At 44.5% G+C, this 59,092-nt stretch overlaps 2 protein-coding genes and 1 pseudogene across 4 annotated transcripts; 2 read left to right on the top strand and 1 right to left on the bottom strand.

The window, feature by feature from the left end:
* The first annotated feature begins 1,307 nt into the window (after positions 1-1,307).
* LOC115207282 (60S ribosomal protein L32) lies at positions 1,308-7,644 on the top strand. The gene is made up of 4 exons (XM_029774263.1): positions 1,308-1,424; positions 3,202-3,302; positions 6,127-6,308; positions 7,458-7,644. The coding sequence occupies exons 2-4, from the start codon at positions 3,207-3,209 to the stop codon at positions 7,585-7,587; spliced, it is 408 nt and encodes a 135-aa protein (XP_029630123.1). The 5' UTR covers positions 1,308-1,424; positions 3,202-3,206; the 3' UTR covers positions 7,588-7,644.
* Positions 7,645-9,372: 1,728 nt separating this feature from the next.
* Positions 9,373-33,966, bottom strand: cand2 (cullin-associated and neddylation-dissociated 2 (putative)). Of its 3 annotated transcripts, XM_029774264.1 has the most exons (18): positions 33,776-33,966; positions 31,463-31,606; positions 30,843-30,997; positions 30,348-30,498; positions 29,643-29,899; positions 28,392-28,497; positions 28,038-28,195; positions 25,902-26,197; positions 25,520-25,661; positions 21,117-21,344; positions 20,709-20,922; positions 19,810-20,349; positions 19,017-19,639; positions 18,595-18,696; positions 18,393-18,460; positions 12,421-12,585; positions 11,711-11,818; positions 9,373-10,003 (listed from the first exon to the last, which is right to left on the bottom strand). In XM_029774264.1, the coding sequence occupies exons 1-18, from the start codon at positions 33,841-33,843 to the stop codon at positions 9,779-9,781; spliced, it is 3,750 nt and encodes a 1,249-aa protein (XP_029630124.1). In that variant the 5' UTR covers positions 33,844-33,966; the 3' UTR covers positions 9,373-9,778. The 3 variants fall into 3 exon arrangements, with proteins under 3 accessions (XP_029630124.1, XP_029630126.1, XP_029630125.1); XM_029774266.1 differs by lacking the exon at positions 18,393-18,460 and having other exon boundaries at positions 18,527-18,696; positions 30,348-30,471; XM_029774265.1 differs by lacking the exon at positions 18,393-18,460 and having other exon boundaries at positions 18,527-18,696.
* Positions 33,967-35,939: 1,973 nt separating this feature from the next.
* Positions 35,940-41,811, top strand: LOC115207063 (protein SEC13 homolog; annotated as a pseudogene).
* Positions 41,812-59,092: the final 17,281 nt, after the last annotated feature.

The raw sequence follows: 59,092 nt of genomic DNA on the forward strand, positions 1-59,092 counted from the left end.
AAAGTGCAGGGTAAAGAAAAGGCTGTAAGGATCACAAGAGATGGGCCTTGTTTCGTTTTATTTAATTTTTGTTGTTGTATTGCTGCGGATCAGAAAGAACGTGTATTGCGTGTCACCTGAGTTGAGAAGTTTGTCGTCGTGTGTTTCTCTTCGGGAACAGGGGGTGATATCTGGTGTCTCGTGGGAAGTCGATGTTGAAGAGTCTATCTGTTCTTCTGTTTTTTGTTTTTTTATATATGGAGTCTCTCCCTACTCAAGTGCAGTTGGGGTATATAAACTACATAGTCATAGCATTTATCCCAAGACCCATGCAGTGTGATCACTGTAAAGCTTTTGGACATGTTTAAAGTGGATAGGCCTTCACTGCAGCCTACAGGGGTTCCATTACACCGGCAGGACCCTGATATTTTAAAGGTTAAGAAGGTGGACTTTGTGGCCTTTTACAGCTGTGGTGATTAATCACACTGCCAAGGTGGAGAGGAGGTCCAGGATAATAGATATCTTTGTGGATGTGGTGGAGCAGTTCCTGGGACTGAAACATGTATCTGCGGAGGAGTTGCATGGAGTATTGTCACAAGCCATACCACCGTCTCAGGCCCTAGAGCCTGAGAAGGGACATATGGAGAATTGAAGGAAGGAAGAAGTGGGAGTATGGTTTTGGTTTCGTCTATGTACAATTTTTTGTTTGGGTGGATTAAGTTACTTTTCCCTATCACAAATGGATTTTCGTTTTACCTTGTTTTTTCAACCCGTCCAGTTGGTGGCGGCAATACACCTTCTGGGGTTGTAGTCGGCCTTAAAACCCATAGAAGAAGAAGAAGTTTAGTCACAGATAGAACAATGTGACAGATATTTCACAGGATGTATAAATGTGAAGCATCCGCTTGGCGTTTACACCCACTGCCAAATATGGAAGATGGAAGATGAATTTCGACTGACAATCTGCACATTTTCTAATCGATGAAACATTTGATCTCAATTTGTTTCCAAAAAGACCTAGAAATCTGTTATAAAACAGAGTGGACTACGTTTTGAAGAATTTACCATTTGCCAAAGTTGTAAAAAAAATATATAGTTGTTTACAAGGAGGCGAATCGAGTTATTTATTGCACACGCGCACTTCACACAGTAGGCGTTCCCTAACGGAAATATTATGCAAACAATATGCAAATATATTCTAACGGCAATATGCAAATAGTGCTAGAACGAACCAATAGGATCTCTCTAGTTTGTGTTTGGCTCTGCCCACCTTGTCGTTTGGCTCTGCCCACTGTGACTCGTTGGTTTCCATTGGAAACGACGGGCTGTGACGTGTCTTGGTTTAGTTATTAACGTGTTGGTTTAAACGCCACGGAAGCGGAAGAAGAACCGTTTCCGCCTTCCTTTCCTTCAGCTGCCTCTCGGTAGGCAGACAAGACCTAACGGTAAGTTAAACATGGAAATAAATCTGACAGCATCGTTATAATTGTATCACTTTAAATCCATTAAAATCAACGGTATTCATTATATATTCAATCGAACTTTATTTATATATATTTTTTGTCGTTATTGTAGATGTGTGGCTGTTTAATAAAGATAGGCACCCTGGAATGTCCGATCTAAAGATGGTTAAAAGTAGCCGCTAACGTTATTTAAACTCTACTAGCAGCGACGGTCTACTTTTGCAGATCCATAGTTGGCCAAATAAAATGCTAGTGTAGTCGGTCTATGGTCTGACTACACGTAACTAGGGGAAAAGTTGGTCAGCTATTGTAACGTGGCTGTCCCATGTCTGTGATCACAGAGGCGTGCAGTACATCGCTGCAAATATCTACTGAAGCGGAAACATCAAATGAACAAGTCGTTACAAAATGATGCGGGCATATTAACTAATCAACCTGGGGGACTTGGTTAGCAAAGCAAAAATATCCTACTGTAGTCGTCTTGATGCATTTAGCTAGGCGAGCAAGCTATATGTATTGTGTGGCTGGGAGAGTTTGCGTTCAAGAGAACAATTTGCAGTCATTTCATAAACTAAACCTACACACACAGTGACCAGTGTTTGAGGAATACTATGCATGATGGATTTTGGGCTCCTGAGTGGCGCAGCGGTCTAAGGCACTGCATCGCGGTGCTAGGGGCGTCACTACAGACCCTGGTTCGATTCCTTACATTTGTTACTTTTATCTCTTACATTTGAGGTATTTTTCTTAACTGCATTGTTGGTTAAGCGTTTGTAAGTAAGCAGTTCACTGTAAGGTCTACACCAGTTGTATTCAGTGCATGTAACAAATACAATTTGATTTGATTGGGAGTCCCATAGGGCGGCGCACAATTGGCCCAGCATCGTTAGGGTTTGGCCGGGGTAGGCCGTCATTGTAAATAAGATTTTGTTCTTAACTGACTTGCCTAGTTAAATCATAAGGTGAATGCACCAATTTGTAAGTCGCTCTGGATAAGAGTGTCTGCTAAATGACTTAAATGTAAATAAAGGTACACCATTTTGGACTAATTTAGTCAATTGAACGCAAACTCATCCAGCCAACCAATAAAGGTAGCCTGCTAGCCTAGCTAAATGCATCGAGATGGCTACATTAGGCTATTTTGCTTTGCTAACCTAATTGACTTCTGCTTTATCCTAACCCCACGAAAGACACACACAATACAGGTTGGAGTGGAGGGGGCTGTTACACGGGGTCCTAACGTGTCAGGTCTATGTACTGGTCTTGACAAGAAGAAAAACTGTCTTTTAGGGGTTTTTTTCTGCACTATTCAACCAATCCAGTCAATGTCCAAAAATCTGAAGTGGTGTCACAGGCTCTTTACCTTTCCCCTGAAAACCGAACATCCGGTGGTTGCAGACTCAACAGAAGCTTGTGCTCCCGAGGAGCAGTCTGTGGTGGTGGGGGGGTTAGGTCTCATGCTCAAGGGCACAAGGACAGCCAATGACATCTAGAATATGATACCAGCAACCCTCTGGTTGCCAGCTCACATCCAGCAAGATTTTTCATTTCAGACCTGGGATTCAAACTGGCAACCCTCCGGTTACCGACTTGCCTCTAAACGCTAGGCTACCTGATGCCTCAATGAGTAGTAGCTGGTCTCGCTTGGTTAACAACCCCTGTGGGTAGCTAATAAAATATATATTTTTTAAATCCGATGGTGAAAAGACTGCTTCCTCCCGGGTACTGCTAACAGACTGTTTTGTTTCTGTTCCTCCAGGAAACATGGCAGCATTGAGGCCTTTGAAAAGGCCCAAGATCGTCAAGAAGAGGGTGAAGAAGTTCATAAGACATCAGTCAGACCGCTATGTCAAAGTCAAGGTACGGTTGATGTTGGTCGCTATATAATTAATTGTAGCAACAACATTTGAATCTTTGCAACGTTAATGGGTTGAACCAGGGTTGTATTTATTAGGGTAGGCGTTTTTACAAGCTCCTCGAATACCCAGCCATTCCGTGTATTTGAACTGTTCCGCAGTTAAACTTGTCAGCTGATCATCAAGCGCATGAGGTAAATTAGTGAGCTAGTTCAGAGTGACAACAAAATTGTTTAAAACTAGAGGTCGACCAATTATGATTTTTCAACGCCGATACCGATTATTGGAGGACCCCAAAAAAAAGCCAATGCCTATTTATTTATTTGTAATAATTACAACAATACTGAATGAACACTTATTTTAACTTAATATAATACATCAATAAAATTAATTTAGCCTCAAATATATAATGAAACATGTTGAATTTGGTTTAAATAATGCAAAAACAAAGTGTTGGAGAAGAAAGTAAATGTGCAATATGTGCCATGTAAAAAAGCTAACGTTTAAGTTCCTTGCTCAGAACATGAGAACATATGAAAGCTGGTGGTTCCTTTTAACATGAGTCTTCAATATTCCCAGGTAAGAAGTTTTAGGTTGTAGTTATTATAGGAATTATAGGACTATTTCTCTCCATACGATTTGTATTTCATATACCTTTGACTATTGGATGTTCTTATAGGCACTTTAGTATTGCCAGTGTAACAGTATAGCTTCCATCCCTCTCCTCGCCCCTACCTGGGCTCGAACCAGGAATACATCGACATGGGTTACACCAGCCTAATCTCGGGAATTGATAGGCTTGAAGTCATAAACGGCTTGAAGCACAGCAAAGAGCTGCTGGCAAACGCACGAAAGTGTTGTTTGAATGAATGCTTACGAGCCTGCTGCTGCCTACCACTGCTCAGTCAGACTGCTCTATCAAATATCAAATCATAGACTTAATTATTACATAATACAGAAATACGAGCCTTAGGTCATTTAAAATGGTCGAATCCGGAAACTATCTCGAAAACAAAACGTTTTTCCTGTCAGTGAAATACGGAACCGTTACGTATTTTATCTAACGGGTGGCAACCCTAAGTCTAAATATTGCTTTTACATTACACAACCTTCAATGTTATGTCATAATTATGTACAATTCTGGCAAATTAATTACGGCCTTTGTTAGGAATAAATGGTCTTCACACAGTTGGCAACGAGCCAGGCGGCCCAAACTGCTGCATATACTCTGACTGCTTGCAAGGGAAGTGACACAATTTCCCTAGTTTTTAAAGAAATTCATGTTAGCAGGCAATATTGGCTAAATATGCAGGTTTAAAAATATCTATTTGTGTATTGATTTTAAGAAAGGCATTGATGTTTATGGTACATTGGTGCAACGACAGTGCTTTTTTTTACGAATGCGCTTTTAAGTCACCCGTTTGGCGAAGTAGGCTGTGATTCAATGATAAATCAACAGGCACCGCATCGATTATATGCAACGCAGGACACGCTAGATAAACTAGTAATATCATCAACCATGTGTAGTTAACTAGTGATTATGTTAAGAGTTTTTTTTTAAGATGAGTTTAATGCTAGCTAGTAACTTGCCTTGGCTTCTTGCTGCCCTCGCGTAACAGGTAGTCAGCCTGCCGCGCAGGCTCCTCGTGGAGTGCAATGTAAAGCAGGTGGTTAAAGCGTTGGACTAGTAACCAGAAGGTTGTAAGATCGAATCCTTGAGCTGACAGGGTAAAAATCTGTCGTTCTGCCCCTGAACAAGGCAGTAAGCCTAGGAACTGTGGGTTGTCATTGAAAATAAGAATTGGATTTCTAGTCCCTTTTTAACGTGTGTGTGTGTGTGTGTGTGTGTGTGTGTGTGTGATTAGTCTTGATTAATGGTGGCGGAAGTAGAGTCCGACTGGTTTGAGCAAAGCTGAGACTCACATGTAACATGTTTTGCTTTATTTCATTCAAGCTACACAAGTCGTTAGGAAGGTAAACGTTTTTTAAAATGCATTTAACCTTTATTTAACTAGGCAAGTCGGTTAAGGACAATCTTATTTACAATGACGGCCTAGGAACAGTGGGTTAACTGCCTTGTTCAGGAGCAGAACGACAGATTTTTACCTTGTCAGCTCGGGGATTCGATCTCGCAACCTTTCGGTTACTGGTCCAACGCTCTAACCACTAGGCCACCTGCCGCCCTACATAGAAGACCATAGGAAATTCCAGAACATAGTGTCTATAATACTGTAATAAACTCAAATAGTTGCTGTCACAAACACAAAACTCCACACAATTGTCACTGACTAGTTTGATATTAATTTCCCACTAAGCAAACAATTTCCGTACTTATCGTATTCATAAAATTTCATTTTGATCAGGTTTTTGATTACGTCAATAAAACACAAGAATATAACTGATTTGTCAAATAGTTTTGTGTCCTACTTGTTGTCCTGAACAGAAAATGGTAAAATTGCTTCATTGTGTGGCTGGAGATGCAGATAAATGAGAAGATAATTTTTTTATTTTCTGGGGTCTCGGGACTGATGAGGCTAAAGATGCATCCTGTTTTTTGGGGGTATAATTTCAGCCAATAGTTTTGAAAGTGGTGCTCGCAAGCCAAACGTAGCCTTTTTATTTTTGTTAACATCGTACGAAATGGATGATGTCATTTTTTTACGAATCCAATTTGTGTTTTAAGATCCTGGAGTGCGTCTTTAAGGAATGGGGCAAGTGAACGGTCTGTCTTAACTGACCTAAGCCCTTTCCTAACCAGTTTAGTCACCGCACTAGCTGGCTACTGTATTTGCAGGATATCGCCTCAATTATGTTTTTATCTTTTCTAGCAAAACTGGCGTAAACCCCGTGGTATCGACAACAGAGTGCGCCGGCGCTTCAAGGGCCAGATGCTGATGCCCAACATCGGTTACGGCAGCAACAAGAAGACCAAACACATGCTGCCCTCCGGCTTCAGGAAGTTCCTGGTGCACAACATCAGAGAGCTGGAGGTCCTCATGATGAGCAACAAGTAAGTCCCAATCCTCCATTTTGTTTCTTTTTTTAAAATTTCATTTCTCTGAAAGTGTACACTTGCGAACTCCCCGTCATGGATTTAAAAGCATTGGATTGGTGTAAGTATTGACTGGAGAGCTTTCCAGCATTGTTAAATCCATGACAAGAAGGGTTGAGAAATGCCACCTGTGATCATTCAGCAGGGCTGTGTTCAGCAGGGCACCACGTTGTGGAACATTCACCATAGAAAATATGTCATATACAACTCATATAATAGACATGTATAATAACGAGTCCTGTTGGCTTTATTCATGACAGTTCATGAACAACGTTTGGGTTCCCTACTGAACGTAGCCCAGGTGTAGAAAGTAGACTGATGGTTCAGCATGTGGTGCAACGTTATGGTTTAGTTTGTCTGATGTAAGTCTTGTCTTTCTTAGACTCCTATTCATTGTTTTGAAGTATTCCTTCAAGTGCAATATTTAATTTTGGTTTGTGTCCTAACCTGGTGAAACCAGCCTGATCTCACAATAACTCACATTCTGAAATGAAATGTGAGAGTAGTGGTCTGTCTGCTTGACCAGGCTATGTGGGTTAACCCTCGTGTGTGTGTCCTGTAGATGTCCTGCGTTTAATGACCTATAAATTTAGTAGGGTCCTGACTCCTCCTTCCCTGACTCCTCCTCTGTCATCGCGGCCTGCTGGGTCATCCATACTCATGCCAGGCGTTTGAACGAGGAGGGAGAGCATGGCAGAGGAAGTACCCATTCCACCCTTAGCTCTCCCTGTAGCCAGGAGGTGGAAGATAACCTGCTACAACATCAGCCGGGTCGTGGCTGTAGTTGCATGTGGCTGAGCTTCATCTGTGTTTTTGGCGTTAGTCATATAGCGTGTTGTGTGATGACATTTTTAAGTGGTGTATGCATGGCTTTAAGTTGATTTGTTTTAACTGGTCACATCCAGGCTTGGGGTGGGGGTTGACAATTCCATTTGAAATAAATAAGCATTGACAAATTAGAATTTTGGAGTTTACTTCCTGAATTGAAATGTAATTGGCCCTAATAACCCTGACATCAGTTGTCTCCGGGGGAAATGAAATCTCCCCTTTTACCCTCCTGTGTCAGTTACTGTAACTATTCTCTCCCCTCCTCCTCCTCTTCCACAGAACCCATGCTGCAGAGATAGCCCACAATGTGTCGTCTAAGAACAGGAAGTTGATCGTGGAGAGGGCAGCTCAGCTGGCCATCAAGATCACCAACCCCAACGCCAGGCTACGCAGCGAGGAACACGAGTGATCTTGGACCACGCCTCTTATTGTTTGTTCAATAAATGATATATATCTGTCAATAGTATTTACTGTATTTGCCTGTTTTTATTATATGGTTTAGTGTGATATATTAGGGGGGGGGGGGTGGTTTATGATGGCTTTTGGGTTCAGTGTGATATATTAGGGGGTCTTAATGCATTATGACGGCTCAAAGGCAGGGATCATCAATGAGATTCAGCTCCAGGCCAATTACAAATAATGTTGATCAGATGGTTGGGGGGCAGGAACGTAATAAAACAAATAAACTGCAAATTGACCGCAAGAAGCCCTAACAGCTATATTTCAAACTTTGCCTACGTTTATATATAATCTTGTGTTTCTCCATGCGTGGGAATACTTGGAACCGATTTACAAAAGTTAAATCACTTAGAGCTGATTTCCTGGTGGCTGATGTAAAAAGGGCTTTATAAACAAATTAGATATTTTTTTTGTCTTATATCCAACAATGAAAATGTAAAATAAATCCACCCGCAGGCTGCTAGTTAGGGATCCCTGCTTTAGTGCTACAGCCTTATTCTGAAATGGATAAAAAATAAACTAATCTACACACAATTATACTGCATAATGCCAAAGCGAAAACAGGTTTAAAACAATTTTGTTTTGAAAAACATACAGACCATTTGCTATGAGACTCGAAATTGAGCTCAGGCGCATCCTGTTTCCATTGATCATCCTTGAGATGTTTCGACAACTTGATTGTAGTCCACCTGTGGTAATTTATTGGACATGATTTGGAAAGGCACATCTGTCTATAAGGTCCCACAGTTGACAGAGCAAAAACCAAGCCATGAGGTCGACGGAATTGTCCGTAGAGCTCCGAGACAGGATTGTGTCGAGACCCAGATCTGGGGAAGGGTACCAAAACATATCTGCAGCATTGAAGGTCCCCAAGAACACAGTGGCCTCCATCATTCTTAAATGGAAGAAGTTTGGAACCACCAAGACTCTTCCTAGAGTTGTCCGCCCGTCCAGATTGAGGAATTGGGGGAGAAGGGCCTTGGTCAGGGAGGTGACAGAACCAGATGGTCACTGACAGCTTCCCTATGGTGGTGGCAGGGACTGGGGAAAGATGAACGGAGCAAAGTACAGAGATCCTTGATGAAAACCTGCTCCAGAGCACTCAGGGCCCCCGACTGGCGAAGGTTCACCTTCCAGCAGGACAATAACCTTAAGCACACAGCCAAGACAACACAGGAGTGGCTTCGGGACGAGTGTCAATGTCCTTGAGTGGCCCAGCCAGAGCCCGGACTTGAACCCGATCAAACATCTCTGGAGAGACCTGAAAATAGCTGTGCAGCGACGCTCCCCATCCAACCTGACAGAGCTTGAGAGGATCTGCAGAGAAGAATGGGAGAAACTCCCCAAATACATATGTGCCAAGTTTGTAGCGTCATACCCAAGAAGACTCGAGTCTGTAATTGCTGCCAAAGCTGCTTCAACAATGTTGAGTAAAGGGTAATGTAAATGTAATATTTAAGATTACTTTAAATAAAAAAAATTTGCTTTGTCATTATGGGGTATTGTGATGTCATTATGGGGCATTGTGATGTCATTATGAGGGATTGTGTGTAGATTGATGAGGGGGAAACAACTATTTAATCCATTTTAGAATAAGGCTGTAACGTAACAAAATGTGGAAAAAGTGAAGGGGACTGAATACTTTCCCGAATGCTCTGTATATTAGTGGGGGGGGGGGGGGGGGTTGTAAATGCATTATGCAAGTCTTACATTTTACACACTAGATGATGCACAGTTAAATGAACAAAACGTTTGTTTATTTGCAATGTATTCATGGAGAATACTGTATCAATATCACAGCCCTACCAACATGGCACTGAATACCACTGGCCTTAAAGTCCTTTGAATGAAGTATGACCTCAATGACCGGAAGGCACGTTTTCATCTCAACGTTGATTTTTAAGGCAGAGGAATAATTGTCATTGATTAGGCCCTACGACATCCTGACGAGTCAATAAAACACGTTTCCAACTCAACTTTCAAGGCATAATATGAAGGATTTCAGTGGCAGTGAATACGGCCTATGACAGTCATACAATTTGCATCTAGCCAAAATGCTGGGCATTGGCTTTGGTTTCTGTTCTATTTTAAAGAATAACTTCAAATTATCCTGGGAGGGTGTCCCCTCCTATCGTTTAGTTCTAACTGGTGTCCATGCTTTCCACTGCGCCGGAGCGTGTGTCTCCCTGGATGCTCTCTAAGATGGAGGCCATCTCTGCGTTGGTGCGTATCTGGTTGGCAAAGTCGGCCATGGCAGGGCTTTTCTCCACCTCGCTGATAGAGAGCAAGGCTGCCACGGCCCTCATCGCTGAACGACGCAGCTCCTCCTGCTTCTCAAACTCCTGCTTCACTGATCCCGCCTTCACCTGGGACGACGACAGAAAAAGAAGAAGCAAATATTATGTAAGCACTCATCTTTTATTGGCGACGTTAACGTAAATACAGCGAGCTCAAAGTATTGGGACAGTGACACGTCATTTGTTTCTGTACTCCAGCACTTTTGATTTGAAATGATACAATGATTTGTGTCATTTTGAAGTCACTTTTTTAAAATTGTAAATAAGAATAGAATATGTTTCTAAACACTTCTACATTAATGTGGATGCTACCTACCATGGTTACGGATAACCCTGAATGAATCGGGAATAATGATGAGTGAGAAAGTTACAGACAAACAAAGCTACCCCCAAGACATGCTAACCTCTCACCATTACAATAACGGGGGGGAGGTCAGCAGACCTTACAGATCATTGTATGTGTGGCTTACAGAGATGAGGTAGTCATTCAAATATCATGTTAAACACTATTGCACACAGAGCTATGTGTTCACAGCACTAAACTAACCGGTTAGATTAACTAACAGGTTGTAACTATGTGTTCACAGCACTAAACTAACAGGTTAAATTAACTAACAGGTAGTAACTATGTGTTTGCTGCTCTAAACTAACAGGTTAGATTTGCTAACGGTTTGTAACTGTAGTGCCTTCAGAATGTATTCACACTTCTTGAATTTTTCCTAATTTTGTTGTGTTATAGGCTACATTTAAAAATGAATTAAATTGTGATTTTGTGTCACTGGCCTACACACAATAAATACCCCATAATGTCAAAGTGGAATAACGTTTTTTGACATTTTTACAAATTAACAAAAAATAGAAAGCTGAAATGTCTTGAGTCAATAAGTATTCAACCACTTTGTTTACGGTAAACTGTACGTTAGTTCACACAATTTCCCTACTTGGCATATTGTGTAAGTACATTATGCAACCCAGATAGACGGTTCTTAGACGGTGGACTGGCACAAGCCCTACCTTCACCTGGAATGAAGATGATGCCATCTTTTAACTACCAGGATCACTGTTTTGATTGGTGTTCTATTCACAGTTATATTTCCTAGCCAGCATAGCTTAGTATAATAATGGTAAGATGTTTATGGATGGTTAGTCAATTCAAACCAGACGAAAAGTACAAATATGTGTCCTGTGCACAAGTCAAGGTGGATCTGTTGTAGTTTGTTGACATTCCAGATAAGAAAAGTGCCGCTTTTTTAATTATTATTATTTTTATGAACTTTTTTTACCCCCAATTTCGTGGTATCCAATTGGTAGTTACAGTCTTGTCTCATGGCTGCAACTCCCGTACTGACTCGGGAGAGGCGAAGGTCGAGAGCCATGCGTCCTCCTGAAACACGACCCAACCAAGCCGCACTGCTTCTTGACACAATGCCCACTTAACCCGGAAGCCAGCCGCACCAATGTGTCAGAGGAAACACCGTACACCTGGTGACCGTGTCAGCGTGCACTGCGCCCAGCCCGCCACAGGAGTTGCTAGTGCGCGATGGGACAAGGACATCCCTGCCGGCCAAACCCTCCCCTTACCCAGACGATGCTGGGCCAATTGTGCACCGCCTCATGGATCTCCTGGTCGTGGCCGGCTGCGACAGAGCCTAGACTCGAACCCAGAATCTCTAGTGACACAGCTAGCACTGCCTTAGACCACTGCGCCACTCGGGTAGGCCCTCACTTTGAATTATTTGAGGCTTTTGTGGACTGCCATGTCATAAGTCTCCTTACCTTAGTGGTGCAGGTAACCCTGAGAGGTTCGATCAGTCTGTCCAGTCTCTGGACCACAGCATTGGGACACAGACAGCAGAGTCTGGCCAGCATGATGAATGTCAACATCTGGGGGGAAGACATTTTAGAGCAATAAGATGGGAGAGACATTCTATCCATTTTCAATGCCGGACGTGCATAAAAATTGAGGAATTCAGTTTGAGCACTAGCCACAGAATATGGAGCGTGCAACATGGTTCAATGTGCCTTTTTAAATCAGCACAATCTACTTGTTCATGTTTTTCAAATTGCCACCGTCTTGGAGTTAGAATTGGGGTCATATATACAGTGCTAATGCCGATACAAAACAAGAGTAATGGAGAACACTGTACAATACGGAGAACTTAGCAAATGAGGCGGTTGTGGTAAGTACATCTTTATGCACCTTCGGCATTGGTTGACAAATCTCTCATTGCATCAAAGTTGGTCTCTCGTAACAAAACATAGTTCTGGGTGATTAAGGTTTAGATTTAACCTCCCCAACTTTTCTGACAGACAGCGTGGCCATCCCCGGGTCCCTAACAACGCACTGCTCTCATTGAAAAACCATTAAGTTGGCTGTGTACTTTATTAAGCATAATTTCTCTGGTTTAGGAGTGCCCCAACACACTAATACCATGTTTTTAGAGATTGCAAAGGCCTTGAGGAAGTTAGTTTGCGTGCAGTCTTACTCTGATGTCGTAGTGGTCTTTAAGGCCTTCTTCTACGCGGTCGAGGAACTCGAAGATGTCCAAGCAGTCCAGACAGCTGTCCAGTAAGGTATACATGCACTCAAACGCTGCCTTTCTCACGTCCAGACCATCGTCCACTGTGTGCTTGAACGGACCCATCTCCACCTGACATAGACAGAGTGTTACCATCCTCTCGTTTTGTAGCATACACATATTCAACACATAGTCAATACAGGGGATTTATAAAAATGCATACAAGTATTCACCCCCTTGGCATTTTTCCTATTTTGTTGCCTTACAACCTGTAATTAAAATTTATTTTTGGGGGGGTTGTATCATTTGATTTACACAACATGCCTACCACTTTGAAGATACAAATATCTTTTATTGTAAAACAAGCAAGAAATAAGACAAAAAAAAAACGAAAAACTTGAGCGTGCATAACTATTCACCCCTCAAGTCAATACTTTGTAGAGCCACCTTTTGCAGCAGTTACAGCTGCAAGTCTCTTGAGGTATGTCTCTATAAGCTTGGCACATTTAGCCACTGGGATTTTTGCCCATTCTTCAAGGCAAAACTGCTCCAGCTCTTTCAAGTTGGATGGGTTCTGCTGGTGTACAGCAATCTTTAATTCATACCACAGATTCTCAATTGGATTGAGGTCTGGGCTTTGACTAGGCCATTCCAAGATATGTAAATGTTCCCCCTTAAACCACTTGTGTGTAGCTTTAGCAGCTTAGGGTCATTTTCCTGCTGGAAGGTGAACATCCGTCCCAGTCTCAAATCTCTGGAAGACAAACAGGTTTCCCTCAAGAATTTCCCTGTATTTAGCACCATCCATCATTCCTTCAATTCTGACCAGTTTCCCAGTCCCTGCCAATGAAAAACATCCCCACAACATGATGCTGCCACCACCATGCTTCACTGTGGGGATGTTGTTCTCGGGGTGATGAGAGGTGTTGGGTTTGTGCCAGATATAGCATTTTCCTTGATGGCCGAAAAGCTTATTTTTAGTTTCATCTGACCAGAGTACCTTCTTCCATATGTTTGGGGAGTCTCCCACATGCCTTTTGGCGAACACCAAATGTGTTTGGTTATTTTTTTCTTTAAGCAATTGGTTTTTTTCTGGCCACTCTTCCGTAAAGCCCAGGTCTGTGGAGTGTACGGCTTAAAGTGGTCCTATGGACAGATACTCCAATCTCCGCTGTGGAGCTTTGCAGCTCCTTCAGGGTTATCTTTGGTCTCTTTGTTGCCTCTCTGATTAATGCCCTCCTTGCCTGGTCTGTGAGTTTTGGTGGGCGGCCCTCTCTTGGCAGGTTTGTTGTGGTGCCATATTCTTTTCATTTTTTAATAATGGATTTAATGGAGCTCCGTGGGATGTTCAAAGTTTCTGATATTTTTTTATAACCCAACCCCGATCTGTACTTCTCCAAGAACATTGTCCCGGACCTGTTTGGAGAGCTCCTTGGTCTTCATGGTGCCTCTTGCTTAGTGGTGTTGCAGACTCTGGGGCCTTTCAGAACAGGTGTATATATACTGAGATCATGTGACAGATGTTGTTTAGGGGCTTCAAAGCAAAGGGGGTGAATGCATATGCACACACCACTTTTCCGTTTATTTTTTATTTTCATGCTGAGATCATGTTTTATTTTAATTTTATTTTACCTTTATTTAACTAAGCAAGTTAGGCAGTTAAGAACAAATTCTTATTTACAATGACGGCCTAGGAACAGCGGGTTAACTGCCTTGTTCAGGGGCAGCTCGGGGATTCGATCTAGCAACCTTTCAGTTACTTACCCAACGCTCTAACCACAAGGCTACCTGCCGCCCCAAATGTGACACTTAGATTGCACACCGGTTGGACTTTAGTTAACTAATTATGTGACTTCTGAAGGTAATTGGTTGCACCAGATCTTATTTAGGGGCTTCATAGCAAAGGGGTGAATACATATGCACACACCACTTTTCCAGTTTTTTGGGGGCTGGAATTTATTGAAACAAGTAATTTTTTTTCATTTCACTTCACCAATTTGGACTATTTTGTGTACGTCCATGTCCATTACATGAAATCCAAATAAAAAATCTATTTAAATTACAGGTTGTAATGCGACTAAATAGGAAAAAAAACGCCAGGCGGGATGAATACTTTGGAAGGCACTGTATAGGGTTAGTTTCCTAGTCAGATATTAATCCTAGGACCAGCGCCATTAAAAGTGCTTTTTAGTCCAGGTCTAGTATTAAAGGCCCAGTGCAGTCAAAAATGTGATTTGACAGAGTTTTATACACTGAGTGTACAAAACATTAGGAACACCTGCTCTTTCCATGACATAGACTGACCAGGTGAATCCAGGTGAAAGCTATGATCCCTTATTGATGTCACCTGTTAAATCCACTTCAATCAGTGTAGATTTCCTTTAAAGAAGGATTCTTAAGCCTTGAGACATGGATTGTGTATGTGTGTCATTCAGAATTGGCAAGACAAAAGATTTAAGTGCCTTTGAATGGGTTATAGAGCACCGGTTTGAGTGTTTCAAGAACTGCAACGTTGCTGGGCTTTTCAAGAATGGTCCGCCACCCAAAGGATATCAAGCCAACTCGACACAACTTCGGTTAGCACTGGAGTCAACATGGACCAGCATTCCCTGTCGAACGCTTTTGACACTTTGTAGAGTCCATGCCCTGACAAATTGAGGCTGTTGAGGGCAAAAGGAGGAACAACTCAATATTAGGAAAGTGTTCCTAATGTTGTGTACACTCAGTGTATATTTCCACACTATGAGGTTGGTATAATACTGTGAACATGATGATAACTCTCTTTTAGTGTAAGAGGTTTGAAAAGACCGCCTGAAATATCTGCTTGTTGCTGTGGGATAGAGTTTTGGTGACATCACCAGGCGGTAAATTACTTGATAGACCAATAACAAAAAGAGTTCCAAACCTCTCTGCCAATAACAGCTAGTTATTTCACTCCACACATAAACCACTGTTTAAGGAGCATGCAGCTTCTCCCCACACGACAGGTGATATTCCGCCCAAACTGTATACCATGGGCTACCCACCCCCGTTCCTGCAGCTACCCAGGGCTTAATTTGGGAAACATCAAATACATAAACAACAAAAAAAAGAAACGTCCTCTCACTGTCAACTGCGTTTTTGTGTAAATATTTGTATGAACATAACAAGATTCAACAACTGAGACATAAACTGAACAAGTTCCACAGACATGTGACTGACAGAAATTGAATAATGTGTCCCTGAACAAAGGGGGGTCAAAATCAAAAGTAACAGTCAGTATCTGGTGTGGCCACCAGCTGCATTAAGTACTACAGTGCATCTCCTCCTCATGGACTGCACCAGATTTGCCAGTTCTTGCTGTGAGATGTTACCCCACTCTTCCACCAAGGCACCTGCAAGTTCCCGGACATTTCTGGGGGGGAATGGCCCTAGCGCTCACCCTCCGATCCAACAGGTCCCAGACGTCCTCAATGGGATTGAGATCCGGGCTCTTCGCTGGCCATGGCAGAACACTGATATTCCTGTTTTGCAGGAAATCACGCACAGAACGAGCAGTACGGCTGGTGGCATTGTCATGATGGAGGGTCATGTCAGGATGAGCCTGCAGGAAGGGTACCTCATGAGGGAGGAGGATGTCTTCCCTGTAACGCACAGCGTTGAGATTGCCTGCAATGACAACAAGCTCAGTCCGATGATGCTATGACACACCGCCCCAGACCATGACGGACCCTCCACCTCCAAATCGATCCCGCTTCAGAGTACAGGCCTCAGTGTAACGCTCATTCCTTTGACGAGAAACGCGAATCCGACCATCACCCCTGGTGAGACAAAACCACGACTCATCAGTGAAGAGCACTTTTAGCCAGTCCTGTCTGCTCCAGCAACAGTGGGTTTGTGCCCATAGGAAACGTTGTTGCTGGTGATGTCTGGTGAGGACCTTCCTTACAACAGGCCTACAAGCCCTCAGTCCAGCCTCTCTCAGCTTATTGCGGACAGTCTGAGCACTGATGGAGGGATTGTGTGTTCCTGGTGTAACTCGGGCAGTTGTTGTTGCCATCCTGTACCTGTCCCGCAGGTGTGATGTTCAGATGTACCGATCCTGTGCAGGTGTTGTTACACGTGGTCTGCCACTGCGAGGACAATCAGCTGTCCGTCCTGTCTCCCTGTAGCGCTGTCTTAGGCGTCTCACAGTACGGACATTGCAATTTATTGCCCTGGCCACATCTGCAGTCCTCATGCCTCCTTGCAGCATGTCTAAGGTACGTTCACACAGATGAGCAGGGACACTGGACATCTTTCTTTTGGTGTTTTTCAGAGTCAGTAGAAAGGCCTCTTTTGTGTCCTACGTTTTCATAACTGTGACCTTAATTGCCTACCGTCTGTAAGCTGTTAGTGTCTTAATGACCATTCCACAGGTGCATGTTCATTAATTGGCTGTGGTTAATTGAAGCATGGGAAACAGTGTTTAAACCCTTTACAGTGAAGATCTGCGAAATTATTTGGAATTTTAGGAATTATCTTTGAAAGACAGGGTCCTGAAAAGGGGACGTTTATTTTTTTGCTGAGTTTAGTAACATGTTTTCACAAGGAAACATATTTCATTAAACTGTTTGACAACCCCTCTACCTGCTCAATAAAGGAATGAAGGAGAGAGAGGATGAGATGGAAACGCACGGTGGTCAGATATTCTGTAATGTGTCAGCCTATTAATTATGAAAATATAAAATAGGACCTATTACGAGACTATTCAAAATAAAAATTCACTATAACTGTAGCCCAACTCTGAATAAGTTAAATTTAGGCTAGACCAATTATGTACCAAAGATATCTTAAATGTGTTTTGTTTTTTTAGATATTTTTCGGTCATGTGTAATATGCAGTAGGCTATTGTGATGGACATTATTCTGTTTGTGCTTTTCTAATAACCAATGTCTGTGTTCATGTATGTGACTGATTGAACAAATCCTCACTATCAGTATCTGCAATTTGACAGTACGCCCAGAAACTTGTTTTGAGAACAAAAGGATATCTCAGTTTTAATGTCAGCAAGCTGGAGAAGACACAGTCAAACTTAGATGCATGAAGCTCTAACGGGGCAGTCCCGGTTGTTCCCTTATATACTGACGAGTTATATTTGCATGATTATTCATAATTAATGTTTGCTTCATTCACGTGACGACCAATACCTCAGGAGGCAGTGATTTATTTAAGATTGACTTCGAGTGTCCCTGTGTAAGAATTTCTAAAACACTATGTATTGTATAATGGCACAATCATTATTTCAATTCAGGGTTGTTGTTTTTTCTGGCTTTGGCTCATATATAGGCCTATACATAAACTCTAATATGAATATGGTGGTTTTGAATGAATCATGATCTTATAAAGCACTGTCCATTTCATTGTGTTAGTCTTTGAAACAACATCCACAACAACCATGTTTTTCCACTCAGTTTCAACCTGCTGTTGAACTTCTTTCTTCACGTGTATCAATCACAGTGAGGTGAGTTTTAAAAGCATCATACTGTTTCCGTGATCAGTGTTTTGATGTGATTTTTCCATCTCAGTTGCATTGATGTCAGAGAGGTTAGAGGGACAATAGATCCATTAGTGACCTGATGATCGTTAACGATTTGGGTACTACTAACAGTGTCCAGAGTGGATAAAAGGACACACTGACTCAACGGTCAATATTGTACTGCGGTCACATGACATCAGGTGTGGAGGTAATACGGTCACATAGAATTGTACTGCGGTCACATGACATCAGGTGTGGAGGTAATACGGTCACGGCAACAGCCCTAGTCCTTCTTGATTTGTTTCTCGTTGTAGAGGTTAGGTGATATTGAGGCTAGCAGGCCACACACACACACACACACACACACACACACACACACACACACACACACACACACACACACACACACACACACACACACACACACACACACACACACTACCTCTCTGATGAGGTCCTTCCTGATCTGTGTCTCGTTGTAGAGGCTAGGCAGTACTGAGGCTAGCAGACCACACACACACACACACACACACACACACACACACACACACACACACACACACACACACACACTACCTCTCTGATGAGGTCCTTCCTGATCTGTGTCTCGTTGTAGAGGCTAGGCAGTACTGAGGCTAGCAGACCGCGGATCAGAGAAGGTTTGTTGTGGGCCGCTGAGTTGAACATCACCAAGGCCACACGACGTACATTCGGGTCTTTGTCCTGCAGAGTCTTCAGGAAATCACCTGGCATAGAGAACAGGGTGATGATCATTAAGAACCAAATGGAAGAAATCAAACGGAAACAGGGAGGCAAACACCCATTTTTTCCCCCCCGTTGCAATTTATAATTTTTTTTCTTCATTGTCCCGTTACCTGAATGAATACAACCCTGGACATTTTAGCATGTTGTGGGTGCATTTTAAATGACACCGCATTTCTCCATACAGTGCACTATTTTTAACCAGATGTGGCTTTAACCCAAAGAAGTGGACTATGGTTGAATAAGGCTGTCATATAACCAGTGTAAAAAAAAAAGTATATGTTGAGTCACTTTGACATCTTACCTATGCATCCTTTGAGTAGTGAATCTATAGGTACAGGCTGATCAACGATGGTGAACTTAACAGCAGTGACCACAGTACTGCGGGCCACAGGAGACCCTGAGGAAAGCTGTTGTTTGAGCCTGGGCAGGAGCTGAGCCGGATTGACCATGGTGAGTTTCCCCAGACACTCCGCCACCACATTCCTCGTCCCCTCTTCGGCACACTCGCGGTTCTTAAAGAGAAGAGCCCAGATATCCTCGACGTGGGACAACAAGCTCTCCGCCGAGCAGGCGCCGATCACCTCTTTGAGGCTGTGTAACAGCAGGTACCTTCTCTTAGGCTGGCTACCTATCTCCTTCAGCATAAAGGGAAGGTACTCCTCCAGGTTGCCCACACAGATGTTCCCCAGAGCACAGGAAGCGGCTGACTTGACTTCCTCGTTGGGAGAGGAGAAGGCCTCCAGGATCACAGTCTTTAGCTCCTTCTGACCCCCTAGGTTCATGGTACGCCCGACCTCCCCCAGACACAGGAAGGACAGGATTCTGACAGACTCGGAACACTTGGGGTTCTTGACTTCCTGGATGAAGCTGGTGACCATTCCGGATGCTTCTTTAGGGCACACGGAGGATAGAGCAGCTACACATCTGGCCAAACATGAGACAATATAAAACAGAAAAAAATTAAAACCTAATTTTGTGTTTCCTCCATGCCTCTACAGGACACTATAGGTATATCACTTATATCTATCCTCTTTATCTGTCCACTTAATCAATCAATCAATCAATCAATTAATCGAACAAACAACTACTCCTACCTGGCCACAGAGTAGTAAGACTGTCTGTGCGTGGGTGTGGGGTCTGTAGCCTTCCCTGAGCCGTGGAAAGGACCGGTGAGAGCTTTCAAGAGGTCGTTGTATCCCATGTTCCCAGCCTTAGTGACCACCAGGGCCTTGAAAAACTCCAAGATGGCCGACAGAGCCCCTCCTTGCAGCAACGGGGAATGAACCAGATGAAACACACCAGGTAAGACGGTGTTCCCGATCTTAGACAGGGAGGAGGGGCACACCTTAGCTATACAGGTGAGAAGCATTACCGCCACCTGGGATATGTGCATGTCGTTCTCCTCGATCAGGGCAGGTAGCTCGTTGAGCACAGCCTCGATCATGGGCGGCTTCAGGCTGTCGCTGTAGTTCATAACTATCATGTTGAGGGCAGTCAGTGTGCTCAGCTTGAGGGCACGCTGGTTCTTCCTGAGGAAGGAGCCTAGGATGGGGATGCCCTCAGTGAGTATAGGTCGGAGGTCGATCTTGAGGGGCGATGTGGCGATGAGAGTCAGGGTCTTCACCGCTGTCAGCCTGTTAGGAGAAGAATTGGACTACTTTGAAACAGAGATAGTGATGCTGCACATGTTGTCACAGAAGTCATTATTGAAGAGACACAAAGATGAACCCTCCAACTCTATGGATAAGATACATTATTGTCATGGAGACACTTTTTGTCTTATACAATATACTCATAAACCCACAGGGAGCTTGGAGGAAAGGGTCAGCCACAGTGCCGTTTAGGGGGGTTGAGTGTCTTGCTCAATGGCACAAGATGGTATTGGGATACTGATGCCAGTAACTGTCCTGTTACAGGCTCACTTCCCACCCTACATCAGATTTTTTTACAGTTGGAGCAGGGATTTATACCTACAACACACTAGGCTACCTACCTGGTGATCTCGTTCTTCAGTCTCTCCAGGAAGATCTGCAGTGTCGGCTGGAGGTCCCCACCCAGCTGGTCTCCTACGTGACACACAATGTGACCCATACAGGAAATGGCTCTCTCCTTCACTTCCTGGTCAATGTCTGCAGCCTTCAGCCTCTTCAGAGTGGCAGAGAACATATCCTTCACGTAGGGCTTGACGTCAAAGGCGGGTAGTTTGTCTAGAGTAGAATAGATACTTTTATTTGGAACAGAATTTCTTATTCTACCTTTTCATCCCAACCCCAGACACACAATGATCTGACACCAGTAGCCAGTTCAGTCCCCACTATTTCATCCCCCTGGCCCAGGACTTGAACCAGCAACCTTTCGATTACTCGATCCACCTCTCTAACCTCTGGGCTACAGTACCTACCTCCTAACGGGCGTATGATCTTGACCATCTGCTGAGTGACCAGTAGGGCCTCGGAGGTGATCTTATAGAAGGCGTCCTCCACACACTGCACCACCGCAGGCAGAATAACCTTCATGTGAGGCTGGAAAACGTCAGGAGGATGGCTGCACAGGAGGACATTGAGGAAAGAGAGGGCATCGAGCTTCATGTTGGACGAGGTAGACTTGTCTGTAAGGGAGTGAACTATACCTGAAAAGAGAGAAGCCAGACAAAAGGTAACCATTCCAAACACTATTTCCTTTTAAGTTATAGTACTATACTATTAGGGACAGGAGTTTTCCTGACCACGTGACTAGAACGAGAAATAGTCCTGGTCCTTTGACTAACTACAGAGAAGATATTAACAATTGTTGTAGCCTATAACTACACTAGGCCCTGAGTTTTTCCTGGCCAGGTCACATGATCGATGCCCTCTCTTTCCTCAATGTAAAATCACCTCCGAGGCCCTACTGGTCTCTCAGCAGATGGTCAGGATTATTTTAAATGTTATGTAGCTCTGTTATTGAGCTGTTCTTGTCTATTATTGTCCTGTATTCTGTTATGATTCTTGTTTTATTGTGGACCCCAGGAAGAGTAGCTGCTGCTTTTGCACCAGCCAATGGGGATCCAAATAAAATCCTACTTGTAATGGAAAAACTACTGGCCCCAGAAATGAACAAAGGAATGTAGTAATTTAAATAAGAAGCTGTGGGTAAGTGAGCGTGTGAGTGAGGTTACGAGGATGAGAGATGGTATCTTTTTATTTTATTTGTTATTTCACCTTTATTTAACCAGGTAGGCTAGTTGAGAACAAGTCCTTTATTTAACCAGGTAGGCTAGTTGAGAACAAGTCCTTTATTTAACCAGGTAGGTTAGTTGAGAACAACTTCTCATTTGCAACTGCGACCTGGCCAAGATAAAGCAAAGCAGTTCGACACATACAACAACAGAGAGTTACACATGGAATAAACAAACATACAATCAATGATACAGTAGAAAAATCTATATACAGCATGTGCAAATGAGGTAGGATAAGAGAGGTAAGGCAATAAATAGGCCATGGTGGCGAAGTACATACAATATAGCAATTAAACACTGGAATGGTAGATGTGTAGAAGATTAATGTGCAAGTAGAGATACTGGGGTGCAAAGGAGCAAGATAAATAAATAAATACAGTATGGGGATGAGGTAGGATGGATGGGCTATTTACAGATGGGCTATGTACAGGTGCAGTGATCTGTGAGCTGCTCTGACAGCTGGTGCTTAAAGCTAGTGAGGGAGGTAAGAGTCTCCAGCTTCAGAGATTTTTGCAGTTCGTTCCAATCATTGGCAGCAGAAAACTGGAAGGAGAGGCGGCCAAAGGAAGAATTGGCTTTGGGGGTGACCAGTGAGATATACCTGCTGGAGTGCGTGCTACGGGTGGGTGCTGCTATGGTGACCAGTGAGCTGAGATAAGGCGGGGCTTTACCTAGCAAGGTCTTGTAGATGACCTGGAGCCAGCGGGTTTGGCAACGAGTATGAAGCGAGGTCCAGCCAACGAGATCATACAGTTCGCAGTGGTGGGTAGTATATGGGGCTTTGGTGACAAAACGGATGGCACTGTGATAGACTGCATCCAATTTGTGGAGTAGAGTGTTGGAGGCTATTTTGTAAATGACATCGCTGAAGTCGAGTATCGGTAGGATGGTCAGTTTTACGAGGGTATGTTTGGCAGTGTCATGACGTTGGCCTGTGGGTAAGGTTTATGACCCCCCATAAATAGCTTTCTCCCTTCCCCTCTCTCTCTGACTCTACTGAAGGACTCTTGAATAGCCTTTGTTAAACATAGAGAGTCTGGGAACATCAAACAAGTGGGGGGAAAGGAACCATATTTCGGTAATAGAACCAGTTGGAAATATGTGTTGGTACTTAATGAGTATGGATGTCAGTTCGGTTGTCATCTGAGACATTATGACTGATGACAGGACGACATAAACTGTACCTGGGAAAGTCTACACATTCTAGTTATCAGATTCACATGGAATTGTTGTGCAATTTAAATGTTTGATATTGAAACTGTTTGTTAGAAGATCAAATGTAATTTTAGCTTCCAAATGAGAGAATTGGGTTTTCATAAGGTTAGAGGCCTGCTCAATCAGTGGCCCGCCCCTGTGAAGAGACATGGGTTATAAACTATGAAACACACCCTTCTTCCCCTCCACTATATAAGCCCTTGACGAAAATGTAACCTGTGTTCCGGGTACATTAGGGCGACGGCCCGATGTCAGAAGATAATAACTACAGAACGAAGCCAACCTCAGCGTGAGCTTTGGTTGCGAATGGTATGAACTTTGAACTCTTATTCACTACAGAAGTCATTGAGTTAGCAGCGGCCGCTGTAAACGTGGGCTAGGGAAGGACGGACGACGTATCCAGTCTAACACACAACGAAGATACTACAACGTATCCAATTTACCACCAGAGACATTCTTCACGAGGACAGGAAGATCTCTGTTGGCCAACACGGCCAGCATCTACGACCAACCTACCGAAGCTCAGCTCAGAGTAAATATTTATTGCATTTTCCTTTTCCAAATGGGCGGTAATTTAGAATGCATAAGATACTGTATTTACGATAGCATAGCTGCTTCCTTTGTTCCTCAGTCTTCCCGCTCTTTCATTCAAGCCCAACCCCCTCTCTTTGTGTAACAAGCCATCATACAGGTTCCGTCCACCAGGGACGTTTTCTGTATGACATAATTTGTATTCTGTGTATATATAATTCTGTGTGATTAGTTAGGTATTTGGTAAATAAATAATTAAACTCAATTTTGTATTGCTGATTCAACATGTTAGCCAGGGTTCGTGAAGATAACCAAGAATTTACCAAGAATTTACGATTAATATTGACTGATATTGATGTAAAATATTACTAGGTCTTTAAGAGTTTATTCGGAAGATAACAGCTCTATAAACAGTCTTCCGTAGTGCCCCGACTTTCTAGTTAATTACATTTACATGATTAGCTAATCAGGTGATATTAATTACAGAGAAATGATTTTATAGAATAGCATGTCATATCACTTAATCCGGCATAGCCAAAGACACGACAGTAGCATGAGTGAAGGATGCTTTGTTTCGAAATAGGAAGCCGATTCTAGATTTAATTTTGGATTGGAGATGTTTAATGTGAGTCTGGAAGGAGAGTTTACAGTCTAATCAGACACCTAGGTATTTGTAGTTGTCCACATATTCTAAGTCAGAACCGTCCAGAGTAGTGATGCTGGACGGGCGGGCAGGTGCGGGCAGCGATCGGTTGAAGAGCATGCATTTAGTTTGACTTGCATTTAAGAGCAGTTGGAGGCCACGGAAGGAGAGTTGTATGGCATTGAAGGTCATCTGGAGGTTAGTTAACACAGTGTCCAATGAAGGGCCAGAGGTATACAGAATGGTGTCATCTGCGTAGAGGTGGATCAGGGAATCACCAGCAGCAAGAGCGACATCATTGATGTATACAGAGAAAAGAGTCGGCCCGAGAATTGAACCTGCGGCACCCCCATAGAGACTGCCAGAGGTCCGGACAACAGGCCCTCTGATTTGTCACACTGAACTCTATCGGAGAAGTAGTTGGTGAACCAGGCGAGGCAGTCATTTGCGAAACCAAGGCTATTGAGTCTGCCAATAAGAATGTGGTGATTGACAGAGTCAAAAGCCTTGGCCAGGTCAATGAATACGGCAGCACAGTATTGTTTCTTATCAATGGCGGTTACGATATCGTTTAGGACCTTGAGCGTGGCTGAGGTGCACCCATGACCAGCTCTGAAACCAGATTGCATAGCGGAGAAGGTACGGTGAGATTCTAAATGGTCGGTAATCTGTTTGTTAACTTGGCTTTCAAAGACCTTAGAAAGGCAGGGTAGGATAGATATAGGTCTGTAGCAGTTAGGGTCTAGAGTGTCACCCCCTTTGAAGAGGGGGATGACCGCTGCAGCTTTCCAATCTATGGGAATCTCAGACGATTACGAAAGAGAGGTTGAACAGGCTAGTAATAGGGGTTGCAATAATTTCGGCTGATCATTTTAGAAAGAGAGGGTCCAGATTGTGTAGCCTGGCTGATTTGTAGGGGTCCAGATTTTGCAGCTCTTTCAGAACATCAGCTATCTGGATTTGGGTGAAGGAGAAATGGGGGAGGCTTCGGCAAGTTGCTGTGGGGGGTGCAGGGCTGTTGACCGGGGTAGAGGTAGCCAGGTGGAAAGCATGACCAGCCGTAGAAAAATGCTTATTTAAATTCTCAATTATTGTGGATTTATCGGTAGTGACAGTGTTTCCTAGCCTCAGTGCAGTGAGGGTGTGAGTGAGGTTACCAGAGATGAGAGATGGCATGTGAGGGTGTGAGTGAGGTTACCAGGGATGAGAGCTGGTATGTGCTTTCCCAGGGCTCCTGGCAGTACGTTGGCCAGCTCTGTCAGCAGACAGAAACAGCCCTGTCTAGACTTCATGCTCTTCTCCTTCAGCTGCTTGTGGAGAGCCTTCACTACTGTGGGGACCTGGGAAACAACAAATAAAGCACTGAGAAACACCTCAAATGAATGAAAGCTCACATAAAAACGTACTGAAATATGTCTCATAATTCACCATGTGATCTCTGTATTGTGAAATACACAATATTGCTGTTACTGTATGTCCTGCTGCTGTCTTGGACGAGGACCCACTTTAAAAGGCATTTTATCTCCATGAGACTAACCTGGTTGAATCATGGTTAGAAAACAACAACCAAAACAAATGACCTGTTTCTTGAGCAGAGTGATGGCTTGGTCTTCTTTGACTCCAGGCTCTGCTGCTGTGGTGATGAGGCCCTGAGAAGGCCTGGTCTGTTTGAGTAAGGCAACAAAGGCTACAAAGATGTCTGTCTTGACGTTCTCCTCCCTCTCTTTAAACCGAGCCAGCAGGGTTGGAGCTACTGAACCATACAGCTCCACTAGCAGGTCTCTCCTGGTGCTGATCACAGCCTCCAGACACTTCACAGATGACCTCCGTACCTTCCAGCTCATGTCGTCATCGTCACTGTACTCGTCATCTGACTCTGCAAAGGAAAAGAACGTTGACTTTGTTCCAATGTCCATACGCGCATACCATATTACAATTCATGTCCAATAGATTGCATTTAAATTCCCTAAATTCCCTTAACCTGACCCTAACTCTAACCCCAAACCTGACCCTAACTCTAACCCCAAACCTGACCCTAACTCTAACCCCAAACCTGACCCTAACTCTAACCCCAAACCTGACTCTAACTCTAACCCCAAACCTAACCCTAACTCTAACCCCAAACCTGACCCTAACTCTAACCCCAAACCTGACCCTAACTCTAACCCCAAACCTGACCCTAACTCTAACCCCAAACCTGACCCTAACTCTAACCCCAAACCTGACCCTAACTCTAACCCCAAACCTAACCCTAACTCTAACCCCAAACCTGACCCTAACTCTAACCCCAAACCTGACCCTAACTCTAACCCCAAACCTGACCCTAACTCTAACCCCAAACCTGACCCTAACTCTAACCCCAAACCTGACCCTAACTCTAACCCCAAACCTGACCCTAACTCTAACCCCAAACCTGACCCTAACTCTAACCCCAAACCTGACCCTAACTCTAACCCCAAACCTGACTCTAACTCTAACCTCAAACCTGACCCTAACTCTAACCCCAAACCTGACCCTAACTCTAACCCCAAACCTGACTCTAACTCTAACCTCAAACCTGACCCTTACTCTAACCTCAAACCTGACCCTAACTCTAACCCCAAACCTGACCCTAACTCTAACCCCAAACCTGACTCTAACTCTAACCCCAAACCTGACCCTAACTCTAACCCCAAACCTGACCCTAACTCTAACCCCAAACCTGACCCTAACTCTAACCCCAAACCTGACCCTAACTCTAACCCCAAACCTGACCCTAACTCTAACCCCAAACCTGACTCTAACTCTAACCTCAAACCTGACCCTTACTCTAACCTCAAACCTGACCCTAACTCTAACCCCAAACCTGACCCTAACTCTAACCCCAAACCTGACTCTAACTCTAACCTCAAACCTGACCCTTACTCTAACCTCAAACCTGACCCTAACTCTAACCCCAAACCTGACCCTAACCCTAACTCTAACCCCAAACCTGACCCTAACCCTAACTCTAACCTCAAACCTGACCCTAACTCTAACCTCAAACCTGACCCTAACTCTAACCTCAAACCTGACCCTAACTCTAACCCCAAACCTGACCATAACTCTAACCTCAAACCTGACCCTAACCCTAACTCTAACCTCAAACCTGACCCTAACCCTAAACCTGACCCTAACTCTAACCTCAAACCTGACCCTAACCCTAAACCTGACCCTAACTCTAACCTCAAACCTGACCCTAACTCTAACCCCAAACCTGACCCTAACCCTAACTCTAACCTCAAACCTGACCCTAACCCTAAACCTGACCCTAACTCTAACCTCAAACCTGACCCTAACTCTAACCCCAAACCTGACCATAACTCTAACCTCAAACCTGACCCTAACTCTAACCTCAAACCTGACCCTAACCCTAACTCTAACCTCAAACCTGACCCTAACCCTAAACCTGACCCTAACTCTAACCCCAAACCTGACCCCAACTCTAACCCCAAACCTGACCCTAACCCCAAACCTAACCCCAATTCTGACCCTAACCACAAACCTGACCCTAACCCTAACCCCAAACCTGACCCTAACTCTAACCCCAAACCTGACCCTAAACCTGACCCTAACCCTAACTCTAACCCCAAACCTGACCCTAACACTAACCCTAACCCAAAATCTGACCCTAACTCTATTTAATAATTGCATATCAGCATAGTTGCTGTTGATAGGTTTGTTGATAGTTTGAGTACCTTGGTCCTCATCCTCTCCATCCTCTGTGTCCATGGACTCATCCCCGTCCTCATCCCCATCCTCATCCACATCATAGTTGTAGTTGGGGTCATAGGTGATGTACCTCAGACACAGCTTGATCACCGTGGATATATGAGGGGACATCTCCTTGGGGCATCTTATATAGAAATAACAAATCAATAACAGATCAGGTATTGAATTTATTTAGTAGTTATGTGTCTGTTTTTCATCTGTCTCTAATCTTGTGTGAGCACTGGGCTCTGGTCAGCTAGTAATGGGTGGAATAAATCACAAGAGAAACCTCAAGAAGAGAGAGAGAGAGAGAGAGAGAGAGAGAGAGTTTTTTTTTTAACCTGCGGACGAAGGCTTCAAAGGCCTGGAAGCAGTACTCCCTGAGTTCATCATCCTCCACACTGCAGAACGTCATCACCATGGGGACTATCTTCTCTAGGTGCTCGCCTGGAACAGGAGCAATACCACCACCACTTACCAGACTGACCAATACAATGCTGCTCTCTGGTGACTAAAAAGTTCAACAATGTCCATCTTTATTTGCAACCACGTGACCGATATAAAGATGGTTTAGTAAAAAAAAAAATGACTTGATGTCATTTCATTTCCAGAACTCTAATAAAAAAAACTATAAATTCAACAATCAAGCTTAAAGAAACGGATCCCCAGCCTACCTCACCCTACCCTCTCCTGCCTGTTGAACAGCACCTCACTCTACCCTCTCCTGCCTGTTGAACAGCACCTCACTCTACCCTCTCCTGCCTGTTGAACAGCACCTCACCCTACCCTCTCCTGCCTGTTGAACAGCACCTCACCCTACCCTCTCCTGCCTGTTGAACAGCACCTCACCCTACCCTCTCCTGCCTGTTGAACAGCACCTCACCCTACCCTCTCCTGTCTGTTGAACAGCACCTCACCCTACCCTCTCCTGCCTGTTGAACAGCACCTCACCCTACCCTCTCCTGCCTGTTGAACAGCACCTCACCCTACCCTCTCCTGTCTGTTGAACAGCACCTCACCCTACCCTCTCCTGCCTGTTGAACAGCACCTCACCCTACCCTCTCCTGCCTGTTGAACAGCACCTCACCCTACCCTCTCCTGCCTGTTGAACAGCACCTCACCCTACCCTCTCCTGCCTGTTGAACAGCACCTCACCCTACCCTCTCCTGCCTGTTGAACAGCACCTCACCCTACCCTCTCCTGCCTGTTGAACAGCACCTCACCCTACCCTCTCCTGCCTGTTGAACAGCACCTCACCCTACCCTCTCCTGCCTGTTGAACAGCACCTCACCCTACCCTCTCCTGCCTGTTGAACAGCACCTCACCCTACCCTCTCCTGTCTGTTGAACAGCACCTCACCCTACCCTCTCCTGCCTGTTGAACAGCACCTCACCCTACCCTCTCCTGCCTGTTGAACAGCACCTCACCCTACCCTCTCCTGCCTGTTGAACAGCACCTCACCCTACCCTCTCCTGCCTGTTGAACAGCACCTCACCCTACCCTCTCCTGTCTGTTGAACAGCACCTCACACTACCCTCTCCTGCCTGTTGAACATCACCACACCCCATGCTAAGGTCAGCTATCTGCCTCACCGACTCGATGCCCTCCCTGGCGACTGACGGTGGCCAGACACTGGATGTAGGTGCGCGTGGTGGAGGTCTGCTGTCCTCGGCCCAGCTCAGCCAGCAGGTGCTCAGTGAGCTGGGTGAAGAGAGTCTTACTGCAGCTGGGCACCAGGTGACCCAGGGCCATGATAGCCCTCTTCCTCACAGCCATACGGGGGCTGGTCAACTGGGGGAGCAGGCTGGTCAGGATGGAGGCATGGAAGCTGATCAACGTACCACTCAACCTATAGGGGTGAACAGAGAGGGTAAAGGATCAGATTTTATTCTTTCAAATATCTGAACTGTGCTTGATTTCCCGAGTACAACGGAATCTGTGGTTTAGTCCCCAAAACTCTAAATGTAATTAAAAAACACTTCAATACTAGAATTGACCTGTATTTGACCCAGATCTGTATAAAATAAATACTGGTCATTATGGAGACTTCTGCTTAAAAAAAATTATGTTTATAACACTTCAATACTAGAATTGACCTGTATTTGACCCAGATCTATATAAAATAAATACTGGTCATTATGGAGTCTTCTGCTTAAAAAAAATCATGTTTATAACACTTCAATACTAGAATTGACCTGTATTTGACCCAGATCTGTATAAAATAAATACTGGTCATTATGGAGTCTTCTGCTTAAAAAAAAATCCTGTTTATTACACTCTAGAAAAGCAGTACTTACCTTCCCAACATGTCCGACAGGATGTCCAAGGCTTCCAGCTGAACAGAAACGTCTTCCTGTTTCCCCATGGCTCCTATAAGCTGAGATGTGATCTTCTTACATACGTTGGCAGTCAGGCTTTGACCTGGTAACTCAAAGCAAAAGAGGAATTCTCCAACTGTATAGTTTTCTGCGTTCAGATTCTCGACCCTTTCGAATAAAGTGTTCACTTGTAGGCTACAATACCTGGTCCAATCCCAAATGGACCACTAAACCCTAAAACCTTTGCCTATAAGGTTTAGGGGTGCATTTGGGATTGAGCAACTGTCATGGATTTAACAAATGGTGGACACTTCCTCCAGTCATTGCTTTCACCGATCCATTTCGCTACATGGTTAGCTGACATAATATAATAAACTCTCAGTGTACAGTTTCCATTTCAGAGTTCCTCCAAGGAGGAGAACCATACTGTTGTGTAGCTTGTACAAAAAAAAAAAAAAAAAAAAAGACTCATACCTGTGGAGCATGGGGGCAGCTCAGCGATGACTGTCTTCAGACCCATACTGGAGATGTCTCTGAGTTGTTCCTTGTCTGACATCATGTTAGAGCAGAGAGTATCCACCATGATCTCTACCTGGTACTCTTTCACCTTGCTCACCAAGGGACCCAGACTGCAGCAGAGAGACACAATTCATTACCTAACTAACTGATTGAAAAATAAAGTTGTTATATCTGCAAGTGCTCCTTGAGAAAGACTTAACTATCAACATGTCTATGACTTAAAACAAAAAAAATCTGAAATACCTTGTGACACAGAGGAGATTTTATTTAACCTTTATTTAACTAGGCAAGTCAGTTAAGAACAAATTCTTATTTACAGTGACGGCCTATCCCGGCCAAACCCTAACCCGGACGTCACTGGGCCAATTGTGAACCGCCCTATGGGACTGCCTATCACGGCCGGTTGTGATACAGCCTAGAATCGAACCAGGGTCTGTAGTGACGCCTCTAGCACTGAGATGCAGTGCCTTAGACCGCTGCGCTACTCAGAAGCCCGAGTGGTGATGCCTTGTGTATTTTAAGAAATTACAAACACAATGGTTATTATAAAAAGAGACATGCCAGCATTAGCCTACCACTTGACTGCTAGATTCTGCACCTCTCCATTCTTATCTTCCAGTAGCTTCAGGAGCATGGTGACCACCTTCTTCTCGCTGTCTTCATCCAACTTGATAGAATCCTTCTGAAGCTCTATCATCAGGTCATTGGTGGCCATGAAGCTGGAGGAAAAGATGAGTCCAACATGACACTTATTCTAGTAAACATAAAGTTATCTTTTGTATTGTAATGTATTTTAGACAGTATTACTTTATTATGGTCATGAACGTGGAGGAAATGAGTCCACTATCTGTTTTGGTTCTCACAAAATGAACAATATAAAGTATATATATAGTTGAAGTCGTAAGTTTACATACACCTTAGCCAAATACATTTAAACTCAGTTTTTCACAATTCCTGACATTTAATCCTAGTAAAAATTCCCTGTCTTAGGTCAGTTAGGATCACCACTTTATTTTAAGAATGTGAAATGTCAGAATAATAGTAGAGAAAATGATTTATTTCAGCTTTTATTTCTTTCATCACATTCCCTGTGGGTCAGAAGTTTACATACACTCAATTAGTATTTGGAAGCATTGCCTTTAAATTCTTTAACTTTGGTCAAAAGTTTCAGGTAGCCTTCCACAAGCTTCCCACAATAAGTTGGGTGAATTTTGGCCCATTCCTTCTGACAGAGCTGGTGTAACTGAGTCAGGTTTGTAGGCCTCCTTGCTCGCACACGCTTTTTCAGTTCTGCCCACAAATTTTCTATAGGATTGAGGTCAGGGCTTTGTGATGGCCACTCCAATACCTTGACTTTGTTGTCCTTAAGCCATTTTGCCACAACTCTGGAAGTATGCTTGGGGTCAATGTCCATTTGGAAGACCCATTTGCGACCAAGCTTTAACTTCCTGACTGATGTCTTGAGATGTTGTTTCAATATATCCACATAATTTTTTTTCCTCCTGATGCCATCTATATTGTGAAGTGCACCAGTCTCTCCTGCAGCAAAGCACCCCCCACAACATGATGCTGCCACCCCCGTGCTTCATGGTTGGGAAGGTGTTCTTTGGCTTGCAAGCCTCCACCTTTTTCCTCCAAACATAACGATGGTCATTATGGCCAAACAGTTCTATTTTTGTTTCATCAGACCAGGGGACATTTCTCCAAAAAGTACGATCTTTGTCCCTATGTGCAGTTGCAAACCGTAGTCTGGCTTTTTTATGGTGGTTTTGGAGCAGTGGCTTCTTCCTTGCTGAGCGGATTTTCAAGTTATGTCGACATAGGACTCGTTTTACTGTGGATATAGATACTTTTGTACCTGTTTCCTCCAGCATCTTCACAAGGTCCTTTGCTGTTGTTCTGGGATTGATTTGCACTTTTCGCACCAAAGTACGTTCATCTCTAGGAGACAGAACGCATCTCCTTCCTGAGCGGTATGACGGCTGCCTGGTCCCATGGTGTTTATACTTGCGTACTATTGTTTGTACAGATGAACGCGGTACCTTCAGGGGTTTGGAAATTGCTCCCAAGGATGAACCAGACTTGTGGAGGTCTACAATTATTTTTCTGAGCTCTTGGCTGATTTCTTTTGATTTTCCCATGATGTCAAGCAAAGAGGCAATGAGTTTGAAGGCAGGCCTTGAAATACATCCACAGGTACACCTCCAATTGACTCAACTGATGTCAATTAGCCTATCAGAAGCTTCTAAAGCCTTGACATCATTTTCTGGAATTTTCCAAGCTGTTTAAAGGCACAGTCAACTTAGTGTATGTAAACTTCTGACCCACTGGAATTTTGATACAGTGAATTATAAGTGAAACAATTGGTGGTAAAATGACTTGTGTCATGCACAAAGTAGATGTCCTAACCGACTTGCCAAAACTATAGTTTGTTTAACAAGAAATTTGTGGAGTGGTTGAAAAACGAGTTTTAATAATGACTCCAACCTAAATGTATGTATACTTCCGACTACAACTGTATATACTATTCTACCTCTTATTTTCATGGCTCTCCCTATCACACCTGTCATCCAATTATCATAAGTCATTTTGAGGTTCTAGAAAATAGCATTACGTCATAATTATTATTGTTGGACCCACTTTAGTGAAAGGAGTTTATTTATATTATCATAACCTTGACGTTATTATTATTATGCATTTCATTTGTAATAATAGCCTAATCTACACTAAGCATATCATTTGAATAGGTGAGATACGTTATAGGCCAGTTTTAAAGTCATTAGTAATAAAAGTAGGCAAAAAAAAATGACAGTCATTGTTGATAGCCCACATTATTACTGTGTCATCCAACACGCAAACATGCATTGCAAAGCACTCGGCCTTCTTACCGAAAGTCTTTGTCAGTAGATGTCATTTTCTCCAACAGATTGGAGATATGGTAGGAGATATTCGACATCTTGACTACCAATTACAGTTAATTTATATATGATAAAAGTTGAATGAATAACTTAGAAATAGTGTAGCAGAAAGTTTCAACCGGAGAACATGGCGAGAGACAGGGTGGCAATAGTGACGAGCTAAGTTTGGACAAGAACAAACTGAGAAACATGACACTTTCAGGGTCCGTTATAAATAGGACCGTGTTATGAGTGAGTGGAGAATAAACTTATAGTTTATACTGACACCTGGTGGAACCAATCAGCAACCAGCGCTCAGCGCACCGAAAGGTTTTTCTCCCTTAAGTTGTACATTTTCTCCACATCTAATGGCACAACCTATGTTCGAGACAGTGTCTTAAGTAGTTGAACGTGTTATTACTCCAACCTCGTTGGAGTGACAAACTAACACGTTTTCATTTTCGTCAAAAACAACTTTATATCGAAAGACGCGCAGTTCGTAGCGAGACGACCGTTTGACCCGATGACTTGAAGCATGAGTTTAGCCAACGTCGCCATGCAACCCAGTCTCTCGTTATTAGTACATATAAACATTGTGCTAATTTGTACATATAGTACATAATTAATTAGATACTGGGTTGCGCCATGACATCGCCTACAAGTCTGATCGGAGAAGCAGTTCATTTCGATGGGCTTTATTGGCATGGGAAACATATGTTAACATTGCCAGTAGAAGTGAAATAGATCAGAAACAAAAGTGAAATAAACAATAAAAAATGAACAGTAAACATTACAATCATTAAAAAGTTTCAAAAGAATAGAGACATTTCAAATGTCATATTATGGCTATGTAGAGTGTTGTAACGATGTGCAAATAGTTGAAGTAGAAAAGTTTATGCCTATCTTCATATTGTACTGTCTTTGAGCTGGTTCCTATCCAAATGAAGACTTCCGGTTTCTCCGATTTTTACCTTCAAAAATCAAAGTCCACAGTAAACGCTATGTGTATGATAGGAATGAATTCATCTGGGCATCATGCTGAGACATAACACACCACGTCAATACAGATCAAACGTTGCAGTCATATCAAATCAGTTAAGGTACAGTAAGTAGTAGACTAAGTATAGCTAGATACAGTTTTACAGGGCAATGGGATTAAGATAATAAACGACCCATTCAAAATCAAATCAATGACACTCAAGTCAACTATAGTAGTTAGAAGCTGTCAAATCAAATCAAATCGTATTAGTCACATGAATACAACAGGAGTAGACTTTACAGTGAAATGCTTACTGACGAGCCGTTAACCAACAATGCAGTTTAAAAAAATACGGATAAGAAATGAAAGGAACAAGTAAAGAAAGAGCAGCAGTGAAATAACAATAGTGAGACTATATACATGGGGGGTGCCGGTACAGAGTCAATGTGCGGAGGCACCGGTTAGTTGAGGTAATATGTAGGTAAAGTTATTAAAGTGACTATGCACAGATGATAACAGCAGAGAGTAGCAGCTGTGTAAAAGAGGGGGTTTGGGGGGCAATGCAAATAGTCTGTGTGGCCATTTTATTAGATGTCACAGCAGAGTTCACAGTTCATTGATGAGGAACTTGACTCACGATAATGTCTCTCATAAGAGGTGTCCACCGTGTTGATGACAGAAACCTATATGCAAGACAAACAGATGGGATGATCAGATATCTGGATAACGTTAGTTAATAGCGTTACAGGAGATACAGTGCCTTCAGAATATATTCACACCTCTTTTCCACATTTTGTTGTGTTATAGCCTACATTTTAAATGGATTAAATTGAGATTTTGTGTCACTGGCCTACACACAATACCCCATAATGTCAAAGTGGAATTACGTTTTTAGACATTTTTACAAATTCATTAAAAATGAAAAGCTGAAATATCTTGAGTCAATAAGTATTCAACCCCTTTGTTATGGTAAGATGAAATAAATTCAGTTTACTCACTAGAGTACCTAGAACACAGAACAGGTGAGTTTATTCATGTTTAGAGAATTATTTGTCATACACAATAAATAAATAAATAAATGTTAATGAGATGTTTATTTACTAAAAAGTGGGGGACATTTATATTGAACATTTCCGAAATTCCGTGAACCGGAAGTCATTTTTTGTTTAGTGTTGCTGTGGAGACGCTAATATTTGTTGCCACGTCGGATCAGAAAACAATTCTTAATGATATATCGTAAAATCGAGATCATTTGTTAACAGGGTTACACGATTTGGAGTGCTATTCCTCTGTTTAGAGACAAAAAAACTAAAGTATTACAATACTCATCAATGATGGTAAGTAGCGGATTATTTCTGGTCCATTCAAACATCACTTAACAGAAGCGAGCTGGCCAAGTTGCAAACGTTTACAAGTGTCTTTTTCACTGAGATTTTTTGTTGTTTGCTATTATTTAATTAGCTAGACCACTAAACATAGGTTTATATCTGTTAATTATTGTATGCATTCTCTATAGTTTAATTAGCAGCTCATGTAACACTGAAGAATGTGGCTTTCCAGATATCTGATCATCCCATCTGTTTGTCTTGCATATAGGTGTCCGTCATCAACACGGTGGACACCTCGATGAACTGTGAACTCTGTGACAGCCAGCTATTTTAGCTAAATACACTGAACAAAAAAATATATAAAGGCTGAGTTACAGTTCATATAAGAAAATCAGTCAGTACTCTATGGATTTCACATGACTGGGGATCAGTGGAGGCTGGTGGGGGGAGCTTTAGGAGGACAGGCTCATTAATGGCTGGAATGGAATAAATGGAGCGATATCAAACATGGAAACAACACGTTTGACTCTGTTCTATTAATTCCATTCAAGCCATTACAATGAGTCCGGCCTCCTATAGCTCCTGCCACCACTGCTGGGAACGGAGATATTTATCTTTTAAAAAAAGGCAGGGGCGTGGATCAGAAACCAAGTCAGTATCTGGTGTGACCATCATTTGTCTCATGTGGCGCGACATCTCCTTCACATAGAGTTGATCAGGCTGTTGATTGTGGCCTGTGGAATGTTGGTCCCACTCCTCTTCAATGGCCGTGCGAAGTTGCTGGATATCGGCAGGAACTGAAACACGCTGTCGTACACGTCTATACATAGCATCCCAAATATGCTCAATGGGTGACATGTCTGGTGAGTATGCAGGCCATGGAATTGTATACAGATCCAGGGATTGTGTAAAGGTCCTTGTGACATGGGGCCCAGCATTTTTCATGCTGAAACATGAGATGATGGCAGCAGATGAATGGCACAACAATGGACCTCAGGATCTCGTCACGGTATCTCTGTGCATTCAAATTACCATAGATAAAATGTAATTGTGTTTGTTGACTGTAGCTCATGCCTGCCCATACCATAACCCCACCGCCCGCGTGGGGCACTCTGTTCACAACGTTGACATCAGCAAACCGCTCGCCCACACGACGCCATACACGCTGTCTACCTTCTGCCCGGTTGAAACCGGAATTCATCTGTGAAGAGCACTTCTCCAGCGTTCAAGTGGCCATCGAAGGTGAGCATTTTCCCACTGAAGTCGGTTATGACACCAAACTGCAGTCAAATCAAGACCCTGGTGAGGACGACGGGCAGGAAGATGAGCTTCCCTGAGACGGTTTCTGACTGTTTGTGCAGAAATTCTTCGGTTGTGCAAACCCACAGTTTCATCAGCTGTCCGGGTGGCTGGTCTCAGATGATACCACAGGTGAAGAAGCCAGATATGGAGGTCCTGGGCTGGCGCGGTTACACATGGTCTGCGGTTGTGAGGCCGGTTGGCCGTACTGCCAAATTCTCTAAAACGATGTAGAGAAATGAACATTTAATTCTCTGGCAACAGCTCTGGTGGACATTCTTGCAGTCATCATGACAATTGCATCCTCCCGCAAAACTTGTGGCATTGTGTTGTGTGACAAAACTGCACATTTTAGAGTGGTGTTTTATTGTCCCCAGCACAAGGTGCACCTGTGTAATGGTCACATTGTTTAATCAGCTTCTTGATATGACACATTTGTCAGGTGGAAGGATTATCTTGGCAAATGAGAAATGCTCACTAACAGGGATGTCAACAAAATTTGTGAACAACATTTGAGAGAAAAAAGCTTTTTGTGAGTATGGAACATTTCTGGTATATTTTATTTCAGCTCATGAAACATTGGACCAACACTTTACATTTTGCGTTTTATATTTTTTGTTCAGTGTAGCTAAGATAGTTGACTGAGTGTCATTGATTTGATTTTGAATGAGTTGTGTATTAAGTTAATTCCATTTCCCTGTAAGTCTTTATTAAGCTTTCCTCACTCGACTGTTACGCAACAAACTATCCTCCTGAATTGATTGTATCTAGCTATGCCTAGTCTATTACTAACTATACCTTGACTGATTTGATATGACTGCAACCTTTGATCTGTCTTGATGTGGTGTGTTGTGGGTAAAGCATGATGCCCAGATGAATTACTACGGCACCAGACTGGCCACCTGCTCTTCTGACAGGTCTGTCAAGATCTTCCATGTCAACAATGGAGGACAGAACCTTGTGGCGGATTTGAGAGGGTAAGTGTGACCTAAATGATTTCAGATCTATTGTGGTTGTTCTATGATCGCAGTTCTTATCTTTTATTAGTTATTTAACCTAGCTATATATATATTTGAATTTTTTCCACCAGTGTGTGGATTTGAGGGGAACATTTCTACCAAGTGTCAGCTTAGTAAGAAAACATGTGATTGTGGTGTTGGAACTTTTTCACATTTTCAAACTCACATGGAGGGATGTATAATGTTGCTGTTTTATCATTTTCCTCTCTCGCCACAGTCACGAGGGTCCTGTGTGGCAGGTGACCTGGGTTCACCCCATGTACGGCAACATCCTGGCCTCGTGTTCCTACGACAGGAAGGTGATCATCTGGAAGGAGGAGAACGGTACTTGGGGACAAAATGTACGAGTACACCGGACATGACTCCTCAGGTAAGAGCCTCTCCTATAACCACTTAACCCTTAAGTGCTCCAAGGGCACGGGACCTTGGCTGACCCCTGACCCTGTGCTTCCAGCTCCTTTTGGGGTGTGTAGATCTCAGGGGATTAGGTTAAAAGGCAAGAAAAAAGAAGCATTTCTGTGGACTGTAAAAAAAAAAAAAGGACAATAATGTATTCTTCTGGGAAATATACCAGTTGAGTTCACATGTTAAAGATCTGTGAATTTTGTTGTATGTTATTGGTTGTTATAAACCGGGTGTTTCGAGCCATGAATGCTGATTGGCTGAAAGCTGTGGTATATCAGACCGTATACTACGGGTATAACAAACACTTATTTTTACTGCTCTAATAACGTTGATAACCAGTTTATAATAGCAGTAAGGCACCTCGGGGGTTTGTGGTATATGGCCAATATACCACGGCTAAGGACTGTATCCAGGCACTCAGCGTTGCGTCACACATAAGAACAGCCCTTAACCTTGGTATATTGGTCATATACCACACCTCCTCAGGCCTTATTGCTTAATTATCCCATTATGTGTATCTTCAGTGAATTCAGTGTGCTGGGGTCCATATGACTTTGGTCTGATCCTGGCCTGCGGCAGCTCAGATGGAGCCATCTCATTGGTCACCTGCTCCGGGGATCAACAATGGGACATTAAGAAGATCAACAATGCACACAACAGTGAGAACAACGTTTACGGTTTAAATGAATGTACATTTCACTGTGTGGTCGGACGTAAAAACCCTCCAGCTTTGTTTTCTCATAACAGTATGCTGTGTTCGTATGAATAAACCAGAATGTTTCAGACTAAAGTAGTTGACATTTTTAATTGTTAGATGTGTTGTAGTCGTATGAACAAGGCTTTTTAAACAGTCTGTCAATGTGACTGTCTGTTGTAAAAACCCTCTGTCCTGTCAGATTGGCCGTAACGAGCTGGGCTCCAGCGGTGGTGCCAGGTAGTCTGATAGACCAGCCATCGGGTCAGAAGCCCAACTGCATCAAGAGGTTTGTCTCAGGAGGCTGTGACAACCTGGTCAAGCTCTGGAAGTAAGTCGAGATGTCTTCTCTGTTAATGTTTTTATGCACAGCACCGCTATAGTTCTATTAAATGACAGAAAATATTCACTTACAATAGCAACATGATGATATAGTCATAATTGTGTGAGTCACTTCATGGAAAGTGTTACTAAATAGGTTCCTATGGTAAGTAAGAATTTTAATAAAATGGCTGCCAGACAGGTTTGTATGTCTTCTTTCTTAGAGAGGAGGATGGCCAATGGAAGGAAGACCAGAAGCTGGAGGCTCACAGTGATTGGGTCAGAGATGTAGGCTGGGTGATAATTGTCAATTCCAACAATTGAAAAAGTGTCAGTTTTATTTCGAATAGAGATGTTTTCGCCGTTCAAATAAATGTCACTTCCTGAATTTAAATGCAGTTGAACACACAACCGTGTTCTATCATCTTGTAAGGTCTGCTGGGACCCTCGTAAACTGCACTTTAAAATTAAACACTTTTTGTTGTGGTCTTGTCTGCTAGTGTGGGTGGCTAAGACATTTATCTCATAACAAAAAGTCTCTCTCTTGCTGTCTGTCTGCAGGACGGCAGGGTATTCATCTGGACGTGTGACGACCCTTCAGATAACACTTGGACGGCTAAACTGCTCCACAAGTTCAATGATGTGGTGTGGCATGTCAGCTGGTCCATCACTGGAAACATCCTGGCTGTGTCCGGAGGGCACAACAAGGTCAACACACACACACACTCACACACACACACACACACACACACACCACGGTCAGTACACACACACACACACACACACACACACACACACACACACACACACACACACACACACACACACACACACACACACACACACACACACACACACACACACACACACACACACACACACACACACACCAAGACACCAAGGTCAGTAAACACACACACACACACACACAAGGTCAGTAAACACACACACACACACACACCAAGGTCAGTAAACACACACACACACACACAAGGTCAGTAAACACACACACACACACACACCAAGACACCAAGGTCAGTACACGTGCACACACACACCAAGACACCAAGGTCAGTACACACACACACACACACACACCAAGACACCAAGGTCAGTACACACACACACACACCAAGACACCAAGGTCAGTACACACACACACACCAAGGTCAGTACACACACACACACACACACACACACACCAAGACACCAAGGTCAGTACACACACACACACACACACACACACCAAGACACCAAGGTCAGTACACACACACACACACACACACACACACACACACACACACACACACACACACACACACACACACACACACACACACACACACACACACACACACCAAGACACCAAGGTCAGTACACACACACACACACACACACACACACACACACACACACACACACACACACACACACACCAAGGTCAGTACACACACACACCAAGACACCAAGGTCAGTACACACACACACACCAAGACACCACTCGTTCACTAGTGGGCCGAATAAATATACCTTTTTAAATTTTCTGTCACAAATGTTGAAAGCGAAAATATGAAAGCAACTCTTTGTTCCCAGCAGTGATTTATTGGTGAAAATGGCAGAAATGGGTAACATTTTGATCTGCAGCTATATCCTGAATTCACTTAGCAGGAGCTTTTATCCAGAGCGACTCAGTGCTGTCACAAATGATCCCCTTGTTTGTCTTTGTGACTGTCGTCGCCTGTCTCTAGGTGACTCTGTGGAAGGAGTCAGCGGACGGCCAGTGGGCTTGCATCAGCGACGTCAACAAAGACCAGGGAGCCGTATCAACCATCACAGATGGAGCGGCGAGTGAACAGTGACCCAGGCATAGGAGGACATTCTACTCCTCCTCCTACCCCCACAGAGAATGAATGGGCTACTACTCCAGAGACTACTAGCCTTCCCCGTGGCTCAGTTGGTAGAGCATGGTGTTTGCAACGCCAGGGTTGTGGGTTCGATTCCCACGGGGGGCCAAGTATGACATTTTTTTTTTTTTAAATGTATGAAATGAAAATGAAATGTATGCATTCACTACTTACTGTAAGTCACTCTGGATAAGAGCGTCTGCTAAATGACTAAAATGTAAAATGTACTACCACCTAGCCTGGTCCCAGATCTGAGCTAACTACCACCTAGCCTGGTCCCAGATCTGGGCTAACTACCACCTAGCCTGGTCCCAGATCTGGGCTAACTACCACCTAGCCTGGTCCAAGATCTGGGCTAACTACCACCTAGTCCCAGATCTGGGCTAACTACCACCTAGCCTGGTCCCAGATCTGGGCTAACTACCACCTAGCCTGGTCCCAGATCTGGGCTAACTACCACCTAGTCTGGTCCCAGATCTGGGCTAACTACCACCTAGCCTGGTCCCAGATCTGGGCTAACTACCACCTAGCCTGGTCCCAGATCTGGACTAACTACCACCTAGTCCTAGATCTGGGCTAACTACCACCTAGTCCTAGATCTGGGCTAACTACCACCTAGCCTGGTCCCAGATCTGGGCTAACTACCACCTAGTCTGGTCCCAGATCTGGGCTAACTACCACCTAGCCTGGTCCCAGATCTGGGCTAACTACCACCTAGCCTGGTCCCAGATCTGGACTAACTACCACCTAGTCCTAGATCTGGGCTAACTACCACCTAGTCCTAGATCTGGGCTAACTACCACCTAGCCTGGTCCTAGATCTGGGCTAACTACCACCTAGCCCTTCTTGCTCTTTGTAACGGACCATATTTTATGACATTTTCTTACAGACCGTTTAAGGTGTCATCTTCTTTAATGATCCAGCTTAAATAGTTATTCTATAAATTGATCCAATTTGTTTGTTGGCTCAGTAAAACACAGGGATGAGTCCCAAATGGCACCCTATTCCCTATATAGTGCACTACTTTAGACCAGAGCCCTATTTCCTAGATAGTGCACTACTTTAGACCAGAGCCCTATTCCCTATATAGTGCACTACTTTTGGCCATGTTTCGCAAATAGGTTTTGGCCTTTGTATAGGGAATATTATGCCATTTGCGATGTGGACCGCGTGGTTGTCATGTAACTCCACTTTTCGCAGCTCCTGAACTTCAAGGTGTTAATAAATTATTAATAATGAAGTGTTATTTTTACTAGTTTGTTTAATGATACTCGTTTAATGCACAATTATGCAATTGGAGGATGAAATTAGAATATTAAATGGTGAACATTGCAGGAAACAGCCTTAAAACTACTCAGACAAAGATTATACTTGCTTGTCAAATATGAAACCGTTGAGATTTTCCAATTGATTGTTAAAAGCGAGAATGTTACATTTTCATATTTTCAAATGATTAAAAAAATTTTTTTTAAAGAACTTCAAAGGGAAAATCTGTATAGCTCAGCGGAAGATGTTGGATAAATGAACATAGTTCACTCAGGTCGTTTACCATCGGGGAATGAAATAGCCAGTTCCTGTCTGCTTAATGGGTTGGCTCTCTGGCATTGGTCTGCTTAGTTCATTTGACTTCAATTGAACCAGAAAATAACAGCGAGTGGATTGTCTCGTTTCTGGCTCGGGCTATTTATTCCATGCCAACCGGCCTTATTTGTCTATAACAGATCCTAACAGGGATGGGGGGAAAACTCCAGTTCTCAGGGGCTTGATTGGTGACACACTATTACCCCAGCTGATACACACCTGACTCCAGTAATCAACTAATCATGGTCTCCAGTTTAGAATACAATTAGTTTTGTCAGGTGTGTTAGCTAGCGCTGAGAAAACGTGTTATACCAATCAGGCCCCTAAGAACTAGAGTTGCCCAACCCTGCATCAGATGGTGAGACACTGGGAGTTTGATTATGCTGAACCGGAGTGCACCGAGTTATGGCCCGTATCGTGACTGGGGAAGAAAATGGTGAGGGAGGAGCGCCCTTGACAAATCGAACAGTAATCTGCTCCTCCTGGTGATTTTTCAACAAGCATGGTGCATTGTTCAGGAACATGTCTTTTCCATAAAATATGTTTGAATTGAACGCACATATTGGGATTTTATCAAGAGCAAACCCTTAAACGTGAAAACTCTGAATCTTAAATCATAACTCCACGTGCCTGGCATACATAACTTTGTTTTGAGCCTACTTCACCATCAGCTTTGAGTGAGGCACACGGCTCATACCCGGGAGGCAGCCAGGTGACTGTCCGGGTAACCAGGCCACCTTAATTGAATCCCCTCATTGGCCGTGGTCCCATTACATTGCATCAACCAATGGTTGCGTGCCACGTCAAAGACTGTGCCGTCAGGCACCAGATTGCTATAACATGATGTTGGTTAGCTAATATGTAAAATACACCTATCCAGGCGTTGTAAGATCTGGGATGCGTCGGCAATGTAGTCGGGCAGGAACGCACTCGAGGTCAGCAACAAGGTTCCTGTGGATGAGGAGATTGGCCACATCCTCTGAAAGGCACTCCACCGTCACCAGGCAAGATCTCTGCTAAAACCCACAAGGCAAAAGGAAAAGAGGGCACCAAGGAAACACCAAGAGAGGCACCAAAAAAAACCCAAGAGAGGCGCCAAAAAAAAACCAAGAGAGGCGCCAAAAAAACACCAAGAGAGGCGCCAAAGAAACACCAATGAACACCTAGATGTGCCAAGGAAACACCTACAGAGGTGCCAAGGAAACACCTACAGAGGTGTCAAGGCAACACCTAGAAGCGGGCGCTTAAAGCAGACACCAAAATATTCAGCATGGGGTGGAAGGAGCTGGAGGTGACAGTCCAGAACAGAGTGTGATGGAGGGGAGTCATCGATGGACTAGGCTCCCTGGGGAATGACGAGCCAAAGTAATTAGGTAAGGCTGTATTTAAGGCAACACTTTATTGAAGTCTTCATAACCGATTTCATAAGCAGTACAGAAGCATAACTCACTTTAATTCCTAAAATATGTATTTGTTTCTTATTATTTGTTTTACCATCATCACCATCATCACCTCTACCACCTCGCCTTCCATTTGGCAAATCTGACCATAACTCTATCCTCCTGATTCCTGCTTACAAGCAAAAATTAAAGCAGGAAGCACCAGTAACTCGGTCTATAAAAAAGTGGTCAGATGAAGCAGATGCTAAACTACAGGACTGTTTTGCACAGACTGGAATATGTTCCGGGATTCTTCTGATGGCGTTGAGGAGTACACCACATCAGTCACTGGATTTGTCAATAAGTGCATTGAGGACGTCGTCTCCACAGTGACTGTATGTACATACCCCAACCAGAAGCCATAGATTACAGGCAACATTTGCAAACAAGCTTGTCGGATGTGGCAGGGCTTGTAACTATTACAGACTACAAAGGGAAGCACAGCCAAGAACTGTCCAGTGACACGAACCTACCAGACGAGCTAAATAGCATCAGCTGTTCCCGGAAGACTGTGATCACGCTCTCCGCAGCCGATGTGAGTAAGACCTTTAAACAGGTCAACATTCACAAGGCCGCTGGGCCAGACGGATTACCAGGACGTGTACTCCGACGAGCATGCGCTGACCAACTGGCAAGTGTCCTCACTGACATTTTCAACATCCCTCTGTCTGTAATACCAACATGTTTCAAGCAGACCACCATAGTCCCTGTGCCTAAGAACAATAAGGTAACCTGCCTAAATGACTACCGACCCGTAGCACTCACGTCTGTAGCCATGAAATGCTTTGAAAGGCTGGTCATGGTTCACATCAACACCATTATCCTAGAAACCCTAGACCCATTCTAATCTGCATACTGCCCCAACAGATCCACAGATGATGCAATCTCTATTGCACTCCACACTGCCCTTTCCCACCTGGACAAAAGGAACCCCTATGTGAGAATGCTATTCATTGACTACAGCTCAGCGTTCAACCCCATAGTGTCCTCAAAGCTCATCACTAAGCTAAGAACCCTGGGACTGAACACCGCCCTCTGAAACTGGATCCTGGACTTCCTGATGGGCCGCCCCCAGGTGGTAAGGGTAGGTAACAACACATAGAAATTCAATAAACAAAGAACCCAGTAGAGAAGAATGTGTTGTTGGGGTGAGCAGGTCATCAAAGCTGGGGCAGTTGGTCCACGGGGGAATTTGAATTTGAAGTCTTGGGGAAAGAGGTCGACAGCGCGGGGGTAGATGAGTCTGTACAACTGTCTGATTGTGACATCCGCCACACCGGCGTTGTCTCCAATCTCTTTCTAGGTGATAGAATAATTTGTATGTTTTAAGATAATGGCTAAAGTGTTCCACTCTGAAACTGTATGATTGTGTGAAATGTATTAGAATTATAAGACAGTAATCTAATAATGTGTGTGTAAGACAAGTTAAGACAAAAAAACATTGCTACAAAGTAACACAATGTGAACTACAGATTACCTAGTTGTACCTCTGAAAACTTACGACAGGAAAGAGGCCCCTTCCAAGATTCCTCTAATCTAGGAAGGAGAGGAACGGCTAGAAACTGAGGGGCTACGTGCTCAGTCCCCTACTGTACTCCCTGTTCACTTATGACTGCACAGTCAGGCATGACTCCAACACCATCATTGCCGATGACACAACAGTGGTAGGCCTGATCACCGACAATGATGAAACAGCCTATAGGGAGGTCAGAGACCTGACCGTGTGGTGCAAGGACAACAGCCTCTCCCTCAACGTGATCAAGACAAAGGAGATGATTGTGGACCACAAGAAATGGATAACCGAGCACGCCCCCATTCTAATCGAGGGGGCTGTGGTGGAGCAGGTTGAAAGCTTCAAGTTCCTTGGCGTCCACAACAAACTAACATGGTCCAAGCACACCAAGACAGTCGTGAAGAGGGCACGGCAAAACCTATTCCCCCTCAGGATACTGAAAAGATTTGGCATGGGTCCTCAGATCCTCAAAAAGGTTTTACAGCTGCACCATCAAGAGCATCCTGACCAGTTGCATCACCGCCTGGTATGGCAACTGCTGGGCCTCCGACCGCAAGGCAGTACAGAGGGTAGTGTGTATGGCCCAGTGCATCACTGGGGCTAAGCTTCCTGCCATCCAGGACCTCTATACCAGGCGTTGTCAGAGGAAGGCCCTAAAAACTGTCAAAGACTCCAGCCACCCTAGTCATAGACTGTTCTCTCTGCTACCGCACGGCAAGCGGTACCGGAGCACCAAGTCTAGGTCCAAGAGGCTTCTAAACAGCTTCTTCCCCCAAGCCATAAGACTCCTGAACATCTAATCAAATGGCTATCCAGACTAGTTGTTTTGCCCCCTCCCCCCCCACTACTCTCAGTTATTATCTATGCATAGCCACTTTAATAACTCTACCTACATGTACATATTACCTCAATTACCCTCGACACCGTACATTGCCTCTGTACCGGTGCCCCGCTATTGTTATTTACTGCTGCTCTTTAATCATTTGTTATTCTTATCTCTTACCTTTTTTGAGGTATTTTCTTAAAACTACATTGTTGGTTAAGAGCTTGTAAGTAAGCATTTCACTGTAAGGTCTACACCTGTTGTATTCAGCGCATGTGACAAATAAACTTTGATTTGATCATCATCACTACGACCACCATCATCACCTCTACCATAATCACCATCATCACCTCTACCATCATCATCACTACCATCATCATCACTACCATCATCACCTCTACCATAATCACCATCACTACCATCACCACTATCACCATCATCACCTCTACCATCATCATCACTACCATCATCACCATCACTACCATCCTCATCACTACCATCACCATCATCACTACCATCATCATCACCACTACCACCATCATCACTACCATTACCATCATCACTACCACCATCATCACCACTACCACCATCATCACTACCACCATCATCACCTCTACCATCACCATCATCACTATCACCATCATCACTACCATCATCACTATCACCATCATCACCTCTACCATAATCACCATCACTACCATCACCATCATCACTATCACCATCATCACCACTACCATCACCATCATCACTACCATCATCATCACTACGACCCCCATCATCACCTCTACCATAATCATCACCTCTAGCCAATCATCACTACCATCATCATCACTACCATCATCACCACTACCATCATCATCACTACCATCATCACTACCATCATCATCACTACCATCATCACCATCACCTCTACCATAATCATCATCACTACCATTATCATCACTACCATCATCATCATCACTACCATCATCATCATCACTACCGTCATCATCATTCAGCTCTCTGAGGAGGAATGGAATGGAACATCTCAAAGTGAGAGAGAGAGAGAGAGAGAGTAGCATATACAGAATATTCAACTAAATAGATGCACCCTAATTAACCATTTTCCGCCATTTTATAATGCCATAAGCATTGTCATGTTTGAGAAAATCACGAGCTTATAAGTGTTGGGATCATACAGATGGGCTGTTGAGGAGTCTGCCTCCTCCGCTACTGAAGCCAGTGAGATGTCAAACCGAGTAGCCTATCAGCGGAGACTCTCCGTTCCCCAGCGTTCCTGTTCCGAGACGTGCAAGCAGCGGCGCAAGTCTCTCTGCTTCCCAAGCGGTGTGTGATGCTCTCTGTCTCTCTGCTTCCCAAGCGGTGTGTGATGCTCTCTGTCTCTCTGCTTCCCAAGCGGTGTGTGATGCTCTCTCTCTCTCTGCTTCCCAAGCGGTGTGTGATGCTCTCTGTCTCTCTCTGCTTCCCAAGCGGTGTGTGATGCTCTCTGTCTCTCTCTGCTTCCCAAGCGGTGTGTGATGCTCTCTGTCTCTCTGCTTCCCAAGTGGTGTGTGATGCTCTCTGTCTCTCTGCTTCCCAAGCGGTGTGTGATGCTCTCTGTCTCTCTGCTTCCCAAGCGGTGTGTGATGCTCTCTGTCTCTCTCTGCTTCCCAAGCGGTGTGTGATGCTCTCTGTCTCTCTGCTTCCCAAGCGGTGTGTGATGCTCTCTGTCTCTCTGCTTCCCAAGCGGTGGTGTGATGCTCTCTGTCTCTCTGCTTCCCAAGCGGTGTGTGATGCTCTCTGTCTCTCTCTGCTTCCCAAGTGGTGTGTGATGCTCTCTGTCTCTCTGCTTCCCAAGCGGTGGTGTGATGCTCTCTGTCTCTCTGCTTCCCAAGTGGTGTGTGATGCTCTCTGTCTCTCTGCTTCCCAAGCGGTGTGTGATGCTCTCTGTCTCTCTCTGCTTCCCAAGTGGTGTGTGATGCTCTCTGTCTCTCTGCTTCCCAAGCGGTGGTGTGATGCTCTCTGTCTCTCTCTGCTTCCCAAGCGGTGTGTGATGCTCTCTGTCTCTCTCTGCTTCCCAAGCGGTGTGTGATGCTCTCTGTCTCTCTCTGCTTCCCAAGCGGTGGTGTGATGCTCTCTGTCTCTCTGCTTCCCAAGCGGTGGTGTGATGCTCTCTGTCTCTCTCTGCTTCCCAAGCGGTGTGTGATGCTCTCTGTCTCTCTCTGCTTCCCAAGCGGTGTGTGATGCTCTCTGTCTCTCTCTGCTTCCCAAGCGGTGTGTGATGCTCTCTGTCTCTCTGCTTCCCAAGCGGTGTGTGATGCTCTCTGTCTCTCTGCTTCCCAAGCGGTGTGTGATGCTCTCTGTCTCTCTGCTTCCCAAGCGGTGGTGTGATGCTCTCTGTCTCTCTGCTTCCCAAGCGGTGTGTGATGCTCTCTGTCTCTCTCTGCTTCCCAAGCGGTGTGTGATGCTCTCTGTCTCTCTCTGCTTCCCAAGCGGTGTGTGATGCTCTCTGTCTCTCTCTGCTTCCCAAGCGGTGTGTGATGCTCTCTGTCTCTCTGCTTCCCAAGTGGTGTGTGATGCTCTCTGTCTCTCTGCTTCCCAAGCGGTGTGTGATGCTCTCTGTCTCTCTGCTTCCCAAGCGGTGTGTGATGCTCTCTGTCTCTCTCTGCTTCCCAAGCGGTGTGTGATGCTCTCTGTCTCTCTGCTTCCCAAGCGGTGTGTGATGCTCTCTGTCTCTCTGCTTCCCAAGCGGTGGTGTGATGCTCTCTGTCTCTCTGCTTCCCAAGCGGTGTGTGATGCTCTCTGTCTCTCTCTGCTTCCCAAGCGGTGTGTGATGCTCTCTGTCTCTCTGCTTCCCAAGTGGTGTGTGATGCTCTCTGTCTCTCTGCTTTCCAAGCGGTGTGTGATGCTCTCTGTCTCTCTCTGCTTCCCAAGTGGTGTGTGATGCTCTCTGTCTCTCTGCTTCCCAAGCGGTGGTGTGATGCTCTCTGTCTCTCTTTGCTTCCCAAGCGGTGTGTGATGCTCTCTGTCTCTCTCTGCTTCCCAAGCGGTGTGTGATGCTCTCTGTCTCTCTCTGCTTCCCAAGCGGTGGTGTGATGCTCTCTGTCTCTCTGCTTCCCAAGCGGTGGTGTGATGCTCTCTGTCTCTCTGCTTCCCAAGCGGTGGTGTGATGCTCTCTGTCTCTCTCTGCTTCCCAAGCGGTGTGTGATGCTCTCTGTCTCTCTCTGCTTCCCAAGCGGTGTGTGATGCTCTCTGTCTCTCTCTGCTTCCCAAGCGGTGTGTGATGCTCTCTGTCTCTCTCTGCTTCCCAAGCGGTGTGTGATGCTCTCTGTCTCTCTGCTTCCCAAGTGGTGTGTGATGCTCTCTGTCTCTCTGCTTCCCAAGCGGTGTGTGATGCTCTCTGTCTCTCTGCTTCCCAAGCAGTGTGTGATGCTCTCTGTCTCTCTCTGCTTCCCAAGCGGTGTGTGATGCTCTCTGTCTCTCTGCTTCCCAAGCGGTGTGTGATGCTCTCTGTCTCTCTCTGCTTCCCAAGCAGTGTGTGATGCTCTCTGTCTCTCTCTGCTTCCCAAGCGGTGTGTGATGCTCTCTGTCTCTCTGCTTCCCAAGCGGTGTGTGATGCTCTCTGTCTCTCTGCTTCCCAAGCGGTGTGTGATGCTCTCTGTCTCTCTGCTTCCCAAGCGGTGTGTGATGCTCTCTGTCTCTCTGCTTCCCAAGCGGTGTGTGATGCTCTCTGTCTCTCTCTGCTTCCCAAGCGGTGTGTGATGCTCTCTGTCTCTCTGCTTCCCAAGCGGTGTGTGATGCTCTCTGTCTCTCTCTGCTTCCCAAGCGGTGTGTGATGCTCTCTGTCTCTCTGCTTCCCAAGCGGTGTGTATATGTGCTGCTCACTTATGGCCACGAATAACAAACTTCACAACAACAAAAAATAGGATGCAAAACGTGTCATACAGGCTGTATTTCTGCCTGCTTGAATGAGATGCATCCAGCTGCAGCCCCGCAATGACCCTAAAATGACCCCCGCAATGACCCTGAAATGACCCCGGCAATGACCCCGGAAGTGACCCCGGCAATCAATAGAACATCGCTCACAGATTCACAAATACAATACGCAGTAACATTTCAACTACAGTAGCATTGAAAATGGGTGAATCTTTCCTTTAAGCCAAAAACAAGATTTGTCGGGGAGGATGGTGTTATAACGCCAACGTTACGTTTACCAAATCCAAAGGTTGCGTGTTTGAATCACATCTCGTACAACTTCAGCTATTTAGTAACTTTAGTACTTTTTTTTAGCTAATTTGCAACTACTTAACATGTTAGCTAACCCTTCCCTTAACCTTAACCTTAACCCAGGCTATCCTAAATTCGGTCCTCGGGACGTCAAGGGATAGGCATTTTGGTTTTTGCCTTAAAATAATCAATTAACCATCATGCTTTGATCATTTGAATCAGCCGTGTGGTGTTACCCCTTGGGGTTCCTAGGAGCAGGTTCGGGAAACGCTGCCTTAATCCCTAACCTTAACCCCTAACCCCTAGCTTAGCTAAGGTTAGCCTCACCATATTGGAATTTGTAACAGATCATATGCATTACAAATTCGTAAAATATTGTACAGATTGTAATTTTTATTGTATTTTACCTTTATTTTACCTTTATTTAACCTTTTATTTAACTAGGCAAGTCAGTTAAGAACAAATTCTTATTTACAATGATGGCCTATTAAAAGGCAAAAGGCTTCCTGCGAGGACGGGGGCTGGGATTAAAATAAATAAATAAATAAATATATAAATACAGGACAAAACACACATCACAACAAGAGAAACAACACAACACTACATAAAGAGAGACCTAAGACAACAACATAGCAAGGCAGCAACACATGACAACACAGCATGGTAGCAACATGACAATAACATGGTAGCGCAACACAACATGACAAAAACATGGTAGCTACACAACATGGTAGCAGCACAAAACATGGTACAAACATTGGGCACAGACAACAGCACAAAGGGCAAGAAGGTAGAGACAACAATACATCACACAAAGCAGCAACAACTGTCAGTAAGAGTGTCCGTGATGGAGACTTTGAATGAAGAGCTGGAGATAAAACTGTCCAGTTTGAGTGTTTGTTGCAGCTCGTTCCAGTCGCTAGCTGCAGCGAACTGAGAAGACGAGCGACCCAGGAATGTGTGGGCTTCGGGGACCTTTAACAGAATGTGATTGGCAGAACAGGGGTTGTATGTGGAGGATGAGGGCTGCAGTAGATATCTCAGATAGGGCGGAGTGAGGCCTAAGAGGGTTTTATAAATAAGCATCAACCAGTGGGTCTTGCGACGGGTATACAGAGATGACCAGTTTACAGAAGAGTATAGAGTGCAATGATGTGTCCCATAAGGAGCATTGGTGGCAAATCTGATGGCCGAATGGTAAAGAACATCTAGCCGCTCGAGAGCACCCTTACCTGCCGATCTATAAATTATGTCTCCGTAATCTAGCACGGGTAGGATGGTCATCTGAATCAGGGTTAGTTTGGCAGCTGGGGTGAAAGAGGAGCGATTACGATAGAGGAAACCAAGTCTAGATTTAACTTTAGCCTGCAGCTTGGATATGTGCTGAGAGAAGGACAGTGCACCGTCTAGCCATACTCCCAAGTACTTGTATGAGGTGACTACCTCCAGCTCTAAACCCTCAGAGGTAGTAATCACACCTGTGGGGAGAGGGGCATTCTTCTTACCAAACCACATGACCTTTGTTTTGGTGGTGTTCAGAACAAGGTTAAGGGTAGAGAAAGCTTGTTGGACACTAAGAATGCTTTGTTGTAGACCAGTGGTTCCTAAACTTGTTATAGTCCCGTACCCCTTCAAACATTCAACCTCCAGCTGTACCCCCTCTAGCACCAGGGTCAGCGTACCCCTTCAAACATTCACCCTCCAGCTGCATACCCCCTCTAGCACCAGGGTCAGCGTACCCCTTCAAACATTCAACCTCCAGCTGCGTACCCCCTCTAGCACCAGGGTCAGCGTACCCCTTCAAACATTCAACCTCCAGCTGCGTACCCCCTCTAGCACCAGGGTCAGCGTACCCCTTCAAACATCCAACCTCCAGCTGCGTACCCCCTCTAGCACCAGGGTCAGCGTACCCCTTCAAACATTCAACCTCCAGCTGTACCCCCTCTAGCACCAGGGTCAGCGTACCCCTTCAAACATTCAACCTCCAGCTGCGTACCCCCTCTAGCACCAGGGTCAGCGCACTCTCAAATGTTGTTTTTTGCCATCATTGTAAGCCTGCCACAGACACACACTATACGATACATTTAATAAACATAAGAATGAGTGTGACTTTTTGTCACAACCCGGCTCGTGGGAAGTGACATAGAGCTCTTATAGGACCAGGGCACAAATAATAATATAATAATAATCAATCATTTTGCTCTTTATTTAGCCATCTTACATATAAAACTTTATTTGTTCATTGAAAATTGTGAATAATTCACCACAGGTTAATGAGAAGGGTATGCTTGAAAGGATGCGCATAACTCTGTAATGTTGGGTTGTATTGGAGAGAGTCTCAGTCTTAAATCATTTTCCACACACAGTCTGTGCCTGTATTTAGTTTTCATGCTAGTGAGGGCCGAGAATCCACTCTCACATAGGGACGTGGTTGCAAAGGGCATCAGTGTCATAACAGTGTGATTTGCCAAGGCAGGATACTCTGAGCGTAGCCCAATCCTGAAATCTGGCAGTGGCTTCTGATTAAGTACAATTTTCACAGAACCGCTTGTTGCAATTTCGATGAGGCTCTCTTGTTCAGATATCGGTAAGTGGACTGGAGGCAGGGCATGAAAGGGATAAGGAATCCAGTTGTTTGTGTCATCCGTTTCGGGAAAGTACCTGTGTAATTGCGCACCCAACTCACTCAGGTGCTTCACTATATCACATTGGACATTGTCTGTAAGCTTGAGTTAATTTGCACACAAAAAATCATACAATGATGGAAAGACCTGTGTTTTGTCCTTGTTAATGCAGAGAGAGAAGAGCTCCAACTTCTTAATCATAGCCTCAATTTTGTCCCGCACATTGAATATAGTTGCGGAGAGTCCCTGTAATCCTGGATTCAGATCATTCAGGTGAGAAAAAACATCACACAGATAGACCAGTCGTGTGAGAAACTCGTCATCATGCAAGCAGTCAGACAAGTGAATATTATGGTCAGTAAAGAAAACTAAGCTCGTCTCTCAATTTAAAAGCACGTGTCAATACTTTGCCCCTTAATAACCAGTGTACATCTGTATGTTTTTGAAAGTGCTACATGGTCGCAGCCCATATCATTACATAGTGCAGAAAATACATGACAGTTCAGGGGCCTTGCTTTAACAAAGTTAACCATTTTCACTGTAGTGTCCAAAACGTCTTTCAAGCTGTCAGGCATTCCCTTGGCAGCAAGAGCCTCTCGGTGGATGCTGCAGTGGACCCAAGTGGCGTCGGGAGCAGCTGCTTGCACGTGCGTTACCACTCAACTATGTCTCCCTGTCATGGCTTTTGCTCCATCAGTACAGATACCAACATGAGCAGCAGCTACGATTGGCTACATACGGACTGTTAGTGGAATTCCCGCGAGAGAGTAACGGTTAATGTGATCGGATGTTAATTATTTGACTAGGCTACCTGTATTTGACATTGTGTTGTTATTTTGCTGAACACTAGATGGTTTAATTTTATTTTTGGCAGTCAAACGAGGCCACTCGGGCAAGAAAAAAACCTCACCCAAATGTATAGCCCCGTTGGAAAAAATAAATGGACTGTTTGAAAATGTGAAGAAACTAAAAAAAATAAAAATAAATTACAACTAAAAAAATGAAAACATTTATTTTTCATTTTTTATGTTAATCACATTTTAATTTATATTTTTATTTACTCCCTACGGCATTGTCAGATTTGTGTGTGTGTCTATTCGACTTGGCAGAATTCCAAATCCCCATATTGGGAATACCTGTCATTTAACACAAAATCCAGGGAGGGGCCAGCTGAGTATCCAAGATGGCGCAGCAGTAAGACGTGTTTGTTTTCGTCCCATGTAAATATTGTATTTTTCGGGGTTTTTTTGCATGCATTTCAATCTCTTTTTTTTCCATTTTTGAAATAAATATACCTTCCTGCAACCCCCCTCACCCAATGTGGTACAGATCAGCTATTTTTTTAGACCTTATAACTGGAACCTCCATCAGAATCTAGCTACTAGCTATTTAGTCATTGTTAGCCTCTGCTAGCGGTCTTTACCTTTAGCCCGGATAATACCTGCCAGTCTGCACAGCGCGATACCAGCCCTTAGCATATCGGGCTGCTCTATTCCACTACATCAACGGATTCCTGCCTCAAGCTCTGGACCATTACACCAGATCTTTGCAGCTAGCTAGTTGCTACCGAGGAGCTATTGTGGCTAACGCCCTTGTCCAGAAGCATGCACCAGTTAGCCCCGAGCTAGGCCCATCTCCCGTCTAGCAAACAAAGTACACCAACTACAACACTTCTCTTGCCAATTGGCCTGGACCCTTTGTCGACACGGGGCCCCGCCAATCCATCACGACTGGTCTGCTGAAGTATGTGCTCTCAACCGGCCTCTGCGTCGTGGATGTTTGGTGATGATCCATCGGCTAGCCCCGGCCTGCTAGCTCCCTGGACGCTGTGTCTCCCGCTCACTCAATGTAGTAATCGACTACCGGACTGTGCCCTGTTTCATCTAGTGCTGTTCATTGGACCCTATGATCACTCGGCTACACAGCCGATGCCTGCTGGACTGTCCATTAACACGAACCGGAACCTCCAACAGAAGCTAGCCAGCTAACTATCTAGTAGTCAGTTAGCCACTGCTAGCGGTCATCAGCTAACCTTTAGCCCGGACAACTCCTGCCAGTCTGCACAGTGCGATTCAACAGAGCATACCGGACTGCTTTTTCTCCACCAAATCTCTATATCTCCGGATTCCTACCGCAAGCTCTGAACCTTTTCACCTGGATCAGCGCAACTAGCTAGCTGCTATCCGAGTGGCTACTCCTGGCTAACGTCTCTGTCCCGAAGCAAGCACCAGTTAGCCGGGAATTAGCCTTGTGCTAGGCCGATCTCTCGGCTAGCTGAAGAGGTCCATTAGCCACTCCTTGGGCTACAATACCTATTTTGCCAATTGGCCTGGACCCCTTTTACTGCTGACACGGAGCCCCACCGATCCATCATGACTGGTCTACCAACGTAATCCACCCCAGGGGGTTTCATCAGGCTCCTCCGTCGTGATGTCCCCTGAAGGCCCATCCACTAGCCTGCTAGCCGCGGCCCGCTAGCTGTCTAGAGCAAATCGGACTGTTAGCTGAAGAGGTCCATCAGCCAAATTCTTGGGCTACAATACTTATTGTGCCAATTGGCCTGGACCCCTTTTACTGCTGACACGGAGCCCCACCGATCCATCATGACTGGTCTACCGACGTAATCCACCCCTGGGTGTTTCAACAGGCTCCTCCGTCGTGATGTCCCCTGAAGGCCCATCCGCTAGCCTGCTAGCCGCGGCCCGCTAGCTGTCTAGAGCAAATCGGACTGTTAGCTGAAGAGATACATCAGCCAAATTCTTGGGCTACAATACTTATTGTGCCAATTGGCCTGGACCCCTTTTACTGTTGACACGGAGCCCCGCCGATCCATCACGACTGGTCTGCCGAAGTATCGGTCCGAGGGGGCTACAACAGACTCTTCCGTCGCGATTCCCCTAAGGCCCTTCTGCTAGCCTGCTATCCCCGGCCTGCTAGCTGTCTGAATCGCCATGTCTCCAGCTCGCCTAGCTACTCACTGGTCCCTATGATCACTCGGCTACGCATGCCTCTCCCTAATGTCAATATGCCTTGTCCATTGCTGTTTTGGTTAGTGATTATTGTCTTATTTTAATGTAGAGCCTCCAGCCCTGCTCAACATGCCTTAGCTAGCCCTTTTGTTCCAATTCCCACACATGCGCTGACCTCACCTGGTTTAAATGGTGTCTCTAGAGACAAAACCTCGCTCATCGTCACTCAATGCCTAGGTTTACCTCCACTGTATTCACATCCTACCATACCCTTGTCTGTACATTATGCCTTGAATCTATTCTTCCGCGCCCTGAAAGCTGCTCCTTTTACTCTCTGTTCCCAACGCACTAGACAACCAGTCCTTATAGCCTTTAGCCGTACCCTTATCCTACTCCTCTGTTCCTCTGGTGATGTAGAGGTTCATCCAGGCCCTGCAGCGCCTAGCTCCACTCCCATTCCCCAGGCACTCTCATTTGTTGACTAGTGTAACCGTAAAAGCCTTGATTTCATGCATGTTAACATCAGAAGGCTCTTCCCTAAGTTTGTTTTATTCACTGCTTTAGCACACTCTGCCAACCCGGATGTCCTAGCCGTGTCTGAATCCTGGTTTAGGAAGGCCACTAAAAATCCAGAAATTTCTATCCTTAACTATAACATTTTCCGACAAGATAGAACTGCCAAAGGGGGCAGAGTTGCAATCTACTGCAGAGATAGCCTGCAGAGTTCTGTCATACTATCCAGGTCTGTGCCCAACAATTCAAGTTTCTACTTCTAAAAATCCACCTTTCCAGAAACAAGTCTCTCACCTTTGCCGCTTGTTATAGCCCACCTTCAGCCCCCAGCAATGGCCTGGACACCATATGTGAATTGATTGCCCCCCATCTATCTTCAGAGCTTGTACTGTTAGGTGACCTAAACTGGGACATGCTTAACACCCCGGCCGTCCTACAATCTAAGCTAGATGCCCTCCATCTCACACAAAATATCAATGAACCTACCAGGTACAACCCCAAATCTGTAAACACAGGCACCCTCATAGATATCATCCTGACCAACCTGCCCTCTAAATACACCTCTGCTGTTTTCAACCAGGATCTCAGCGATCACTGCCTCATTGCCTGCGTCCATAATGGGTCTGCGGTCAAATGACCATCCCTCATCACTGTCAAACGCTCCCTAAAACACTTCAGCGAGCAGGCCTTTCTAATCGACCTGGCCCTGGTATCCTGGAAGGATATTGACCTCATTCCGTCAGTAGAGAATGCCTGGTTATTCTTTAAAAGTGCTTTCCTAACCATCTTAAATAAGGATGCCCCCATTCAAAAAAAATTGAACCAGGAACAGATATAGCCCTTGGTTCACTCCAGACCTGACTGCCCTTGACCAGCACAAAAACATACTGTGGCGTACTGCATTAGCATCAAATAGCCTCCGCAATATGCACATTTTCAGGGAAGTTAGGAACCAATATACACAGGCAGTTAGGAAAGCAAAGGCTAGCTTATAAAAACAGAAAATTGCATCCTGTAGCACAAACTCCAAAAAGTTCTGGGACACTGTTAAGTCCATGGAGAATAAGAGCACTTCCTCCCAGCTGCCCACTGCACTGAGGCTAGGAAACACTGTCACCACCGATAAATCCACGATAATTGAGAATTTCAATAAGCATTTTTCTATGGCTGGCCATGTTTTCCCCAAGGCCACCCCTACCCCGGTCAACAACCCTGCACGACCCACAGCAACTTGCCCAAGCCTCCCCCATTTCTCCTTCACCCAAAGCCAGATAGCTGATGTTCTGAAAGAGCTGCAAAATCTGGACCCCTACAAATCAGCAGGGCTAGACAATCTGGACCCTCTCTTTCTAAAATTATCCGCCGCAATTGTTGCAACCCCTATTACTAGCCTGTTCAACCTCTCTTTCGTATCGTCTGAGATCCCCAAAGATTGGAAAGCTGCCACGGTCATCCCCCTCTTCAAAGGGGGAGACACTCTAGACCCAAACTGTTACAGACCTATATCTATCCTACCCTGCCTTTCTAAGGTCTTCAAAAGCCAACTTAACAAACAGATCACCGAGCATTCTCCGCTATGCAATCTGGTTTCCGCGCTGGTTATGGATGCACCTCAGCCACGCTCAAGGTCCTAAACGATATCATAACCACCATCGATAAAAGACAATACTGTAAAGCCGTATTCATCAACC

This window comes from Salmo trutta, chromosome 14, assembly GCF_901001165.1.
Source record: "Salmo trutta chromosome 14, fSalTru1.1, whole genome shotgun sequence".
In the NCBI taxonomy this organism is placed as follows: Eukaryota; Metazoa; Chordata; class Actinopteri; order Salmoniformes; family Salmonidae; genus Salmo; species Salmo trutta.

Excerpts from the sequence above, each read along its gene's own strand:
- cand2 (XM_029774264.1), bottom strand. The coding sequence starts at position 33,843 with ATGTCGAATATCTCCTACCATATCTCCAATCTGTTGGAGAAAATGACA. Across the intron at positions 28,196-28,391 it reads TTTGAAGCCTTCGTCCGCAG|ATGCCCCAAGGAGATGTCCC; the intron begins GTTAAAAAAAAA and ends TTTCTATATAAG. Across the intron at positions 21,345-25,519 it reads CATACCAGCTCTCATCCCTG|GTATAGTTCACTCCCTTACA; the intron begins GTAACCTCACTC and ends CTCTCTTTTCAG.
- LOC115207282 (XM_029774263.1), top strand. The coding sequence starts at position 3,207 with ATGGCAGCATTGAGGCCTTTGAAAAGGCCCAAGATCGTCAAGAAGAGG. Across the intron at positions 3,303-6,126 it reads ACCGCTATGTCAAAGTCAAG|CAAAACTGGCGTAAACCCCG; the intron begins GTACGGTTGATG and ends TATCTTTTCTAG. Across the intron at positions 6,309-7,457 it reads GTCCTCATGATGAGCAACAA|AACCCATGCTGCAGAGATAG; the intron begins GTAAGTCCCAAT and ends CCTCTTCCACAG.